A 71,013-nucleotide genomic window follows, 5' to 3' on the forward strand; every position below is an offset into this window, starting at 1 on the left:
CCACCCCCCAACACACACACCATCGCCTTGCAGCCTGGGAGCATGGGCCCTGCCTGGCCATGGACCAGAACCTCTGAAACCATGAGCCAGATAAACCTTTGCTCTTTGTAAGCAGCCCTGTGTTCCACAGTGGCTGCTGCAGGACCTGCCCCAGAGCAATTGGACCTGACATCCCCGCTCATCCTGGGTCTTGGGGGCTGTGGAGCTCAGGGACAGCCTGGCTGTGGCAACCAGAGTGATTCTGTTTCTCTTCTAATTCCTTTTCTCCCTCATGGGAGAAAAAAAGAAGCATGGGTGTCTAAATCCTCATTTTTTAAATCAAAAGTTTTCCATTGCATTTCAGATCAGCTCTTGTCATTTGTATCTTGAATGCATATTTTTCTATTTAAAAAGGAAAAGAAACCATTCTGATTATTGAAGGGCTATCCAAAACTGTTCTGTTTTATCATTGCTTATTGAATTAGCAAGCAAGAGAGCCCATAGGTTTAAATCTACTAAAATAGAAAAGTAAATACAATTTCTTATGATGAACCAAAAAATGGAGTGAACGGACTCAGCACAAATAAGTAGAACAAACATAGTAGCTGGCCCCCTTGGCCACCTGACCACCTAAACTACATCACCTTGAATTTCTTGTAGACAGGTGACTTGAGTTACAGCAGCAAGATGGCATCTCAGAGTAGAGTGAATTTTGAGAATGGACCCCAATAAGAGCCCCTTTTGTTCTCTGCAGTTGATCTGTGCATGGTTTCTACTGTTTATTGTGACCACACAGAGGTGACCACACAGCACTCCTGGACTCTTCTGCTGGGGTCTGTGAGGCTAAGGCCCGAAACCTGCTCCCCACCCCCATTGCTCCACGGAACTCCAAAGCCCCTCACCCTGGACCCAGTTTTCCTTTTTCATGGCTGCTGCTCCATTCTGGAGCTGGGAGCCCAGCCAAACTTCCCTGGCCGGCGCACCTGCCCTGTTGTCCCAGTCCCCATCTCTGACCCAGCTGCACCTTACTACACACTGTAGCTGGGACCCTGAGCAGAAAACCAGCGTTCCCAGGGCTCTCGGCTTCCCACGGCCTAGGAAGGAGGCCTTTTCTGCTCATGCTTAGTGTGAAGGGCACCACACCCCAAGATGGCTTTCTTCTGCCCCCAGGGACAAACAAAGGCAAACACACAAACAGCAGGCACTGCTGGCCAGGGGCCACAGCACAGTGGGATGCAGGCTTTGGCTGGCCACATCTGTTGGGGACAATGTGCAGCACTGGGCAGGAAACAGGTAGGTGGAGCAATCAGTGGTGGGTGGGTATTGTCCATCACTTCGTGTCTGTGTCCGTCCATGTGTATCTGTATGTCTGTGTGCAGGTCCGGGTGTCTCTGCTGGCTGTGAACGTGTAACCAGCTGAGGTGACATAGACTGTCTGGTCCCCTTTCCGGCAAGTTGCAGCCACCTCTACCCCCTCATCCCTCCCACCCCCAAGTTCTCCCGGATGCACTTTCTGTTCAGTGGAAAAGTCTGTTAGAGGCTGCGGCTGCCCAGGAAGCTCTTGCTCTGAGCTCGGTTCTGAGTTTCTCCCAATGATAAGAGAATTAGGGTCCTCTCAGTCACATGTAAAGAAGTGGAGGTGGCAAAATTAGCAGCCACCAGAAGGTAGGCTGAGCCACCCAGTGCTTGTCCTCCCTACCTTCCCCAGGGCCACCAAATTTTGTGGCTTCAACTCACATAGTGCCCGCAGCACCTGGGGTCCTTCAGAGCACACCGGAGCTGTGTCCACTGCCTCCCAGCCTGGCACCCTTGTGACCTCTCCAGAGGCTGAGATGCCACCTCCTGTTCCCTGCTTTGAACCTCCACCTCGAAAGGGAGGAGAGAGAGCAGGTGCTATCCCCTGGGGACAGACAGGAAGCAGAGGGGACCCTGCTTCATGCCAGCAGGCCCCGGAGGGGCAAGCAGGGAGCCCAGAGGGTGGCAAATGTGCCCTGTGCTCTGTGGGAACTACAGTCACAGCCTGTGGAGGAGCAAATGTGCCAGGTGCCACAGAGACAAACACTCCTCAGTCATAAAAGGGCCCAGGAGATGCCGGGGAGATGCAGTCAGAGGAGGGTGAGGGTTTGAATTTTTAGATTTGATTACAGTCAAAGACACCTTGCCATGAATCCCCTTCAGAATCCTTCTCCTCACTTCCAACAGCTCATCCCATGTCCCTGCCACTTTCTGCAGCAGCTCCGGAGTCCTCTTTCCTGACCATCTTTACAAAGCGTGAGCAGAAATGCAGGGACTGCTGCCGTCCATGCCATCCAACAGAAAAGCAGGCTTGTTAAAACTTGACGCTGTGTCTTTGTCCTTCGCATCTAGCACCATGTGGCTTCTGGCTCTTCCTAAGTTCAAAATGACCATGAAAAGGAAATGTTTTGAATCCACTCAGGATGTCAAGGCAGCCAGGACAGAGCAGCTAAACACACTCAGGAAAGAGGACTCCAGAGCTGCTGCAGGAAGTGGCCAGGGCGGTGGGAAGAGTGCTCAGAGTGAGGGGGATTGATGACAGTGGGCCTTTTACTGTAAGAAAGCACATTCAGTGTGGTTTTCCATGGCTCCTCATGTATGAGTACATGCATGTCCTTTGTCCAATATGGTTTATTAGTTGTATATCTCCCTGGTTAGAACCGCTGTGTTGCAGGTGCTCCCAGGCCCGTGTGGCTCAGTGTGGTGACTAGGGCAGGAGGCCACTGAAGCCAAAACTCTCTCCAGCCCAGGCTCTAGCTACATGAGAGTTGTCTCTCAAGGTGGGAACAGCAGACGGGACAGAAATTATTAATCAGCTGACCTCAAAATAGGGAGATCATTTCAGGTTATCCTCACAGCCCAAAGCAATCACCAGGATCCTTCAGTGTAGGCCAGAGGATAATCTGAGCCAAGAGGGTGGCCTGGGAAAGCTAGGGAGGCCTGGCGACAGCACCCCAAGACCTCTGGGCCACAGCCCCATGACACCTTCTCTTTGGCCCCAGAAGACCACATTGGATAGCTGATCTCAGAAGCTCAGGCAACAAGGGTTTTGCTTTAAATCCTCTGGGCTGTGGCCACAGCTTTTGCAGCTGGAACATTTATTTTGAGGCCCCCAAGATTTGGCATTTTGAGTTCCTGCTCTGCAGTGACACCAGGGCCTGGGCAATGGGACCCCTTGGGAACAATGACAGCAGTGCTGCCCCCTTAGACCCTCACAGCAGGCAGGGCAGGCAGGCAGAGTCCTCGCAAAGCCAGTTCCTACCCGGACAAAGGCCTCTTCCTGAAGCCACAGCAGCTGGACCCACACATCTGCAGGACTCAGAGCACTGCACACTGTCCCTGACAGATGTGGCCAGCCAAGGCCTGGGTTGCGCTATGCCATGGCCCCAGGCCAGCAATGCCTGCTGTTGTGTGTTTGCCTTTGTTTGTCTCTGGGGACAGGAAAAACCATCTTGGGGTGTGGCGCCCTTCACACGGAGCAGAAAAGGCCTCCTTCCCAGGCCGTGGGAAGCTGAGAGTTCTGGGAGGACCTCAAGGCGAGCTGCCCCCGACACTCAGGGCACAAATGCAGAAGGAGCCTCCAGGTGCCTGGCCGGTCAACAGGAAAGAGGGGAAGAGGGCAGGTACAGCTGCTATAGGGGCCCAGAGCCAGGCCAGGGGCATGGGCATCCGTCCCTGCCAACAGCTCCCGAGAGAGTTGAAGACAAGGATCAAAGGCCAAGACTGGTCTTTCATAGCCGCCAGAACCTGCTGCACCTGGAGGGCTTCCTCTTCCTCCCTCTGGTCCCTGCTGCAGTGGTGCATACTGCAGGTAGAGTTGGCCAAAGGAGGTGCCCATGGAGGCCGGGGCTCTCACTCTTCCTGGGACCGCCTCTCCTCACTCAGAGCCAACCTCTTTGGCTGCCTCCTGCCCAGTGTAAGGGACAACCAGGCAGATCTAGGGAAACAGGACCAGGAGCCTGCATGTCCCTAGTGAGGAGCTGGGGAGAGAAGTCTTCATCACCCATCCTCAAAATGGACCAAAAGCTTAGGGAACCAATTGGTGGGATCAGAATTCAGCAGGGGAGACCTGGCCAAGCAGAGCAGCTGCTAGTAGGGACCCCTGTGGTGGCCAACACTAGACATACTTTGGGCCTGGAGCATCTGTGTCCTCTCAAACTGCGCTGGCCCCTATTCCTGACTCCTCGAGACCCCTGAGCTGACTTCCACCTCTCCCCTGAGCCCAGGCTGAGTCCTGCTCTTCTTCCCATTGCAAGGGGAGTGCAGCAAACAAGGAGCATGCTCAAGAGGGTCAAGGCACAGGTCATTTTTAAAGGCCACATGTAGAAGACTGCACCAGATCTTCTGAAACAATCATCCTTGGCCACAAGGATCAATATAAGAGTGGCGTGAGGCCAAGGCTGGGCAGGCAGCTGTAGGGTAGACAACCTTGTATAGATTGCTTTGGCCTCTGAAGGCTCCTGACTCCAGCAGTCTTCTGTGGCAGTTACCCTCAGGCAATCATGCATAAGGACCCCTAACGACCTTCTGGCTTTAATTGGATACAAGGTCTCACTGTGCAGCCCAGATTCATAGCGATCTTCCTGTTTTCAGCCTCCCCAAATGCTGAGATTATAAGCATGTGCCATCATGCCCAGACTTGGTCACAGGCTCAGGGTCCCCAGGGGGCAGGGCCAGGGTGGCATGCAGGACTTCGGAATCAAGCCCTTTCCCTGAGCTTGCCAAAGCAGGCTCTTAGTCCACTGAGCTATCTTGCCAGCTCTTTATTTACTTTGAATGATAAAAGTCCACCATGATGATTCTGAGCACAGTGCCTGGGCTTGTGTATGGCGCCCTCTAGAGGTGGCTCCCACTGCATCTGCTGAAGAGACCTGCCTGTATGCTGCAGTCAGTGAGACCCATGCACACCTGTCACCCAAACTCTTTAGAGTCCACCTGGATTTCGCGATCTGCTCTGCACAGAAGATTCCAGTCTTGCTCAGCTTGATGGGGTGGGGAGCTTTATAAGAACTGGACACACAAAAGCTGGTCCTAGAATCTGCAGGACACCCTTCCCTCACCTCCAAGGGCTGCACTTCGGAAGGTTTGGGGTCAGTGGTGATGTGCCAGAGTCCTATAAAGAGTGCCCCTGCACCTTGCCCTGGTTTGTCCCACTGTGCAGATGAACAAGACCAGAAAGCCATACTTGGTGTCCCAAGTCCAGTTCAGAGTCCCACCCCTAGCCCTCCAGAACCCAGAGTCCTTCACTCCCCACCCCCATGATGCAGGGCTCCCTGTGCATGGCCTCCATGGGCACAAGAAGGCTGCCTTCTAGTGGGGCATGGTGGTACACACCTGTAATCCAGCAGCCTGGGAGGCTGCGACAGGAGGGTTGCAAGTTCAAGCCCTGGTTCCCAGTTCTCACAACCACCATGGGGCTCCCAGGGGAGGCCCAGGTTATCCACCCCTGGGAGCACCAGCAGGGGTGCTGGTCTCCCCACATCCCCCTACCTCTTCCTCCACTCAAGTACTGGGGACATGGGACTTCTGGTCTCCATTTGAGGATTAAGGGTAGCAGGAAGGAAACCATGAGAGCTTGGGTCTGCCAAGAATTCTAGAATAATTTCTGTAAAACATTGCTCCCATGGAGTAGCCCTCATCTCAAATGCTTGGGGCCGGAAGAGCTTTTGGATCTTGGGTTTTCTCAGATTGGAATATGTGCATCTGCGTAATGAGATAAGCGGGAATAGGACCAGGTCTGCACACAAGTCTCGCATGTATCAGCAATCACCTTCTGCGTGGAGCCGGAGATCATTGATACAGCACCTGCTGTGAGCTATCATAGGAAGTCAGATCTGTGATTTTCCACATGAAGTGTCATGTTGGCACTCCAAAAATTTTTTGGATCTTGAGCCAGGTATGGTAGGGCATAGTTATCGTCCCAGCACTCTGGGAGGCTGAGAGGAGATTCCAAGTTCAAGACTAGCCTGGGTAATTTATGTCATGAGATTCAGTTGAAAGTAAAATGACTGGAATATAGCACAGAGCTTAATTCCCAGTACAAAGAAAAGATTACAGGAAGTGTTGGACCTGGGTGCATCACAGAGTTTTGGGTAGGGGCTTCTCCGGGCACAAACCCACAGGGACCCTAGGGCCAGTGCGGGCTGTGCCTGGCTTCTCTTCCCAGGTGCAGTGGTTTCCTGCCTTTCCTGATGCCTCCCTGGGGTCCGTCAGACTCAGCCTGTCAGCTGGGTGGGGGTGCGGCCCTCTCACACCTGCCTCTGTTGAAACAGGCAGGATGCATGGGTCCCCAACCGTGGGGCTGTGGACTCAGGTCCTGAGCATGGGGACCTGTATGTTGTCGGTGACTGGGGTGGTTTCCTATTGGAAATCTGCATATTAATTATGTTTTAGTTATTCTTTCTCTTCCTTGTCTACTGTGGGTTTGCAACTGTTTCCCAGGCAGGCACGGCAGGTGGAGACCCTGCCCTGCCTGGTCCCCGTGAAGGCTCTTAGGTCTGGTCAGGCTCTGGGGGCCGCACCCTGCTGGGTAGGTCCTGTGCTCTCTGCTCAGGCACAGCGTGACTGGGGCTGCAGTGGCCCCTGTGTGTGTCCTGCCGAGACAGAGAGCTGGAAAATACCAGTCACCTCGTCCTCCTAGAAATGGTAGGAGGAGAAGGTGCATCTCCCTTGGAGATGCTCACAGAAGCAGATCCATGCTACAGCTGCTGGGCGCGCATCACCAGCTCATCTCCCAGGATGCAGCCCAGGGGCCCTCAAGAGATAGTTCCCCTTCCTGAGCTGGGACAAGACCTCCTAGGAGCCTTTCCCTCCAGCAGTGTAGCCCCACGAGGACATAATTACAGATCTAACCCCCCTCAAGCTGTGGGCGGGAGGCTGAAGTCCCAGAAAAAGAGCAAAGGAGGTGGAGGCCAGGCCTGTGGTTGCTGTGGACTCACAGGGCCTGCGTAGTCTAGCACAGGCTTGGCTTTGTCCGCCATCTAGTGGTTATATGGAGAGATGCAATCTGTGACAGAGGGTTTGGAGAAAGCTGCAGCAGCAACGGATCTTCAAGTCCAACAAAGCCTCTTCTGTCAGATTCTCTATCAGACCCTCCTCCACCAGACCCTCCATAAGATCCTCCATCAGAGGCCCCATAAGGCCTCCCATCATAGTGTGGAGGACCACCTGGGCGACTCTCCTTGAAAGAAGAGCAATTGTCTCCATTTTGGCTGTGCCTGACCCTATTTCCATGTATTGATAGGTACAGAGCTGGCTAGGACTTTGCTTATCCCTTCAGTTGCATTGAAGCAGCGCATATTGGTCTAGCCGAGGTGCTGGTGGTAGTCTTTGAAGATGGCATGCGTGTTTCCTTGGTAACCCCCACCTGCTGCTCTTTAATGTGAGCCGGATTGAGACAGGATGAAGAGCCAGTGTGTGCAGTCGGCTGGGATTGAGCCTCGAGATAGAGGCTATGACTTCCTGGGGCTTGGAAGATTACACATCAGAGCTGAAGCACCAGACCCCAAAACATGAGATACCATCTCAGTTGTGTAATGCAGATTACTCCCTGCATATCCTGTCTACATATCGCAGAGGTAAATGCAGGCCCCCCTACCTAGCCCAGCTCACAGCACTCACCTACTTCCTGCACTTCTCAGTCATTCATCCTCAAGCCACGCCTCCTTCATGACTGAATAAAACCCAGGTTCAGCCCCGGGTTGAGGCCTTTGTTCCAGATAGCCATCACCATGGCTGGACTTAGGACCCCTTGGCTCACCATAACTATAAATATGCTTTAGTGTCTTTATTCTCACCATGGGTTGCACTGTGAGTGGTAGATTAAAATTATCTTGATGGGATTCCATGAACTTATCCATGGGATAACAAATCTAAACTTCCTGGACTAAGACAAGGACCAAGGACCCTCTGTACCATAGTGAGCCATTGAGCCACTCCTTGTGGTCCAGATTCACACAGCTCAGGGCCACAGGATGCGTCTGAGTGTGCAGACCTCTGGGGACTGGACGAGCAGACAAAGAAAGGCATGCAGCTGCTCGGGAAGTTCCACCAGAAGGAGCCAAGGGTGGAGGTGGGAAAAAGAGAGGACACCAAGCATCCAGTGTTACATGAAACACAAATGGGTGCAGCCCATTTATTTATTGATTGATTGATTGATTGATTGATTGATTTACAGAACTGGGGCTTGAACTCAGACCCTTGCACTTGCCAGGGAAGCGCTTATTCTACTGAGCCATCTCCCCCGGCCCTAACAGCCCATTTATTGAGATGAAGTTTGAAAGATTTGGCTTAAAACCCAACCCATCTACTTTCTCTGAAACCCAGGGGTCACTGAGCTGTAGGACTCTCCCTGGGCTTACTGAACACTCACAGCACTGAGTCACCCTTGCTCAGCAGCAGGCACTGAATGATGTCGGGACAGGGCGTGGCTCAGCAAGGACTAGAGCATCTTCCCACTGCCCGCTGGTGCCTGGCATGGCACTGGCCCATGGCAGATGCCCTAGGTGCCTGTGGTGTGAATTGAACAATGAACAGCCGGTCACCTTTCAATGTCACCTTCAATTTATTCATTTGCTCCAAATCTGTTATCCACACATATCACATTTTGTCATTCATACTTTGAGAATATCTAGTAAATCCAAATGCCCTTTTCCCAAATAGTCTGTCTGAGTGACAGTTAACTACATGCAACAGAACAAATACTATGAATTAAAAACTAACATCCTGTTGAGATTCTAAGTTCATCAAGGGACAATGCTACACTTTAAGGTATTAGCTCTCTAATCAATTTTAATTAGCTTCAAATAAAGTAAAAAGCAGTATCTCTTAGTACGGTGCAATGGGGAAAAAATTCCAGACTCAAACAGTTATATCTAGATCCATTTCCTTGTTCAGTCATTCACGACCTTAAGTATGAGGTTCATTTTCCCCAGAGATATGAAAACCTGGCTGTGAACATGCTTGAAGATAAGAAGGTTGTACCTATATATCACAGCACTTTCACTTATTAGAAAAATTTTTATATAGGTCCTTTGTGCTTCTGTCCTTGATGTTGCTGTTGTTTAAATAAAAACAAGCTAGCAACACAGAGTAAAACAATGACTTGGTCACACTGACCTTTCTGCATCAATCCTTTCCTGTAGACCATGGTACCTTTGGACATTTTAGTTACATGGTCAATTGATTCTTTGTTTTTATACGGCTCCTAGAAATAACATTAGCAATGATGGCTTTACAAGGCAGGCTTATTTGTAAGAGAGCTTCACAGCCATTGTCAAATAGCCTTATAAAACATGAAATATTGCATAACTGATGAGTGTGTTGCGTGCTGGCTGTCAGTGAGCGCAGCACTGGAGGGTGAGGGTCTGATGACAGTGCAGGTGGCTTGGGTGAGAGGAGCTGCGTTTGTGCTGGCCCGAAGGATCCAGGATGCCCCAGCACTCTACCTCCGTCTCCAACAGCCCTGCCCTCTTCCTGGTGGGTGCTGCTGGTCTGGAACCTACTGGGCAGTGGCCTCCTGAGGACAGATGGAGACCACTGCCATCCTTCTTGGGTTCTTCTGAGTGTCAGAACAAAGCACTGCACGAATTGACTACTGTTAATGCTTCATGAGTTGAGATCTGAGCTTGATTCGCAGTTACCTGTGTGGAAAAGGTCCCCTGGGTCAGTTTGCTCAGGAGAGAGAAGCTGTCGTTAAGGTTCGTATCTAGAGGTACAGCACCCTCGAGGCCTCATGTGCTCAGAGATGGGCTGTGAGAGGTGACTGGATCAGTGGGTGCGATACTCATCAGTGATTGGTGCTGAAGGTGATGTTGGGAGGTGGAGCCTGCAAGGGTGCATCTGCCTCCTGCGCCTCCTTTCCCATCTATTGTGCCCTGGGCAGCTCTCCTCCACCAGGCCCTCTGCCACACTGCCCTGCCTTAGAGCCAGCTGACCATGGACTGAACCCTCCACAGACTGTGAGCCAAAAAAATTCCTGCTGTAACTTGTGGGAGTCAGCTATTTTTTCCAGCAACAAGCGAAACAACTGAGACAGGCACAGAATGGGCACTCCATGCCCACTGGACTCCAGTAAGTGTAGAGGGAAAATAGTCTTTAAAAAGTACATCTGTGCTGAACAGGTACATTTTTATGGTTGTTGTTGTTCACTGTCCTGAAACAATGCAGAGCAACAAAGATTCACCCAGAATTTCCACTGCACTCTTTGTCACGAGTCATTTGAGTAAAGTGCAAAGCAGAGGTGTGTGGGCTACGTGTAGCATGGGCTATGTATGGCGTGGGCTACATGTGAATGCTGCCCCCTGGAGTAGGCAGCATCAGGGACCTTGCCCTCAAGAGTACATGACAGACACAAAAGCACTTGAGTGTTTAAATCATTTGTGTCAGGGCAAGCAAGCAGTCACCCCAGGGACAGCACAGTGTCTGAGACAGGAGATTTCAGGATCTGACCAGGAACTCCAGGATCATTCACACTCAAGGCTGATCTGCGGGCCATTGGTGTCCCTTGGGGAATCAGGGTTCACACTTTCAGGGGGAGGATGCCTCTCCTGTTGGGGACATGCAACGATGGACAGACTTGTCCTTTGCCAAACTGCCCTGCCAACCCTGGGTGATAACGAGCCTGGCAGCAGACCTCCCGTTCACCCACCTTCATGGCTGGGACTTCTATCCAGAGAAGGCCTCGTAGCCAAAGCTATCCGGCTGCATCCTGAAGTTGTACTTCCCGGTGGTTTTCTGGTAGCGTAGGATGAGAAGAGTCACAGCCCCTGCCACCACAGCCAAGGTGGCGCCTGTGATGAGGACCACGTAGCTGGTGGACAGGTGTGGCTTTACACTCAGAAGCGTATCTTCAGACCCACCTGAGGGGTGACAGAGGCAGTGAGCTGCACAGCCCTGTGTCCTAACTCCAACCCAGGGCTTCCCACTCTGGGTAAGACATCCTCGAGACATCTATATGCGAGTACAGGGCTTGGTTCCTGCAGGTGAGGACCTGTACTCTTTCTTATCCAGCCTGACCGGGCCTCCCTGGAAATTTAAGAAAATTAGAAGAAGAAAGTGTTTTGTCCAGGAACAAAGCCAGCTATGGCCTGAGGCCCCCACAACTCTAGAGATTCTGCACGTGGGTATGGGCGAGCACCTGTGCCTGTTTTATTCACTTCCCAAATGATTTGGTTGAGAACCAGCCACTGGGAAACACTGGCCATGCTGTGCCCTCACGTCCTTGTGGGCAGCCAGACACAGGGTGTAGCCACCTAAGCAGCTCAGAGAACGGGCCGAGTGTCAGTGAGGCAGAGCAAGAAAACACTGATAAAAGAAAACTAGCCAAGACCAGCTCCACAGCAAGAGGAGACCAAAACAGCAGTGGCTTAAAGCAAAGAGACATTTGTTTCCAACATAGAAATTGGGGTAGAGCCCAGCTCTGGACCATGGTATCCTTGGACCCAGCCCCTGGCGGTCACCCATGCCCTGGGGTGCTCAGGGTGCCCAATGGTTGTGGAACACCTGCTCTGACACTGGGCTGAAGAACAGGGAGCATGGGAGGAATGAGGGGTCAGGGAGAGCTCCAGGTGGCCAGAAGGGGGTGCCCTCAAGTGGCCACACCACCCCAATGTTCTCACTGGCCAGAACTGATAGCCTGGGCTGCACTGGGTTGCCCTGTGGGTTGGGAATCCGTTATTACCTCTGGAAGCTGAAGCCCAAGGATTTTAAAAGGAGAGGAGACAGAAACAAGGGAATGTCTAGAAATCTCTTAGCACCCAAAGCACACAAATCCCCCAAACCATTTTTTTTAAAACATCAGAGAGATTACATTAAAAAGAACATGGGAGGTAATTGGTTGATGGAAATTTTGCACCCAGATAAAACAGAAATTCCTTCTTCTGCATCTTCTAAGTGAAACAGCTTTTCAGCATGCATGCACCCTTGGGCATTCACCCACTTGCACACACACAGAATGCAACCCCTGTGCACAGCCCTGGCTGCCCCTCTGCATGCCCATGTGTGTTGTTACTTGGGAACTGAAGCATCTCTGGTCATGTGGCTCCGCTGTAGACTTCCAGGTGCTCAACCTTGCCTGGCTTTCAGCCCGAGCTTGCCCTCAGCAGCACAGGGACCATATCAGACCCACTTTCTGGGCTGGCCAGGATAAATTCTATGCCATATCAGGAGCTCAGCACTCTACTAGATGATCCTGGCTGTCACACTATGTTTCTGTTCTTTCTACTATCATGAGTCTTTTAGGGAAACCTCAGACTCCACGTTTCAAAGCAATTGCTTGGTTTGCACATGTGAACGGACTCTCTTTTCTGCCTGAACCACAGATGTGGACTCACCTGCCGCACGAAGGAGAGGCCCCCAGGAGATCTCCAGCACCTTGGAGCCTTCGGTGCTTCTCAAAAACCGAAAATCATTGCAGTTCTGTGGGTTGGTTTGGAAGGAGGGACATTTGAAGCTGGTTGCCCAACTTGTAGGGGGATGAGCTCACTGTTGGGGTGGTATCCAGTTGGGTCAGGCTGTTCTGTGCTCAGGTGTCATGATGGGGGAGGAGCATGGGGCACCTGGGCGGCATAGCGAGGGAGTGGCACACCGAATGTGTGATGGCTGCTGGCCCTTTATTCCCTGCCTGGAGACCATGTCTCAGCCACGGCTTTTCCGAAGACCACTGTGGCCACATGCAACTCCTGTTGCTTCTGCCTTACAAAAAGGCCCCCCACCTCTGTGGCACTGCCCACTATGTCCTTGTGATGGGCTGCCATGGTTCCTTCAGAGAGATGTTCCATCCTAACCCCATAGCTGTAGTTGTGCTTATACTTGGGAAGGTAACCAAGTTAGGCAAGCCCACTTGGGTAGGCTCTAATCCTGTGTGGCTAAGGTCCTTGTAAAAAGGGGAATCTGGACCCAAAGAGACTGGTGTATACAGAGAGAAGGTGATGTGAAGGCACAGAGGAAACATCTCCAAGCCAGGATGGAGCTGGGAGAGGCTGAGGCCCAGTCTTGGAAGGAAACGGCACACCAGCAGGTTGACCTTGGAGTCTCCAATCTGTGAGCCAGTCTCTGCAGCTGCTGCCCAGTCTGTATCACAGCAGCCCTAGATCTAATACAGCACTTGACCTGTGCCATGGTCAGATTGACGGAGCCCAGTGGAGCTCTCCAACTGGTCCCTGCCTTGGTGACCAGGCACACGGTCACCTTGTACACTTGCCTCGGCACACAGAGCAGTTTTTAAACCTTTAAACACAGATGTCTGGGGAGAAAAGACTGCAAAATGGCAAACTTTCCCATGGCCATTGCACATGCATGGAGCACAGGGAGGGGAAAGCTATCATCCAGGCTATTTACTGATGGTCCCTTAATGTTGGTAGAATGACAGGAAGCTAAAATATCCAGGCATCCTGTCAGTGACTGTCGGGAGCCGCTTCATAGTAGGTGACCAGGCAGTGACTGCAGCCTCACAAACACTAGGCCCAGGCCCTGGCAAGTTGGAAATGCCCACCAGCTCTCCAGGCTTCACCCAGCCGCCTCCTGCCCAGCAACACTTCTGGTGCCAAGTTTGTCTGGCCCTGGTTTTTAGGGACAGCAACTTCCTCTCGCCCAGGGAGCGCTGACACTCACAATTTTGCACGTAGTGCCGGGGGATTCCATGCAGACCCGCAGCTTGCAGTGCAGGTAGACGATGGAGTTGTTGATGAAGGAGAAGATTCTCAGCTTAAACTGAGCCTTGCTGGAGTCACCATTCTGGATCACGCTGGTGTAGGTGTTGGGGACCGGGCAGCTGCGGGAGGAAACATGGCAATCAGGGCCCCAGGTCCAAGACCCTGTCATGGTGCCAGGGGACTGCCAGCCCAGCCCCCACCAAGCCCACCTGTTGTTGATGAACCCAAAGGTGACAGGGTCCCAGGCATCACTGGAGGGTGTTGCCCAGCATTCTGTTAGCACCACCTTGAGGCTGCTCTTCTGCCCGTCCAGCCCCACTTGGATCTTGATGTCGTCATTGGCAGACACACTGTAATTCTGAGGTATGGGAGAATCTCCGATAAACAACTGCATTTCTGTGACAAACTTTCCAGCACCATGTAGGTCTTCTGTGACGGTGTAAACCCTGCGGAGGAGTGGCGGTCAGAGGGTTCATTTCTGCAGACCTCAGGTCCCAGTCAGTCCTCCCTCTGAAAGCAACTCCCAAGGAGCATGGAAATCAGCGAGGACCCCTCTGATGAGAGCACTGGGCACTGCTTGCAAAGCAGAGCTGGCTACTGTACTGTACCTAGGGGAGCTGAGTGGAGAGGGCGCTGGGCCTCATCCTAAACAAGTCTGGGACAAAACTTAGAGAAGCTAGGGGCTACTCTTTAAGTTTTCATCGTGTCCATTTGTATGGACTCCAAGGATGGTCTGCCTGAGCCCTGAAGGCCCACCCCCACACAAAGGCGCCCAGCTGTGGAGGGCAGGAGCATCATCTCCCTACTCACCCCCACTTTGGGGTGTAGCCCAGGGATGTCAGCAGGTCGTTCCGGAAGACACAGCGAATGGGGCTCTGGATCGTCCGGTGGTGGATGACGCCATCTGGGAACCTGTCATTCCTCAGGACCGTCTTCACCACAGTACTGGTCTTGTTCTGGGCACAGGTGGAGCACTGAGTGAGCTGTGGGCAAAGGCTCCAGCTTGGGGGCCTTTGCACAAGCTCAGCCTCCAGTGTTAATGGCAACCCTGATACCACTGCCTCGTGCACAGCCAGTGACAGCATGCATTGTGGCTTTTGCAGAAGTCACCTGCTGTGGGTGGGAAGGAGGCAGAGTGTGCCAAGCACAGGGCCCCTCTCCACCCTGCAAATGACTCTCAGGCTATCCACTTTGAGCTGATGGCTCCTGCAGGCCCTGGGCCCGGACCACACACAGTGTCACATTTCCTTTCCTCTCTGCTGCCCTAAACTCTTCTGGGCTCGTTGTTGGAGCAGGTGTCTGCTGGCTCAGGGAACGGGGAGCACAGAGCTGGCCCACAGGCCTCTGTGTGCAGCCTTCCACACTGTCCTGTGGGGGCACAGGCTCCTGGGGAGCAGCCCAGTGTACATGGGCAGTACCTTAACATAGCAAGGGGGCACCTGCCTTTTAGCTCTTAAAATAATTCAGTACTGTGCATTTTGAACCCAGTCTCTTCACACTGAGCTACATAACCAGCCATTTTTTATTTTTTATTTTGAGACAGGGCTCAAACTTGGGATGTTACTGCCTCAGCCTCCCACGGTGCTGGGATGACAGGTGTGCTCCCCAGGCCCCCCTGCTTTTAGCACCCTAGCATATGTTCTACAAACCCCAGGCTGCAGCAGCTCTGGCCCAAGAACCCAGCAGCAGCTGGTCACAGCTAGATATGGCTCACATGCTGGCCTGGGGGTTGGGAACCGGAGCTCATAGGCCTATGGAACAGTGACCTGCCTGGGGCCTTGGGGCTCCAAAGTACCTGGGGACAAAGCCCAGGCCTCCACATCCCTGTGCATGGCCAGGACTGTTACCTCTTGTCTTGAACCCTTCAGCCCGGCTCCTGGTACAGCCTCTGCCCTCAGTGTCCCTGAAAGTGGATCCTGTGCCCACCAGTGGGTACAGCCCCTGCCAGGACCCCACAGACTACCTGATGCTCATAGTCACCCACACGTGCACTCATTAACAAGACATTCACACACCTAGACTCACACATACATTTATACCCACATATGGAAAATCATATATACACACTCACACTAAAGGCAATTTCACACTCATTCATGTTAACTCATACACATATTTGCACACGTTCATATATACACATACTTTCATATTCTCACTCACACACTCAGCTGTACACTCACTACCTGCAGCTACGTAATACATGCATTTACTCATTCATGCTTACACTCCTGCATGCATTTGCACATATACAGTGCATCTTATGCTCACATGTGTACATCTGTAGACACAGATTTGCACATTCACACAATGCCCCCTTGAAGTCACACTCACAAATGCACTCAGACCCCTGCAGGAACATACACAGGCACTGCACACTTGTGCACACTCACACACACTCTCACAAGCACTCCTGTGTCCCACACCCACAGATCTCACTGGTCTGCCTCTGAAGGCTCCTCTGAGGCTCATATGCCACAGGCTGGGCAACCTGGGAGACCCCTGAGACCAGGAGGGAAAATGTACCTCTCTTTCCAGCTGGGTGTGGTGGCACACACTTCATTCCAGCACTTGGGAGGCAGGGCCAAGTGGATCGCTGAGAGTTCCAACCAGCTTGGACTGCATAGTGAGACACTGTCTCAAAAAAACTTCTTAGGACTGGCCAGATAGATCAGCAGACTAAAGCACCTGCTTAGGCAGGCATAGGGACCACAGTTAGATCCCTGGCATGCCATGCCAGCTCCGCCCCCAGGGCACGCTGAGACTGGGTGTAGTGGCACGACCTGTAATCCCAGTGCTTGGGAGGCTCCAATCTGTGTAGTGAGACCCTGTAGACCCTGTACTAAATCCATAAAAACACCCTTCTTACCTTAAGCTGATTTAGCTCAGATATTTTGTTACAGTGAAGGAAAGCTAGCACACACACACTTTCATGTACATGATACACATACCTATACCTGCACCACACATTCGCATACACACACATAAGCACACATGTGTTCTGATATGGGGACTCACACTCACTTCCACGCATGCTTGTGCACCATGGCAGTCCCATGGGAGTCCTGGAATTCCTGCTCTTCCCACACATTTTTCATTCTTCCCTTGCAAGCTGACTCTGGCCACCTCAGGGCATTTTCCCAGAACTCTGGAGGACTGGGGGCTGGCAACTCCCTCCTGACCCAGGCTGCAGGCTGAGAACTTGGGGCTACTTGATACCCTTGGCTGGGTACCTGCTTGGTATCTGAGGTTTGGCTGGTTCCCCTGGTTCCCTGGTTCCCCTGGTTCCCCTGTGGCTCATGACCACTGCACCTGGGAGTGTGCCCCGTGTCCCGCCTTACACTCTGCACAAGGGTCCCGCACTCGCCCCAGCCAGCTGCCAGGAGCACGTGGGAGCCATTGCTGAGGCTGGCATTGCAGGAGGGCTGCCCTAGATACAGGGAAGACTCGGGGATGGCCTCTTGCTGCAGGAAGCGCTTCTGGATGGCGATGCCCACTCGCTCGATCTCGCAAAGCACCCTGACTGCACCAGTCAGATTCAGCCGCGGTGGCGGGCCCTGGGGCTCAGGACGGGTGCCCAGCAGGAGGGTGGTCGAGGTTCCTGTGAGGGCTGAGTGCTGCTCTGGGCTGGAGGCTGGAGTGGAGCTCTCAGGAGAGCCATCTGAGGGTAGAGGCAACAGAGGCACGAATGAGCGTCTGTGCTGGACCCATGTTGTTCCCACGGCAGCTACATCGCAGCTGAGCCACACACATGTGCCTGCTGCACCTGCCCGGCTGCCCTGCCTGGGGCAGACCCATGCTCAGAGGCTCATCTTTAACATGGGCCCCCAGCTGGAGCCTTATGCTGCAGCCTTGCCCAGAAAATCCTGGGCTCCATCCTGTGTGGTGCCACGCATCACCCCACCCCCTTCCTGCCTCTGCTGCTCCTGCTCCAGGCAGTCCACTTCAGCTCTCTCCATCTTCTCCCAAAGACTCCCCAAGTCAGCCTGCTCAGGCTGCCCATCCTCACCAGCTGTGTTCTCACCCAAACTCCTGGCATGCCCTGCACACCATGCCACCCTCGAGACCAGCTCCAAGTCGGGCGTGGTGGTACACTCCTATCATCCCAGCACTCGGGAGGCTGAGGCAGGAAGACTCACCATGTGTTTGAGGCCAGCCTGGGCCACAGAGGGAGTTTAAAGGCAGGCCTGGATTACAGAGTGAGAGCCTATCTCAACAGCAATAACAAAAATATGACTAGCTCCAAGACACCCCCTCCAGGATTAGGAGACTTACCTGCACAGGCTCTTCCAGAATATTCCACTTGGGAGTCAGGGGCTCTGCCCTCACAGCTGCAGGTGAAAGAGCCCAGAGTGTTGCGGCAGGAGGTCCCTGGCACACAGTCATCCTCTTTCTTTTCACACTCATCATAATCTATGAGGCATTAGGGAACAGAATAAGAGGTGTCCCGGGGCTGTGGCGACAGGAGCTGCCCTGGCCTGGCCCACACCCATGAGCACACCACCTCCAGGGAGGCCCTGCCGAACCCTCTGCTGGAGTGCGGCTCTTGCAGGGTCTGCAGGGAGGAGCTGGCCTGGGGCAGGACTCAGCACCGCAGGCCCTTCTGCCCACTTCTAGTCCTGATGTCCTTCCAGGCTACTTAGGAGGCCCTGGGTCTCATCCCTCATACCAATCAGTTATCAATCATTGATCAACCAGACTCCTCTGGAACTAAGCACACTGCTTCTTTCCTTACTGTCTTAGGAGTCCCTTCTATCTCAATCAACATCTTTTTCCAGAATCTACACTCGCCCATGCTATGGCCATCACCCAAGGTGTTTCCTACCCCAGCACTCTTGGTTATTTCCAGTTCTTTTGCTTTAAAAGTGGTAATGCAGAAGATAAATATCTTTGCACATGCTGGCATCCAGAGCAAGGCCTGCTTCTCAGGATGAAGTCCCAGAAGCTGTCTCCCAATGCCGCTGGGGGTGGACACTCGCCATGTCTGAACATCGATGGCTGAGCTGGTTCCAGGGAAGCTGAGCAGACTCTACTCCAGCGGCAGACCCTGAGCGCCTGCCCTCCACGCTCACGGGACGGAGCCATTTCCCCCAAAAGACTTTTACTTCAAAAGATCCCGTTATTGTATGGGGAATGTCTTTGCTGGTCCCATCTTTGTGGCAATCTGTTTTTCTCTTCTGTGTATCAACTTCTTGAATGTTTTGTGCACTTATGAGGTTCTCAGTATTTATCATCTATTTGTGTGATCATTGTATGAATTTAGGATAGTCATCAGTTTTTTGAAAGTAGTTTTTTGCTTTATAAAAGGTGGCTTTATTTTGCTTGACATTAAAAACTTGGGATTTTTTTGTTTTGTTTTTTTTTTGTTTTTTTTTTTTTTTTTTTTGGTACCAGGGATCAAACTCAGGACCTTGCACTTGCCAGGCAAGCACTTATTCCACTGAGCTATCTCCCCAGCCCCAAAACTTGTTTTGTATTTGTTTGTTTTGTTTTTGAGACATGGCCTTGAGCTCCTTCAACTCACAGCCATCCTGCCTCAGCTTCCCCAGTGCCAGGAGTACAGGCATGCACCACCACAACCAGCAAACATTTATATTTTTGTGTAGTCAAGTATTTTGGCCTTTTCCTTTGAAAATCTGATTATCCTCAGGAAATTGTTCTCATTCCCAAACTTAGAAAATTTTACCTTGCAATTTTAAAAGTTTTAATTTTATGTATATCATTGTAAGTCTTATCATTTATTTTCAAGTACAAGGGTGATCAAAACTAAACATTTATTACAGTACATTCTTACATTAATTGCCTTCAAAAATCTTCCCCTTTGTCTTGAGCACTCATCCCACTGCCCTGACCACTTTCTGCAGCAGCTCTGGAGTCCTCTTTCCTGAGTGTTTTTCTGAGATGTGATTGAAAATACAGTGACTGCTGCTGCCGGTGCCACCAACAGAAAGGCTGTTCATAAAAACAGCACTACGTCCTCATCCATTTATTCACTGAATCTGGCCCTATCTGGCTTCCAGCTCTTCTCCAAAGTGAAAATGACCATTAAAGGAGATGTTTTGAATCCATTCAGGACATTGAGACAACCAGGTAAAAAGTTATACTTTTGGGGGGGGGTATTAGCAATTGAACTCAGGGCCTTATACATGCCTGGAAGGTGCTTATGCCAGTGAGCTATCTTCCCAGCAAAATGTAAGTAAAGATGCTCAGAAAAGAGGCTTCAGAGTTGCTGCAGAAAGTGGCAAAGGATGATGGGATGTGTGCATCTGAAGCAAAGAGGAGGATTTGTGGGGGGATTCATGGCAATGTGTCTTTTACTGTAATAATTTTTTAAATATAAAAATGAACCACATTGCTCAACCACACTTTGTACAATAGAGGAAAAGAATCTGAGTCACCCTTTTCTCCCTTTCTTTTCTTAGAGGGAGAAAAGAGAGGGACTTGCTGCTTAGAGGGACAAATCTGCCTCAGCCACTGCATCAGGACAGGGAAGGGACAGATCAGCCCCAAATGGTGGCAGTGACCCTGAGAATCTTTGCCGATTCGGCTGAAGATGCTTCAATTCTTAAACCTTAGATACAATCATGGTACAATAAGAGAGACATGGGGCATCCCATAAAATCTGCATCTTCCAGGGAATTCCAAGAAAATCCTGGAAGGGACCCAAGAGCCCAAAGGTCACAGCAGGGCTCTTGCCCAGAAATCAGGGGAGGTCACTGACACCCCACCTCTGCCTACCCCATATGAAAGTGTCGCTCCTGACCACCTCCAGCTGAGACATGTTCCCCAGGGCATCAAGGAATGTGGCTGACACCTCCTTGACATCCACGGCCACCGTTATCAGCAGATCAAACTCCACCACAATGCTGCCATTGCTGATGCAAGTGACGTTCATTCTGATCCCACCAGTGTCCATGTGCTGACGCAGGCTGGCCGGCAGGGACTTTCGCACCTTGGAGAGACACAGGACATGGGCCACTGGTGCTGAGGGTTCTACCCTGGAGCAGGGCTGCCTCATGGCACGGTCAAAGCTGCAGGTTGGCTCCAGGCCCCTTTCCCATCTGCTCAGGCCCCAGCCCAGCACCCATGTCTGTGACGCAGAGAAGGTCCGTGTCCTGCAGCACAGGAAGGTGTGGGGAGACAGCTGTGGGCTGAGCATGGGTCCATCATGTGGGGGTTCACAGTGGCAGCTGACTCTGAGCCTCCCAGGGCAGGGCCTGGGCAGCAAGACCACCCCTTCTTCATGTTTCCTGATACTGCAGAGCACTTCTCATTGCATTCCTCCTTCCTGTCCCCGAGCTGCCTCCACAGGCATACCTGCAGCTCCCTGTTAGGGCAGGCAGTGCCTCCTCTGCCCACTCTTAGATTCTGTCACCTTGAATAGCATCACACGCCATACACTGTATTCCCCTATCCCAGTTCCCCATGACCTCAATGCCCCAAGATGCATGGCCTCGCAGTGGGCTGTCATGGCCCACGCAGTGTGAATGTGCTAGAGAGTACAGTTCCTCTAGGGACGGATCTCAGTGAGATTAGGGCCTCAAGTGGCTCAGGACCCAGGCTCATGGGGCCATGCCCCACTCCCTGCCGCCCAAGTGAGCAAACTCATTGTCACCCAACAGAGGCTCACCCGAGCCTTCGGTTGGCTCTGTCAGAGAGTTATTGTTATTGCCCTCGGCCTTTCTCCTCCTCCCCTCCGCCACACAGATGCACGGGGGTCTTGGATTAATGCCACCATTTCAAAGCTCCAGTCTCACCACCACGAACAGATGCTAAGACAGGTACCACATTAACCCACATCTCTCAACTCGCCTCTCCACATCCCATCCAGGCAGGGACTTGCACGATTCTCTGCTATGCTGAGATTCTAGACACAAAACGTAATGCTTTCCCAAATGGGCAATGGAGGATAAGCTAAAAGAAGAAAGATTAGTCCAAAAGCTTGAGATGGAGACAGGAGCCCTTCACCTCACTGCTGGGAGCAGTGCCTGAAGTCAGGGGCAGCTGCCATTTGCCTCGAGGAGGCAGCAGTGTGCACCATCAACCACATCACCATTGCCTCTGGCAGACTGGCACCAGCAGCAGTTGGGGATCCCAGAATAAACATGGCAGACCCTGGATCCCAGGAGCCACTGCCACTGGCTGGGCCATTTTACCAGGAGCCAGTCCGGTGGGTTCCCCTGGAAACCATCGCGCGCCCAGCTCTGTGGATGCCCCCTCACATTATCACTCCTGCCACGAGATGGCGCTGTGGAAACCCTCTCCGTTCTAGGTTTCAAAACTCAAACTCCCAGAGTGAGGAAAAACGGAAACGTGAGAGTCCAACTACAAAAATAAGATCAGGGGCTTGTGGGTTAGCTCAGTTGTCTAAAATGCATGCTTGAGAAAACTCGGGCAGGCTCAGGGGACAGCGGTTCGATCCCCAGCATCACATGCTGCACGAGACCTGCCCTTAAGGCAGCTGAGTCAGCCCCCCCCCCCAAAAAAAACCCTTCTCAAGCTAAAAAAAAAAAAAAAAAGATCATTCAGTTGTAGCCACTGCATTCTTTATGCCTTAAAAAAAATGCCTACCCTCCCACAAAGATAGCAATGCTGCTGCCCCTACTAGACTGTAGAATGCCAGAGAGACAACCATTAGGAAGGAGGACAAGGACAGAGGGAAAGGGGCTTTTTAGAAGGTGAGGGATCCTAGCAGCATGCTTCATAATAGACAAAAAGGGATGCAACCCAGATCAATGAATGCATGGACAGAAAAATGTGACCTACCCGCACCGTGGGCTGTCGCTCAGCCCTAGGAAGGGTCAAGGCCGGCATGTGCCACACTGAGAAGCCTGGAAAACTCATGCCAGGTGAAAGAAGCCAGACCTCACCATCGCACAGTGCACAGCTCCGTCACTGCACAAATCCGGCAGATCCACGGAGAGGAAGCAGAGGGGCGCTGCCCCGACATGGGTGGGGTGGGGGTGGGGGGACAGGGCTTATGACTTGTGATGGGCTTGGGATTCCGCTCTGAGGTGATGAAAACAATCTGGGGTTAGGTGATGGTGACTGCCGCATGATTCTGTCGACAGACGATGAGCCCTGAATTACACTAGGAAATATGACATTCTCCCCACTCGGGCATCTTCTCAAAGGAATGAAAAACATCCTACCACAGTGACAGATGCACACCCTGTGTAGCAGCACAATAGCAGCGCAGTCACCACCACCTACCCCCAGATTCCTGTAGGATTCTTGTTTCTTTGGATATGTTATGGTCTCTGTTGCTGCTAGAATCACAGTCTATTTTGAATAAAAAAATAAAAAAATAAAAAAAAGAATTCCCAGAATAGGAAAATTTATGAAGATAGAGTAGCTCAGGGCCTGGATTCAGGGCAGAGGGGCTGGGAGACAAGAGCTAAGGAGCACAGTGTCTTGTTTGGGGATAACAGAAATGATCTCAGTTCCATCATGGTTGTGGCTGTGTGGTTCTGCTGGTGCAATACATTGACTGACTCTTAAAGTTTGTACATTGTTTCAATAAAGCTATTATTTTTCAAAATATGAATTTTGTGGTACTTGCCACAAACCTCAGTTTTTAAAGTTTTTTTAAGCAGGAGAGGGGATTTCTGCAGCACATAGTAGGATCCCACAGTGGACAGAGGACAGTGTGACTGGGGGCTTGTGTGGCAGCTCCACTCTTAGGCTCAAGGCTTAGACCCAGCCTCCTTCAGAACCCAGGAGCCCAAGAGCCCCAGGGTCCTACTCTAGGTTGGATGAGTCTACAACTTGCTGCCCTCCATCCTTCATCTCCCCAAAGGAGGAGGGATGCCTGCCACCTCACCGTCCTGGAGAACAGGTCCAGGAATCCTCGGTACTCCTCACTGCTGGTGTTGCGGAAGGACTTGGAGTATCTCACGTTCACGATCCTGACTTTGCCACGGAGCTTCTGGGCCACTGCAGGGTGGAGAAAAGACGCATTGGGAACACCACCACCTTGTCACTTTGGTTTCACAGCCACAGGTCCACTCTGGCAAGAAGAACATGCAGGGCTGACCTGCACTCTTGAAAAGGTTGGCACTGGTGCCTGGTGCAGCTAAGGGGCAGAGCATTTTGTTTGAAGAGAGCAAAAACGATCTCAGGACAGGCCTAACACAGGGCAGATACTTCTGGAGGCTGCAGAGCCAGCCTTCAACTGTCCCCCACATGCCCTGTGTCCTGAGGGGCTATGACCTGTGCCTGGGTGATGGGCCAGGACACTGTTGGGGTGAAAGGAGCCCATGAAATAACTATACAGGGCCACAATGTGAAGCAGCTGTCCTGGCCTGGCTGGGACACAGGGCCCACACCAGGATGGCTGTCGGGCTGGGCTGCACGGCTTCCCTTCCATCACCAGGTCTCCAGGACCCCTGTCTGCTCTGACACCTTGTGTAACCACTGGGTCTGCACCCCAGCAGGGCTTCTGAGGGACACAGGGTCTGTGCATGGCCTCAGAACAGGAGCACCTGACTTCTGTCTTCCCTCCCTCTGTCTTTCTTAGGGCATTTTGCGGAGCAGCTGCTCCACGCCAGGGGTGTTGGGCAGTAGGGTGGAAAGTTAAGGGTCTCTTCTAGGTGACTCAGAATTGGTTCCCCAAGAACTTCTTACTCAGTCTTAACCTGAACCACAAAACAACCCCACAGTACAACCCACTCCCTACCCCGAGACCACTGCTACCAATATCTCCTAATATATATGGATCACCCGCTGCACCAGACACAAGGTGGGTCACTCGTTTAAGAACAAAGCCTGTGACAATCACTAATGAAGAGGAAAGAGGGATGATCTCAACCTGGTTGTTTTTGCTTTGGCTTTTGTGGTATGAAGATTAAACCCAGAGCCATTACGTTTGGCTACATCCTAGCCTATATCTCATTTTCATTTTGAGGCAGAGTCTTTCTAAATTGCCCAGATCAGGCTGGCATTTACAATTCTCCTGCCTCAGTTTCCCCAAGCTCTGGGATCACACCACACCTGGCTTTCCTATATGTGGTCATTGCTGAGGACGAGCTCCAGCTCTGAACCTTGCTTGAGCCCCTCCCTCTGTGCTGTGGCTCTGGTAGATGCCCTGCCCATGTCTGGTGGAAGACCAAGCGTCCCAGAGTGGAGAGGGCCTGAGGAATGCACATAGTGCCAGTGTTGGACCACAAACCCACAAGGGCCCAGACGGGTAGCCTCTGTCCTGAGACAAAGCAACCCTCTACCCTGGGCCGGCCCAACACCAGCTCCTGCGAGGAGTCCTGAGTCCTGCTGTCCTACACTACAGGGGCGAAGGAGCCAGAGAAACAGAAGCCCAGCAGTGTCTCACCCCACCACCCCCAGATCTCCACCACCACCTCCTCCTGATAGCAGTGGGATCCACCTTCCTAGAGGCCCCACCTGTTCTCACTTTCAGCCGTGTCCTTGCACCCTCTTTTCCGCATGCTTTGGCTGTGATCTCCACCAGGTACAAAACTCCAGGTTCCAGCTCTGACAGCTCTGCGCTGAGCTCCTGGGTCTCAAGGCCCACAGCAGGGCTCTGTGGAGCAGTGGCCGTGAGATAAAAAGTGGGGTGCAGGGTGATGTCTGCCACCCACGCCAGATGGAAGCTGGTGCTGGTCATGTTGGAGACTGTGACCTTTCTGATGGGGACAGGGACTGGGAAGTGAAATGAAAATGCTGAAGTTAGAATGAACCCAGCCATTCTGAGGGAAGAAACAGTTCAAAGACACCACAGCAGAGACAGGAGGCAGGACAGGCCTAATGACTACAGCCAGGGAAGGGTCTGGGAGCACCCTGTCAGGAGCTGACCAGTCACTACCCTAGGCAAGTGTACAGCAAGGGATAAAAGGCAGTAGACAAAGTGACATGGTATATGAGGGTCCAGGAAGTCTATGGCCAAGACCCTAACCTCTCTGAACTGGCCACTGTTTATTGGGTACATAGAATATCAGGGGGCACACAGGGAAGTGCAGGGACTAACTGAAGCAAAAGGCAGAAAAGTAAGCAAGGCCTTGTGAAGATGGAACAAAGAGTAAGTCTTTGCTCAGTGAGAGATCTGTTTTATCCCGAAGGTGGCAGCTATTGCCCTGGAGTTCTGAGGGAGAATCAGTATTCTCAGCAGAGGTGTTATCTTGCCCTCAGAGTTGGCACAGTGTCACAGGCCACTGCAGGCCTCTGCCGTGACCATCGGCATGGAGAGCTCTGTTTCTGCACATCAGCCGCTTGTTCCTCAGGCAAGATACTTAGGTGTGGACATTAATCTCATAGGCTAATGTGAAAGTCAGTTGATTAATTCTGCAGACTGCTCAGCACCTCCTCAGAGTAGTCTCCATCAGCGGCCCTCACCATCACACACAACTGTGCCAAGTGCCTGTCCTAGCTTCATGGGACAGCACCCTGTCCTGTGGTGACCACTCACTACCCCTAGCTTGGCTCAGTTTTTGAGGAGGGCCACCTGGCCCTGAAGACCTAGAACACTAAAGCTCTTCTTCAGGATCTGGGTGGTTTCCCAACCAAGCTCTCTGCTCCTCGTGCAGTGGAAATCACAGAGGACAACATGAGGGCAGGACTGGCCTGCAAGCCGCTCGGCCATGAGGCAACCCACGTGTGGCTGGACAGTGAGAGGGAGCTGCTCTGTGAGCACAGTGGGGACACTATGGGCAATGAGGCTGGCACCATAGAGCTCCTGCTGCTCACCTCCTGGGGCATCCTCAGGGCTTGGAGCAGTCTAAAAGCCTCTGTGTACAAGATGGACCTGATGGGGCTGCAGTACAACTATGCAGGGACAAATGGGCTGGGTACAAGACAGGGTACAGGACAGGATAGGAAAACCAGGGTGCAGACTTGTGGGTGGTAGGGCAGTAGCAGGGATATAGGATGACTGAGGTACTAGACACATGGGTGCTTCAGTACCCTCAGAACACATACACCCCAATGTCTCCTCCCCCTGACTTCTTCTCCACTGGCTAAAAAGCAGGACCCTTAAGGAGTAGCAGGACAGATTGGAGACAGAGTCTCTACTGAAGGAGACCAGATGCCTGCTCGGCACAGAGTCTCCTCAGCTACACAAAGGGATAGGGCCCTCTTCATGTTTCAGGCTGGCCTGGGACACACCAGCTCTGTGGATTTGGTCATGTGGGCCCTGCAAGCCCCAAGTTCTCTTCAGGATCTCGACCCCTGGGGTCACTCACCACAGGTAGAAGTCTCTGGCATTACAGAGGTGGGGACTGAAAGGGAGTCCCGGAAGGGGGAAGGTGCAGGGTCCTCGAGCCGTAGTGCTGTGGACTGCAGAGCCATCCCCTCTGTGGGGTGGCTGGGGTGCCACTCAACATGGCCTGCGGGACCATTGGTGGGGGTCGGCAAGGTGGGTGGCTCCATGGTGATGTTTCCCAGGAGCTGCCCTGGGGAGTGTAATGGGCTGCCTGTGGTCCCATGGGAGAATCCAGGCCTTGGCCTGGGAGTGGAAGATGAGAAGGCTGGGCTGGCCACTCCTGGGCCAGGGTCCACAGTGGGCCTCTCTTCCTCCCGGCCAGGCCCTGTGCTGTTTCTGTCCTGTCCAAATGTGCCACCAGACTCTCTCTTGGGCAAGGGCCCTGGGGTTGGGACCTGGGCTCCTGTTGTGGTGACTCCTGGATTCCTGGAGCTGAGTGACAAGGTGGGGAACTCTGGGACAAGGGCTGTGGTTCCTGTGCTGAGGGCCAGGGCCGTGACCCCCGTCGCTGCAGACCGATGATGTCCAGTAGGGCTCACCACGTCACCTGCAAGACACATCCACGCTGGGCCCCAGCAGCGACTGGGAAGATGGCCCAGCCTCTCCCCAGCAAGACAATTTGGAGGGGAGGGAAACCCTGTCTTCCACAGGAGCACCCTGTCCTGCCTCAGACCCCAGGAGGACACAGGCTGATGCACTGGTGTTGAATAAGGCCACATCTGCTCCTCCGAATTCCCATAGCAGGCAGAGGCAGAGGGACTTTCTCATTTGATTAAGGGGAAGCTGAGACCCCAGAGCTGGGAGCTGGCTGGGGGCTGCACACCCTGGCCGGAAGGCAGGAAGGGCTTGGTCCTCCCACCATCAGAACCAAGGCTCTGGGAAAATGGCATGAAGCTCCCCACATCTGCACTCTAGTATGTGGGAGTCAGTGCTAATTTCCCTCACTAGCATGCTGGACATTCAGTGAATTTTAAAAAGAAAAGAAGAAGAACCAAGTGCAGGAACATTGGAAGCTGGAAGGTGCTTCTAGGTGTTGAAGAGCAGGATCTCCCCATCCCCCAGCAATCTTCCTGGTCCTTCCCGCCAGTCCTGGGATGGGAGCAGGGGCCAAGCGACTATCCCATCCATGCCTGCTCCTGGGCCAGACATGGCCAATCAATCACAGTACCTGAAGTCTACAGGGGACTTCTTTTGGCTTCGGCACTTAGGAAGTTGCTGATCAGAAGTAGACCCCCAAAAGACCTGGAGCAGGGATGTGTCAGGACTGGGGCACTAGGGCCCTCTCTCAAGACCTAATTTGAGTTTACCTAGGCTTTCATCCCTTGTTGAGCTCCAGGCCACCTAGCCTCTGGGGGTGCCTGTGCCCTTCATAAACATCATTGAAATTAAATTTACAACTGCACTGGAGTAGAGATGAAGAGATGCTGGCTGGACTCATTCTGCTTTTAGCTTGATCATCAGTGTTTCAAAAGACAACTAAGACATTCCCGTGGGCCCTTGCACTGTTGTGAGCCCACAGCACTGTCCCTGCTGGAGAAAGCACCTGCCCTAGCCCAGACCCAGAGTGGGACAGGGGACACGAACCCTCACAGGCACGGCCAGGCCGGGCGGGGTTGGCATCCCTGACTGTGCGGCACTGGCAGGTGTACGAGCCCTCGAGGTTGACGCAGCGAGCGGTGGGAGAGCAGTCATGCTCCGAGCTATGGGCACATTCGTCCCGGTCTGTGGGGAAACAGCAGACAGTGGTGAGAAGGTGGCTGGCTGCTTGGGAAATAGGAGGGTGCAGGCGAGGCATGGACAAAGAACATAGACTGCTGTCCTGGGAGGGGGGGGACCCTGCATGACTGCATGACACTCATGTGCCAACCAGCATGAGTACGAGGCCCACACCAAGAGGTCCTGAAGCTTGCCCTTGACTAGGCTTCCCGCTGACCACAGTTCTGCTGACACCCACAGCACTGGCTTGTTTAGGGGTGAGCATTGTTTAGGGAGGATGCTGGCTCCTTGGGCTGGGGCATGTTCCTTTTTATCTTCTTTCTCTCCCTCTCTCTTTTTCTTTCTTTTTCCTCCTCCTCTTCCTTCTCTTTCTTTCTTTCTTTCTTTCTTTCTTTCTTTCTTTCTTTCTTTCTTTCTTTCTTTCTTTCTTTTTTTTTCTTTCTGGTACCAGGAGTTAAACTCAGGGCCTTGTGCTTGCCAGGTAGGCACTTATGCCACTGAGCTATCTTCCTGAGCTGGCCTTTTTCTTTTTCTTTCTTTCTTTCCATCCTGAGGATTGAATCCAGGGCCCTTGCACTAAGATTCATCCCCAATTCCTTTTTACTATTTCTTTTGAGACAAGGTCTCACTAAATCACTAAGCTCCCCCATCTGGGCTTGAACTTGGGATCCTCCTGCCTCAGCACCCCCAGAGTTCTGGGTGTTAAAGGTGTGGCCATTTGACGTGACTTGTTCCTCTTACTTATTCTCTCTCCCTCTGATGTGGTGACATTCCCTACTATTGTGTTTCAGCTAACAGACAGTAAAACATCTGAACCAGGGGTTCCAGAGAAGCCTCCCATGGCCATCTGTGTCATTTCAGAGCATCCAGGCCTCTGAACAGAGTCACCTTGGCTGGGGTCTAGCCAGGCAGGTTGCATGTGGTTCCTTCAGGGTGCCAGGAGGGAGCTGAGCCTGCAGCAGGTAGAGGTACCCGGGAAAGCACACCCAGCCTGGTGGGCCAGGCAACACCCAGCTGGCTGGATTTGAGCCAAGATAGGGCCTGTTCTGTTCTGTTTCAGGGGACGCTCAGCAGCATGTGAGCTGTGGCTGCGTCGCTCTGACTCGTGCTGTGTACACACACTGCTGCCTCGGGACACTTGGCACACTTCTTCCTAAGGCACTGCCTGACTTCCTCCTGCAGGCATCTTTGTGTAGGGCCAGGCAGGCACCCCCAGCGTGGACCTAAGCACAGCTCACAAGCAGGCACAGAACAAGGCGAGACAGGCTTCTTTCATTCTGCACTAAAGCCAAGGCCCGGCTCCCTCCCTGGCTGCAAGGCAGTGTGGGTGGGAGGTGCATGCAGGGGGTTGCCAGGCACCTTCGCACCTTGACAGGCACCCAGACAGCTCTAGGGTGAACAGAACAGTCCACGTCCAGTACAGCTGGGCATGCTGAATGAGGGACTACAGGCAAGAGCAACATCCAGGGTTCTGGCCCTCCAGCCAAAGCCCACAATGCAGGTGCTGTACGAGTGGTGGGCTACCTTCTTCCCTGAGGCCCCCAGTGAGCAGGGTGTTCCAGCTGAGCATGTCCAGGAGTGACTCCAAAGTGCAGACACAGGAACAGCCAGCACACACTGAGCACAGAGTGATCCTGCTCATGCCTGGGCCCCTGCTGGGAATGTGGGATTGGGGAGCAGGGGAGTGTCCCATGCTCAGGGGTGGAGATGGAGGTGAACCCTCTGTTGCATGGAGGGAGGCTTCACTCTGCTGTCTCTGTCTCCTTACATCTCTCCAGGCCTGTCTGTCTCTGATGCTCTCTGCCTCTCTCTATGCCTCTTTGTCTGCCCCTTTCTTAGGCAGATAGACTTCTGTGTCTATCTCTGTCTAAGTCTCTCCCTTGGAGGTGCTCTTTGTTTCTCTGTCTCTCTGTACCTCCTGCATCTACAGCAAGGTGACAGGAAATGAACTGAGATGCCATGAAGGCCAATCAAGTACCCCGCCACACGCACTCCACAGGCACCGAAGATGCTGGGGCCCCAGCCACAGGAACGGGAGCCCTGCATTGATCCCACCTGAACCCCAGTCCCTTTTTACTCAGGAATAAGTCCCCTGCCAGGACCCCCAAGTCTTTCCTAGAACAAAGGGTGGGATGCAGTTCCAGGGGCTTGCATTTCCTTTAAGGCATTTGCCTTTAGAGGAAGGAGAACCCGACTCCAAGCTGCCTCGATGATCTAAGCTGGAGGGGCTCAGGGGTGGTACAGCAGGAGGAGGGGACATGCACCTTGCACTCGTGTCCCCTGGGGGTCGATCTCGAACATGGTACTGGCACGCAGAAGCTGGAGCACCGGGGCCAGCGTGGAGACACCCACTGGGAACTCAGGGTCTCGGACAGTGACTCGGAGTGTCGCCACAAGGCTTCCTGCCTGAAGAGCCACAAGCTCCAGCCTCAGCTTCCCCTTTCTATGCAGGTCCGAAGCGGCTCTTGAGAAGGAGTTCTCAGCCTGGCCAGAAAGAGACCACAGTCACTCAGATGGGACAGCAGCAGCGTCTTCCAGGGTGTGAGACCCCATCTTCCTGGAGAACTCACAGCGACTGCTACAATCCATCTCATAGCCATGGGCAGCAGACAGAGCACTCTATCAAAACTAGCAAGAGGGGGAACTTGTGCATGGGGGTGAGGCAGAGATTAGGAACTGAGTGGTGGAGAGGGACCACCAAGGAATGGTCCTGGAGCTACTTGGAGCTGCCCCTCCACACTAGGCTAGATTCCCCCAGAAAGCATGCAGACAGACCCTGGCACTTGGGTCCCTGCAAAAACCAGGGAATGCACATTGGAAAAGCCAATTTCCATGTTGCTGGCTGTGGGAGGCAGCCCCATGCAGGTTCCTTACATGACACTTAGCCTGCATCTGGAAGGCTTTCTAAGGCTATGCATAATGAACAGCCTGGGGGGGGGGGACCAGGATGGCAGCTTCCACCAGAATGAAGGGCAGCCCCACTTCTTGTCCAAGATAACAAATGCAGAGGCCCCTTCTGGGCCCAGGTTCTGGTGGGCTTGCCTGTAGCCTGATTCAGGCCTCTTAACTAACTGCACCAGAAGAGGGGGTCTGAGTATCCCCATGCAATGAGGGGTTGACTCTCCTGATCCACAAGTAGCCATGATATTGCCTCTCCTTGGGGAGCAGCTGGCCTGTGTGCATTGTTCTGGCTCAGAGCACCGGGGAATGGCACCAGCACCAGATCTGCACAGATCTGTACCAGATCACTGCATCTGCCAATACCTCGCTCAGCAGCTGTCCAGAGAAGTTCCGGTACTCCTCGCTGCTGTGGTTGAGCAGCTGCTCTGTCAGATTGCGGTTGGTGATCCTTATGATGACTTCAAACACCCGGGCATCTGAAGCAGACAGGAGCACATGTTAGGGGTGACCCTGAGGTCACAAGTCACTTGATGTCCTAGGGAATGACTCCATGAGCCTTTGTTTAGCATGCTCGAGGCCCTGGTCTCCATCTCCCACACCACAAATTAAGTAAGTAAGTAGTCACAAGTTCTCCCACCAATGATTTCCATAAAATCTATTATTTGATATAGAAATTTTAAAAAATACACTGTGAGGCTTAACTTGATGTAGACACATTGGGGAAATCCTCCTGAGGACTTCCATCAACTCACACAGTCACAGCCAGGCCCAGGCAGGAGGACACACCAGAACTCAAACACACATGGGGGTGCAAAGACCCCCAAGTCTTCTTTTCTGAGGGAATGCTGCACCCCTTTCCCCTGAGCCCAGCTACTAGGCCCATCCAGGTCCTTGTCTTTGGCTCCCCAAAGGCTACAACATGGGGAGGGGACTGGACCCAATTTGGCAAAACTGGCTGAGGAGACTGGTCACCTGCTAGGGATGTGGCTTTTTCTAAGACTCCAGATGGGTCAGGGAAACAGGGTCACTTTCATCCTGGCGTAAAGCCAGCCCACACAGAGGATGCTCGCTAGGCCTAGGGGTGCAGCCCACTTTGTCTCCTTGTTTCTCTGACCATGAGCAGCCTGACCCTACTTGGTCTAGTGGCCAAGGGTCCAGTATAGAGTCCATTACCTGTGCCCACTGTGTGTACAGTCAGTACTGTTGGACCCAAGAGAGAACTTCTAGAATACCCAGCAAATATACCTGAACCCATAGACAGTCCCAATCCTGTCCTTTCCCATGTACACATCTGTGGCAACACTTATGAACTAGACAGAGGAGGCGATGAACATAACTGATAATAAAATAGAAGAATCATAACAATATACTGTAATAAAAGTTACTTAAATCTTGAGACCTAGCAAAGGATTAATATCTAGACTAATATAAAAAAATCTCAAAAAAAATCAGACCACTCCAAAGTAAGAGACTCAATATAAAATGAGCAGATAAAGAAAGTACAAATGACCAATAAATACAGGAAGCAATGCTCAACATCGCTGGCTGTTACAGTATTACAAATTAAAACAACAATAAGGTTCTATCTTACCCAAAAAAGCATGGCCATTATCAAGAAATCAGGCCAAGGATGTAGCTTAGCAGCACAAACACCTGCCTGGCAAGTGCAAGGTCCTGAGTTCAATTCCCAGTACAAAAAAAAAAAAAAAAAAAAAAGGAGAAAAATAGATACTAACAAATGCTGGCAAGACTGTAGGGAGAAATGGACCTTTCATACTGTTGGCAGGAATGTGAACTGGTATAACTACTACAGAGATGAGTATGGAGAGCCTCGAAAAACTAAAACCAGAAATTCCACTTGAGCTAGTTACTTGCCTCCTAGGTATCTTCCTGCAAAGAGCTAAAGACATCACATTACAGTGATCCATGCGCACCCAAGTTTCTAGCAGCACAGCTCATAATAGCCAAATCTTGGACATGGCCTAGATATCCATCAGCAGATAATGGAGAAAAATAGAACATGGCATTTGCACACCGTGGAGCACTGGTCTGCCATATAGAACGATAAACTTGAGTCATTTGAAGGAAAACAGAGGCACCTTCAGTCACAGTGCTAAGTGAAATACATCAGCATGCATGCTTAAATCTTGTGTGATTTCTCCTACAGGAAAAACTCAAATTACAAATAAAGAATGAAATAAAAGATAGATCATAGATGATAGAGAGATGGATCTCTCTCAGATGGGTAGGGGACCAAGAGATGGAGGGAGACTTAGGGACGGAAGGGGAGGGATGAAGACAGGAACCGGGATGTGTGGTATCATTTACCAACTCCACATGAGGAATACAGATAAACACTGGCAAAATTTGTTTTAGAAACAAAACTTGAACTTTGATGCCCTTTGTATCTCAAAGCACGGCTGAGCACAGGTCTGTGAAACCCACGCAGGGCTGTGCGGACACAGGCTGCTGCTGCTCTCTGCTGACACTCCAGGCCAGGTCCCCTGAGATCAGGACCGCCTGGCCCGGCTGAAGCCTGTAGGACCTGGGTCAGTGGGGTTTCGGGCTCAGTCACTAATGCCTAGCACCATCATGCCCTGGGCTCCCATGAGGCACCAGTCGTGGGCTACAGTGGTTACATGCACTGCCGATAGCCCAAGGGGCAAGTGGTCAGATTGGAAAAGCCCTTTAAGGGGCATAGAATGAAAGAAAACCAAAGTTAGCCACAGAACAGGCTGACTCCATCCCTCCCTGGTTTCCCGAGGGTACGGGGGTTATAGGTCCCCACTCTACATTCCCATCGAGATCAGCACTTGGTGATCTGGGAAGGAGGGTGGTGCCTGCACAGGACAGGAGTCGGTGGCACATGGGGAGTAGGGGACACACGTGACAGTTGACTCCAGGATGGTTTCCAGGGCCTCTGTCTCCAGCCTCACTTCCTCCCAGGGAAAGGAATGTTTCCCCCTTGTTCTCGTCCTGGACAGCAAGATGGGGCCATGGGAAGCTGGGAACTAAGTCAAGGTCTTTATGTGTCCATGAGGGTCTTTACAAGGTGTGATCAAAAGTGCGGTGCGCGCTGCTGCCCAGCACCATTCCACTCAGAGGCAGGCTGGCAGAAACAGGGTGTGGCATCCTCCCCACCTTGCTCACTGGACTCTCTCCAAAGTCAAATGATCAGGAAAGGGAAACCCTTTGAATTTATTCAGGACATAGAGGCAGTCGGGACAGCACAGCTGAAGACCCTCAAGAAAGAGGACTTTAGACGATGGCATGAGCATGTTCACGGTGAGGGGAGGGTTTTGAGGGGGACTCATGGGAATTATGCTTTTACTATGATCATTTCTAAGAACTTAGACATTCGTCATTTTTTAGCACATCCCATATGTGCTTTGGATGATGGAGAGAGAGAGAGAGAGGTCCTATACAGCCTGTGAATTGTAACTGTCAATGTCACAGATAGCCCCAGACAAAAATAAAGGGACATTAGGGCCATGATGGCCCTAGTGTGGAAGCTCCCAGGGCACAAGTGTATTGCAGGCAGTCACCTCTGTTTCCCAGTCACAGGAAGGGCAAAGTGGAGTGTCAGGGGCCAGGGACCTGGGGCAGGAGGACCATCTCTGCAGGGACAGTTTCTGGTGAGCCTTACCAGTCTTGACGATGAGCACACTGGAGATGTTGGCACCACAACCCTGGTAGCTGGTCCGCACTGTGTATAGCTCCCCGGCATCCAGCCCTGACACCCACAGGGCCAGGCCACTGGTCCAGGTGCTCCGGAGTAGCTGCTCTCCCTGGTACACCTGCACGTAGAAATCATGGCTTCGGGAGGCACTCATGTTCCAGGACACCTGAAAGTCGCTGCTGGTGACGTTGAGGGCCACATGGTCCTGGATGGGAGGACAGTCTAGGAAAGCAGAGAGGAGGGAGCTGTGGGGCTCATCCTCCCCAGAACCCCTACAACACTTGGTTTTTCACAATTAAGAATCAAATGACTGGTTTGACCAGACTCACTTCTTTCTTCTGGAAAGCCATGTTGGCAGGCAGCTCCAGGCTGCTGCAAGATGAGGGTGTGTTTTTGATGAAAGGAGGAGAAAGTACAGCCAAGTCCAAGATGGAATCTCAGCCCCACCCACCCCCAGCCAAGCCGGCACAGTGCCGACCCACACATGCTGAAGTCTATCCCATGTGCGTGCAGAGCCTCTCTGTGAGGGCACTGTTTGGTTACCAGAGTGTCGGCACCCGCTGGGGAGACTGACGTGGCATCTCACACAGCACTCATCCCAATGGTAACCCCTAGGGCTGTACCCATGCTTGGTCATTGTCACCTATATTGGCTGCTCACTAACTGACTGCACTGCACCAATGGCCCCATGGGAATGAGGCGTGGAGGTCTGGCTGGGTCTCCTGCAAGGCCCTCAGTGCTCTGCTATTAGCACCCAAGCTGAGACCAGGTGTGGTGGTACCCACCTGCCATCCCAGCGCTCAAGAGCTGGGGGCAGAGGACCGTGTGAGCTTGTGCTGCAGAGTGACAGCCTGCCTCAAAAAAAAAAAAAAAAAAAAAAACAAGCTGTGGGCCTCATGCTTGGCCACCCTCTATTCTGGGACTCTGCTAGAATGAGAGCTCTATTTTAGATGAAAAATCTGGCTCCCAACAGGGATACAGGAGTAGAAATTACCAAAAAAGTAGGTGGCTCTCAGTCAAGACACCAAAACGTGTGTGTATTGGAGTGGCAGTTCTACAAAAAGAAAAAATTAATGAGGAACTTTAAAAAAAAAACTATAAAACCGTAGTAAAGAAGAAGTACTTTCAAATTACGTGGTTTCCCCAAGCCCTTCCTGTCAGGGCTCACAGGATACATTCTTTCTAGTATTGTGAAAACACGTGTCTTTCCAAACACATGTATACTTTCTCAGGAAAAACTAAAACAAATAAACAACCACAACAAATCAGTGCAGGGTCGGTGAGGTAGCTCAGCGGGCTAAGCACCTGCTTAGGCAAGCACAGGGACTGGGGTTCAATCCCCAGCATATAAGCCCACCCCCTGCACACTGAGCTGGTAACAGAGATTGGCCATGGTGGCGCACACCTGTAATCCCAGCACTGAGGAGGCTGAAAAAAGGAGGATCACCGCGAGTCTGAGCTGCGCAGTGAGACCCTGTACCAAATACATTGAAAAAGAAAAAACCAATGCAACCCATTCTCCTTTTTGCCCTCACTACCAGAGGTTCAGAAGCAGGCTCAGTTCCCAGTCACAGTCCTGCAACCAACACAGCCCGTAACTCCTCCTTCTGACCAGGTGCCAAGCTACCTTTCATAAAGCACCTGAGTATCTGGTTCCCCACAGTGAACCCTTGCAGACCTGCCTCAGAGAACATGGGAATGAATTACTGGAAGCCCACACTCCCTCTGCCTCAGAGAAACAAGAAGTACAAAGCCTTGATTCTGCTGGTTCCTATATTCTCCTGCATGTCACAGAAATAGGCACAGACACAGCTGTTGACACACCATGACACATTCCTCTGCAGCAAGGAATGTGGAATGGGGTCCAATCAAGAGATTTCCCTGACACAGCGCCTCACCCCAACTACACAGGATGCCTGGGATCAGAAACCTGGCCTTCTATCAGCCAGGCAGCTCTCTCCAGGCTTGGGCAGCACATGTAGCTCAGAAAGGAAGGCAGTGCTGCAGTCTTTCTTCCAAAACTCTGCTAAATTTGGATGTGGTGTCTCCAGCACTCAGGGGGCTGAGGCAGGAGGATCACCATGAGTTTGAAGCCAGCCTGGGTTACATAGTGAACTCAAAACTAGCCTGTACTACATAGTAACACTGTCTCAAAAACCAAAATAAATATGTGCTGAAAATGCCAACAGTTCTATCTCTATGCCACAAAGACACATGACAAGTGAGTTTGAATCCATATTGGTGGAAGAAGGACAGTGGGACACCCCCAAAACAGAAAAATGGGGTGAGTGGCACCTCTCACATTAAGGACTGGTATGACCCTGTCTCCTTGTTGGAACTCTGACACACACTCGGCATGAGACAGCAGGCGGCCTCTCCCTATTATGGGCCACCAGAAAGAGTGTTTTAAGGGTGTCTCTGAGCAAGGCAGAATTAACATGGAAAGGTGCCCTCAGCACTGGGAAGGGATGTGGAGAACACAAGCCAGGGGACTCAGGGCTAGAGTCGCAGTACATGAGCTGGCTCTTTAACCACACATGTTTGCTGTTCAAATTAAGATTCCAAGCCAGGTGTGGTGGCACACACCTGTAATCCCAGCATTGCAGAGGCTGAAGCAAGAGGATCGCCACAAGTTCCAGGCTACACAGTGAGTTCAAGGCCAGTCTGGACTACATAGTAAAACCCTGTCTCAAAACTCCAAAACGGATTACGCCAGTGGGTTCTCTGGCTGCTGGGCTGAGGCTGTAGAACCAGTGCATCGTGGCCTGTGAGGCTTACAGCAGAGTGGTCATTTGTCTGCAGGTTCAGTAGTTGGGACCAAGCTCAGTCCCCTCCCTCCAAGGAAATCCACCCCCTAGGGCAGCACTGCTGCCTCTGGATAACAATGTGGCTTTGTCTGCAAAGGAGACCTTGAGGAATCTGCAGCGGCCTCAGTCACTTTCTAGTCTCTGAGACACTTTCCCAGCACCATCAGGTGAAAGGAGGAGAGGTTCACCCTGGCTCACAGTGTGTGGAGGGTCCAGTCCATGCTCAGCTGGCACCAAGGTAGACAGGGGGGCACAGAGGCCTCGCAGAGGAGAACCGTTCAGGGCATGGAGAACAGGAAGTGGAGTGAAGGGAGGAGCCAGGGAGGGAGATGGGCCCTCTAGGCCAAGTCCCCAGTACCAGCCTCCTAACACCAGGTCACCTATGCCCCCATCATCCAATCACCTTCCAAGTCCCCTCCTATGATCCAGTGATGCTCTAGGGGGCATTCAGATCTAAACCACACCAGCCATATCCACCTCCAGCCACTTCTGATCTACAACAGTGGCAACTTCATGTGGCGCTAGGTTTACTGAACAACTGCTATATCCTGAATCAGTCACTAACTCTAGAAACAAGTTCACACCCACATTAGTGCCCCATAGGCACAAGGAAACATCCCCACCAGTGTCACCTATAGCAGAAACACAGCCAGGGAGCCATGAGGCACTGCTTGTGACATGCATGTCACACTCCACCCAGGACCTGGGCAACAAGGTCACAGCCACTGCTCTCCCAGGCCTGCATGTCCCAGGAGCACTACTCCGCCTAGTCCTGCCATAATCTTTGCTAAGAGGCTTTCTTGCAATCCCATTTTACAGAAACCAAAACTGAATCTCCAAAAAGCCAGGCTGTTACAACTCAGGACAAATTCACTTGCTTTACTCCTCCTTCTACCTAAGATTGAATAATGACTTCCAGAAATAGTAGGACCTTGTCTCTGAGACTCTTTGGGAAAACGGTCTTTGCAGGTGTGCTCAAGTTAGGGATCGAGATGTGAGGACTGCCCTGGACAATCGATGGTGCAAGATCCAATCCCAAGCATCCTTATAAAGGAGCAGCAGAGGAAGCCTGGGACAAGCATGGAAGAGGACATCCTGTGACAAAGCTCATACAGAGTGCAGAAGCTGGCTTTGAAGATGGAGAAGAGGCCACAAGTCAAGGGGCACTGGCAGCCACCAGAAGGTATAGAAGCAGGAACAGAGGCAGTGCAGCCCTGCCCAAACCTTGATGTGAGTGGCCCGAGATCCCTGCTGACACAAGTTCCTGCTCTTTAAACCTCAAGGTTGGCAGTGCTTGGTCACAGCAGCCACAGGACACTCATGTGCCTGCCAAGTCTTACATTCCAGACAGCTGCCCCAAGGCTCGGTAACACAACTTTGGGTAGATTTTTCTTGTATTGTAAAACTGAGTACCTTCTGATACATTCAGGCTAATTTTGTTTTTGTAGGATAGATGTGAGGGGTGTGTGTGTGTGTGTGTGTGTGTGACTATTGGAGACTGAACTCAGGGTCTTCACACTATCTTCCTGGCTCTTTTCTTATTTTTCTACTTTAAGACAGGGTCTGGCTAAGATGCTAAGTTTCCTGGGCTGACACTGAACCTGCAGTTCCCCTGTCTCAGCCTTGCAGAATGCTGGGATTACAGATGTGTACCTCCATGCCCAGCTGAGACATTTTGAAATCAGAACAATTCCTTCCACCTCTGACTCCATGGTCCAGGATAAGCCCCTTGGAACCTGGTTTGGGGTCTTCATCATCAAGGACCCCAGTACTTGTCACTCTAGCTTTCAGTGTCCTTCTTAAAGTGTGGCTCTCCAAACCAAAACTTAGTGTGGCATCCAAGGGCCACAGCAGCGAGCATCACTCTCAGGCCCAGGTGCTGAGCCATTTCTTCCTGGCATTCCGGATCCTATGCTTAGGGACGTAGACCCGAGGTCTGATGGTTCTCAGGGTGAAGCACATCAGAGTCCTCACCTCAGTGGCTCTGGGCTCATTTCTCATCCTGGCAGCCCTGACCTATCTCCTGCTCAGCAGGAGCCAGCTGGTGAAAACGCCTCTCCTGTGACTGTGGACTCTTTTTTTTTCCCTCGGGCTGGCCTGACACCATCCCTAGAAAGGTGGAGACTCTGGGTGGGATGGGAGCCAAGAATTAACAATCACATGAAACTGATCCCATCTGGACACTCACATGAAACCAGCAGAGTGGAGGGCACAGACTTGGGGATGCCCAGCCTGGCCCCTCACACTGACACCCATGCCCTGCCTGCCCCAAGAGACTTCTTACAGAGCTAAAAACTTCACTCCAGGGGACTGTACAGTCCCCAAAGCTGTCTACTCCTGCAGCATGAAATACACACTGAGAAGTATTTCTTCCCGTTTCTGACCTGTGCGAGGACTGAACTGCCTGTGTGTCTTTAATTGGGTGACTAATTTCCCAGGAAAAATATCTGAAGTTTGTGCTGTATTTTCCAAGAACTTGTCTCTCTAAGGCATTCCAGCGGATTGCTCATTTCTATTAGCGTCTCAATTTAAAACACATGCTGCTCCCTTTGCAGCGTGCCATTGGAATTCACCCTGAATCTCCCATCTGGAAACTGGACCTGGCCGTCTGCACTGCGGGAAGCATGGCCAGGTCCCATGTGGCTGCCCTGCCTGTGTCAGCAGCCAGCTAGCAGGTCTTGGTCTGGGCAATGGCTGTGTCTCATGCCCTAGGGTGCAGGGCTGAGATTGGTTGGCAACTTCAGCCACTGGAGAAAAGTCTACCATTTCTTAAGAGTTCCAGTGATGCTAAAAATGACTGAGTCTAATCTGTATTCCCAAGAAAGGGCCAAGATCTTCACTCTGAAGTCTACAGATTTCAGAGGCTGTGGGAGGGAGGAGGCTCCATGATACAGACTCCGGGTTGGTGGAGTGGGGAAGGAGGTGCATGACCCAGGTAGACCTTCCAGTCTTGGGCCACCATGCCACAGACTCACTCTGTGGCCAGGGCTGAGCTGCTGGTTACCTTTTCTTTTCCCTCCTACTCTTGGAGATCGGAAGAATGGTGACCACTCACTGGTTACCATTCCTTGTCATGTGTTGTTCCAGCAAATAGCTATGCTTTGCATAATGATGCCTTGGTCGTTGCCAACCGCATGTGCTTGGGTGCTTGTGCCACTGGGCCTGGGGGCTTAGCTGGCTATGCCTGCTATGTCTGGACAAACATACTTGGTGACATTCGTGCAGCATCCAACTCCCCCAACTGTGTGTAGCTCACAGTGTGGTGGGCAGGTGGCTGTGGGAGCCTGTTGCTGTGCCCTGGGCACCCACTTGGTAGTGAGCTGAGGTGAAACCCCTTCCCTATGAGAATTTTATAGGGAAAAGAGCATGCAGATCAACTATGAATAAGTTCAACCTGGGCATTCTCTAAACCACATCCTGATGTTATAGTCAGCATCTTCATAGCAGAATGCTGACTGCAGTAGGCACATGCTCACAGGGAAATAGCTGAGGGTACTATGTCACTGCTGTAGGATGGACACCATTGCTGCCCCCCTACCAAAAGCCACCATTGTGGGCACCAGGTTTCTTCCCAAAGACTTTCTCTGACACAGTAGAGAGGAAAGAAAGCAAGATGCTCAATTATACCTCCAGTATGATTTGAAAAATTAAAATCTCGCGTGGAAGACGGCACTATGGCTAAATATGATAAATGGTACCCACAATGTAGGTGGGCATATTTGAGAGAAGGGACAAGTGCATCCAAGCCTAGCTGATAACCAGGGTGGCTGCTCAATGCCTACTGGGCAGACTGTTTAACCCAATGTTTAACCAATGTTTAACACAGGGCACAGGTGCAAATCATGAGCCAAGCAAGAGGGAACAGGGTGTGGATGGAAGGAATTTCATTATGATGCTCTAGACTTGTAATTGAAAACTTGGGAACTTTTTCCAGAATTTTCCGTGTACTGTTTTGATCATCATTAGACAGTGAAAACAAGGTAAGGGGGTGACCACTATATACAGTGACATTTCTCTGTAAGTCCCTCATGGCAGGTGCCAATCACACAAGCCCAACATACCAGGGCCAGACTCTCCTGTCTAGGTGTCCCCGCAGGCAGCTAATGTCACCTCATAGAGCAGCATGGTCTCAGCTCTTTCTGTGCTTGCAGCATAAACAGAAATATGTCCCTCACACCTCCAGAGATGACAAGGCCATCCTGAAACAGGCCCCGTGTGGCTAGTGTCTGGCCTGAGAGCAGTCCAGGTCTACACTCTCGTGTCCCTTGGTCTCCAGCACCTGGCCCTGGATGTGGCACCAAAGACACATTTGCGGTATGGAAGTGCCATGCGAGAGGTTGGCCAGGAACCCACAGCCTCCCAGAGAAGCCAGGGACACAGCGAGCAGGAGCTGGCGGCCCTTGTGCACAGAGGCAGAGGTCTCTGTGATCCCCAGCACCAGACACAGAAAGAACCCCAGGTTGTACCCCCAACCCACAGCTCAGCATTACCTTTGTCCATGTGGCTCAGTGGCTGGGGAGGTGAGGTCAGCTCCTGGGGGCTGACACACTGGTAGGAGCCCTCCAGGTTCAGACACTGCTGCCCCCCAGAGCAGGCATGCAGCCCGTCATAGGCACATTCATCCACATCTGCAGAAGAAGAGGCAGGTGAGACTCCACCTCAACACCTCCCTTGTCCTCAACCAGGGTACCAGTGGCATCTGTTGCAGCCATGAGATGATGGCCTGAGGACACACTCCAAAGTACTGACCTCAAATGAAGCCGCTCTGTGCCCAGGATGAAGAAAGCACAGCAAGGCCACTCACCAGCTGTATCTGCGCACAGGTGCAAACAAGCTCCTGTGTCCCCAGCATAGTCCCAGCCCCTTCTTTTGGCTCAAATTTGTGACTCTCAGCTCTCTACCAATGATTGCTTGTCCTTATGCAGTGTTCCCACCTCCCCCAGGTGAGATGGACAGGACCTCCACTACTAGGGGACGGGCTCAGTCAGGACTGGCAGGAGAAGCTCTTTCTTTAGCTTCTGCAAAACATCAGCCTGGTCTCTAGCTCTTGGAGGAAGGCAAATGCCATCTCCAGGCTCTACATGACATCACTATGTGTGATCTGCAATGTCACAAACCAAGAACAGCACCTGTCGGGAGCAGCACGCTGCACCTGTAGAGGACTGGCACAGCGCATGGCCCCAGCTGCTGGCTCCTGTGCTCCAGGGGCCACATTGTGGTGCAGTGGCAGAACTCAGCTGCTGGCACGGAGGCCGTGTGGCCCATGAGGTCCTCACCAAAGATGAGTGCCAACCCTGACATGGACAAAAGCAAATCCAAACAGACCAGCTGGGTAATTTCTTCCAGGAACAAGGCCCTGTCTGTGTGCTTGGGCAGGGACTGAGCTACCTGTAACCTTTGCCCTGTACTTGAGCTCCTCCAGCAAACACAGGCCTGGCTGGCCTTGGAGTCCACTTGCACCTGGGCTGCCTAGCACTCATCGCAGGCCCCCAAGCAGGACGGACCTTGCACCTGGATGCCGATCACTTCACACACGCGCCTCATGATGTTGTCCAGCATGGCAGAGACATTGGCCACTGACAGCACTTGAGGCAGGCCCAGCAGCAGCCTTGACACTGTGGAGGAGGGCTCCGCACCAGCCGAGTCCAGGTAGTGGACATTGGAGTCCAGTGGCTGCAAGGCACTGACCACCTGTCAAGCCAAAAGGAGGGCATCAAACAGGGGCAGGGCCCCCACTTCAGACAGACCCAGAGGCTGAGGTCAGGAGCTGCAGCCTGCGGTGCACACATGCACACGCACACAGTCCAACTCTACAGAAAGAGCTGTGCTAGTTTTTGCAGCACAAGCACCCTGCAAAAGTCATGCAGGCCAGAGCCACCTAAGTCTTTGAAACCTCAGTTGTTATCAATACACTGTGCCCCCGAGCAAGGCTTGCACACTAAGGCCCTAACCCCTGGCAGCTTAGCATGTGACTTTATTTGGAAATAGTTTGCTGTAGATGTGGCAAGATGAGCTCATTAGGATTGGCCTGGATCCAGGACTGGTGTCAGCACACCAGGGGAAACTCCAAGGGAGGGAAGATGCAGAGGAGGATGGCTGTCCCAGGTCACTGGGAGAGGTCTGGCTTCCCCCGAAGGAGTGAGCTTAGCTAGGACCTCGATTTTGGGTGTTCTAGTCCCAGCACCATGGGTCAATCTGTTCCTCTCATCTCGGCTGGTGGCTCTATGCAGCAGTGGCTGCAGGACATTCACACAGCAGTCACAGCCAGGACCCTTAAGGCCCCCTACCCCTCCCAGGCCAAGATCCCAGTTCCTTGGAGCTGCGGACAAAGGAAGGGGAACCACAGCTGGAGGAGTGGCATCCCAGTGTGTCCACCTTAATGACCCCTTCTCCATGTCACCTGCCTCCTCCTTGCCACCCCTAACCTCACAGCCCAGAAAAGTGCACAGTGGAAACTGCACAGCCAGTTGGGTTTCCCAAAATCAAAGCAGACTTTACAAAGCAACCCCAGAGAAACCGATGGTGGGGGCGTGGGAACAGAGAAGGTAGCGCTGAGGGCATCCTGGCCATGTGGGAGCCCTGGCCCCGGAAAGAGGAAGGAGATGGCACCTGCCACTGCTGGAACCCTAGTGGGACAGGTTTGCTCCCGGGACAAGAAAGCACAGAAGGAGGCAGTGGTGAACAACAGCTGTATCTCAGACCTGTCAGGAGCCATGGTGAGCTATTCACAGGGACCATAAATGAGATAGCCGTGTCTTGGGCAGGATTATGATGATTTTACTTACTGGAAGAAGTGTCTAAGGAATAGAGAGCTTAGGTCACTAGCCCAAGGTCACACAGCAGATGAGGGGTAACACTGGGATTTGAACCCAGAATACTGTTCTTACTGACCAGTGGGGCAGTTCTTCAACAAGCTGAGAGCAGAAATTGCTCTGGGTGGCAGAAGTTAGTGAAGCTCCTGGGCAAAGGTGAGCAGCAGGGAGCCTCTCAGGCAGGGGCCTTCACAGTGGTCAGGCCCCCACACCCAGGTCCTAGAACTCGCTAAGCTCATGTAGGTGGAGCAGTGGAGCCGCAGATCCATGAGGGCAGACGACTGACTGGCCACACTGAGAGTACCAGGACTGACACTGATGCTGGCGTTGAGGACATCCTGGCTAGAAATGGCTGGGCACATCAAGAAGTGTGGGCAACCTCCCTGATCAGTGACTCTCAGCCAGGTAGCCTTGCCCCAGAGACAGAGGAGATGCTTGGAGGCTGTCACAGCTGGGGGCTGCTGCTGACCTCTGTGAATGCCCCTCAAGGGGGCTGCTGCATGTGGACAATGTGGCCTGGGGGCTCCCTCTCACCCCTGTCCAGGGTGGAACAGAATTCCATGGGGATGCAAGGGCTCCAGGAGCTCAGAGTGGCAGGCACTGGTGTCCTGAGGCCTGCACACACCAAGTGTGGCCACAGAAGCCACCGACAGCTGCTGTGCTGTAACTCTGACTGCACATGGCCTGCGTCTCCCTGAGGCTGAGGTTTTTCAAGCATTTGGGTTGGTCCAGAGTGGGGCACTAAAGGTCTGATTGCGGGACACCCCTTCCCACAGTGCTCTGGGTCCCTGGAGCAGCCTCTGGGAGGACCACGCCCCATGTCGCACCCACCAGGGAGCAGAGCAGGCGTGTGTGGTTCTGCAGCTCAGGGTCCACTCGCCGCAGGTCCTCGAAGTCCATCTTAACCCGCACAGTTACATTGTACCAGCTTATCGGCCGGCCCTCTGCCGTGGCAGCCACATCTGGAAGGTAAATGCATACAGGGGCCACCGGAATAGGGCAGGGTCACCAGGGGCCACCAGGCAAGGGAGACTACTGGCCCAGGAGGCAGGAGGCCATAACACCTGCAATGGGCAATGGAAGGTACCCAGGTTGGGCTTTCACTCCCCTCTTCTTGAGGCTACTAAAACATGTGGATCCTAGTCTCTGATGAAACAGGGGACTGTCCTTGACCACAGTGAGGTCATTCATCCAGTAATCCTGTCACAGTGGAATGTGACATGGATGTCCACAGTCACTATACACTTGTCCATTATTTCTATCATTGTAATCAAATAGCACAATATATAAAATACTAAAAACTACATAATGGAATATTGTGTGTGACAATTACAAAATACCATATAAAATGTATTAGATATTATATTTCATAATGTACAGTTTTAGAGAAGGGTGAATGCATAATAGTATAATAATACTTGATATTATTTATACTATTGCTTTATGATTATATATTATTCTAATGCATACTAATAATACAGAGTCCACAAAAAAAAGTATACACACTTCAGGAAAAGAAAAATAGCAGGGTGTTTTTTCAACAGATGGTGACACCCTTCTCACCTCCTAGAGGACATCATATATCACCAAAAAAACCATTATGCTATCAACCCTTAGAAAAAAACTGAAAAAGCACCTGCAGCAATCTCAGTGACCAGGGCTACCCAAGCAGCAGCTCACTGTACTAAGAAGTATCTGGAAGCTCCTGGCCACCACTGTGAGCTCCTCTTGTAACTGCAGAGGCCAAAGGTAGCTTGTAGGAATCTCAGGCTGTCTCCATAAGTTTAGTATGAAAATATTTACATGTTTTCTTTTCCTGAAGTGTGTCTACATACATTTTTTGGCAGACTCTGTATATAGTACATATAATGTGTATAGTTTTACGATACGTCTAGTGGACAGACTATAGGACTCTCTAGGGACAGCAACATCTACAGAGGCTGACGTGCCTTATATAAAATGGCAACGCGTTCACCTAGAACCTGTGGGTGTGGAGAGCCAGCTGCACGTTAGAACAGTGAGACACAGTATCATGGTTTTATTTATATCATTCTTTATGATGATATAGTGTACTAGCATGACTTCATATGTTATCGGTGACACATCTACATATATGGGGTATGATCAAATATATGATGAATGCTTAACTTTAAAAACATACTTCAGTTAGAGGCATACTGTTAGTGATCCTGTCCAAATACTTCTCACTTCGGGCTGGGGAGATAGCTCAGTAGAATAAGCGCTTGCCTGGTAAGTGCAAGGGCCTAAGTTCAATCCCCAGTTACACACACACACACACACACACACACACACACACACACACACACAAAGCCAAGTACCTCTCACTTCAGACATCCTCATCCATCATTCTTGCCACTTTCTGCAGCCGCACGGGGTCCTCTCTCCTCAGTGTCTTTAGCTTCAAGGTCCTAGCTGCCTTTGTGTCTTGAATACATTCAGACATTTCCCTTTCATGGGCATTCTGACTCGGGGAAAGAGCCAGGAGCCACACAGTGCCAGATCCGATGAATCAGGTGGATGAAGGCAGCATCACGGTTTAACAAGCCGGCTTTCCTCTTGGGTGGCACCGCAGCAGCATGCGCTGCAGTTTTGATCACACTTAGAAAGACACTCAGGAAAGACGACTCCAGAGCTGCTGCAGAAAGTGGCCAGGACAATAAGATGAGTGTGTGGGAAGCAAGGACAAGATTTTGAGGGGAATTTGTGACAGTGCCTTTTACTGTAATACATTTTTGTTGTAAACACTCACTGTATACTCAGAGCAGCCCTCACACTAGTGGTCCACATCCTTCCCTCTGAGCATTGGCCAGTGCATGGTCCAAGCCCAGCCCCATTCACAACACTCTTCTGACCAGCAGATACGCATGCCAGGCTAGCCAGATCTTGCCTGTGGGTCATATGGGGAGGATACCAGGGTCTGAAACGTCTGCAGAGCAGCCACCTGCCCCCCAGGATATGGCTACTGGTGAGCCCACTGCTGCTCCCAGGGTGTCCTGGGACATCAGGTCACATGAAGACCTGGCTTCTCCATCCATCAGGATGGTCTCCTACCCCAGAGCACCAAGAGCCTTCCATTTCCATGAAGGCCGAAGATGACATTTGGGGACACACAGACCTATCTGCACCCACTGAGGGCTTCCCATGACATCAGACCTTCCCCACACCCCACAGTAGCCCTACCTTGGGGCGTAGGGGCCACGCAGTGGTGGCCCCCTGACTGGGGACAGCATTTCTGAAGTCCAGGGCAATCAGCATCTGAGCTGCATGGAGAGACAGGTGTCTCTGGTGCTGCCGTCGGGCAGACGCCAGGTCTTGATGTGAACAGTGTGGTCTGATTCAGCGCTGAGGAGAGATGAGACATGTGCGATGCTGGCATTGAAAATGTGTGCCCTTGATGAGCCTCACGGGCACAACCGGCTTGCTTCTGCCTGGCATCCTGGAGGCCCGTGACAGGCTGGTACTGTCTCTAGGCCTGGGGAGCACCAGGGACAAGGCAGGGTGGGTGGGGGCCAGGGAAAGCTGCCCAGGAGAGGCCCCTATGGCCAGGTGGGTGGTGGGGAAGCCCAGGGCATCACCTTGGGTACATAAGGACAGGCCAGCAGGCCTAGGGTGTAGGATACAGAGAAGGGCAGGTCCTTAAGGCCACAGTCCAGCTCTTCTTGAGAGAAAGCAGCCTGGGAGAACCAGGAGCCCAGCTGTGCACAGCAGTAGTGGCAGCAGCCTGGCGTGCTGCTGGACACTGCTGGCAGCCTGACATCCACTGCGGGGTCAGCTGAGGCATAGCAGCCCAATCGTGGCTGTTCTCAGGAAGCTCTGTGAATGCAGCTGGATTCAGTGCCAGGAAAGCAGGGCCCATGGCACACAAGGCCTGAGACCCTGGAGTCACACCTGAAGGTGGTGGCCCTGAAGACCACCAGGACCTGGGCTGGGAACTGGGGAGGCCATGGTAGGCTTCTGAGCAAAAGGGTTTAGAGAGGGCTTAGAAAGGTCTTGCCAGGCATGGTTGCACACACCTGAAATCCCAGCACTCCAGAGGCTGAGGCAGGAGGATTGCCATAAATTTGAGGCTAGATTGGACTACATAGTGAGTTCAAGACCAGCTTAAACTATGTAGACAGACCCTATTTGACAACACCAAAAAATAAAGGGCAGGAAATATCTGAGAGTCACAAAACGCACAAGGGGACTGGCCAGGTGCTGGGGCTCTGGGCACAAAAAGCCCCTGAAGGAGGAAAGGAAAAGGCAGAGCCCAGGCCTCACTCCACTGAGAGATGCACCCTGCCCAGACCATGCTGCCAAAGGTGGCATCTAGGACATCCTCAGGGCATCTGGGCAGAAGGCTCTGGCACAGTCTGGATGGGCATGCCAGCTTAGGATAGGTAAGAACTCAGCTCCAGAGGGTGGAAGCTGGGTGCGAGCTCTCTGGGCATAGATTGGCAGGAGGAAGGGGACCCAGCACCTTAGCAGCAAGTACCAGCCCAGTGGGTGCTGCTCAAACCCATCTGGATCCTTCCCCAGTGCATTTGAAATCTATGTCCAGGGGCCGATGAGATGGCCCTGGGGCCAGGGAGGTGGCTCAGTGGAATAAACACTTCCCTGGCTGGTGCAAGGGCCTGAGTTCAATCCCTGGTTCTGAAAAAAAAAAAAGAAAAGAAAGAAAAGAAAAGAAATCTATGTCCACCAGTGTCACCGAGGACATTCTAGGGAATGGCTCAAGACCCCTGAATATCAGGGAGCTCAGACAGGGCCAGCTGAGAGCCCCATACCAGCAGCAGTCTTAGAGGGCCCAGGAAAGGGAGGCCTTGGGGGCAGTGATCCCAGGATGGTCCTCTCAGGGGCCCGGGGGCCTCCACAGAATGTTTTGCAGCCAGAAGAGGGGATAGTGACACTGGTTTCCATGGGGACACATGCCTCAGGGTGGCTGTGTCAGCCCAGGGAGAGAAGGGGATGAAGCGGACTGGCACCACTATCTGCTGCTCACTGCTGGTCCTGCAGGTGGAGATCCATGCTGGTAACACCCTCCTTCCCCATGGTCCTCAGCTCAGCTTCACCTCCTTGGTGTCCACATGACTATGGGGACCAATGCCTCCAGGTCCTTAGAAAAGGCCAGGCCAGAGTGGCCTTGGGGCAAGAAAATCAGTCCTGTGCACAGAACAAAGCAGGATGCTAGGCCCCAAAAGCCAGAAGTGGAGCCAGAAGCTCCATCTTCCACTTGAACATCAGGGACCTCATGGCCAAGCAGGTGTGAGGACCACATGGAGAAACGGCTCCTGACACAGCAAGAGGCCACGGGGGCACAGCAAACTGCGAGCAGAGCGCAGGGCTTATCATCATCACAGCCCAGAGTAGGGTTGGGTGGAGGATGCTCCCCGGCAGCATAGATGTTGACATCCAGAGAAACCCAGTGAAGCACCCAGCTATAGTATCTTTGCATTTTTCTCTAAGTCTAGAATGATTCCAAACCAACAGCTTTATTTCATTATAAAGAAAATACAGGCCATGCTCCCTAAACTGCCTTCCATGCACTGGTACATCCACCTGAGGGGGTACCCTGGGCCTGGCCAATCCCCGGGAGGATGAACCTTTGTTGGCATGAAAGGTGAGCTGGGCAGGTTGCCAAGTGGATCCTGACTGGGGTGTCACCCCTTCATTGGAGGAATGGGGGGAAAAGGTTGACCAGGATTGTTCTCAGGTGGAGGCTATGGGGCAATTTCCCTCGCTTATGTCTGTGTTTCCTCACTGTCTGGTTTATGCATTCACTTCTGTAATTCTATTTTACAGTTTCACTAACTCATGTGGCTTGTTGGTATGTTCTGAGGCTGGACTCATACCCATGGAAGTGGTGTTGCATATGGGTTCATGGATTCCTGCCCTGCTGGTCAGGTGGAGGAGAGGTGGAGGAAGCTTGAATTCATGACTGCCTGGGGACAAGGGTCTGAGCAGCAGGCACCAGGTGGCTGAGTTACGTGTCACCCACCCTCAGCTAAGTGGAGGCCCTGGCATGAGCAGAGCGTGTCTCTGGCCCTCTCTCTATCCTCCCCTACTTGTGCTGGACCCAGTTCTGGCTTTGCCTCATTCTTAACCAGAGCCACCGTGCTTAGCTGTTCTGTGCAGAGTGGTGGAATCCCTAGCTCTGAGTGGCCCAGCTGTCACCAGTGACTCTTGTGCATGGAAGTCCACGCACACTCTGACCAAAAAGTGATGCTGATGGGGGGCAGCGTGCTGGCCATACCCAGGGTGTAAATACTCCCCTGCAGAGGAGTCTGAAATGCCTGCAGAGCAGCCACCTGCCCCCCAAGATATGGCTACTGGTGAGCCCACTGCTGCTCCCAGGGTGTCCTGGGACATCAGGTCACATGAAGACCTGGCTTCTCCATCCATCAGGATGGTCTCCTACCCCAGAGCCCAGGGGCTCACACTGGGCTGTAGAAGAGGCTGGGAGCCACATGGCTCTACACACATAGGGGCTTTCCTGAAGGACAAACTGAGGACCCTCAATGCCCTCACACACCCCCAGCCACCATTGTCCACACCTTCCTCAGGTTCTCACCTCTCAACCTGCAGTTTGGAGACCCGGCTTTAGATCCCCAGGCCGAGTGCCCTACTGGCCCACCTGGACTGCCCTCTGGGCCATGTCATGGCCCCCTCAGGCTGCATCCCCAAAGGCTGAGCTGCAGGTGTTTGCACAGGAGCAGACTCTCACAGGAGGTCCAGCCTCCACTCCTCTCCCTCCCACACTCCTGCTAGGTTTCTGTCTGTCTCCCCACTATGAGACTGCCCCGGCCCCAGATTCCCAAGGGATCCTGTACTGTACTGGCATAGTTCCACCTGGTCTTTGACAGACAGTCACCTGTAGCTCAGGCCTTAGTCCCCCACCACCTAGGACTCTAATGAAGGTCCTCACTCAGCTGCCCTACCCAAATATGCTAACAGTACGATGGGTGGAAGTCCTAGGAGTACAAAGGAGGAGGGCAGGTGGGGAGTGGCACCCTGCTCTGCCAGGCTCTGGGTGCAAAGCCCACACCAGTGTGCCACAGGAGAGGTCCCTGGAGGTGGGACAGCTAATCCCTCCCACGATAGTCCATGATTGTTTGCTGCCGGCCAGCCCCTAGGTACCCACAGCCTAGGGACAGAGGTGGTGAGAAGAGGACAGAAGTCTCGACAGAGATGGACTCTTGGGATCCAGCACCTGGGAGGACACAGCCTATCCTTACACCCCATTTAGGAGATAACAGGGACATATAACGGCCAATGTTTGAGGTCAGCCATCCTACCCACTCCTGTGGAGGTGGTGCCAGGGATGGGAATTTGGTGACCTTTATCACCATGTTAACTGCTTGCCCACACTACTGGGGCTCCCCCATGCTGTGGGAAAGCAGGGTTTTCCAATCTCAGTGGCATCGCATGGGGCACAGCAGAGAGCACACTTGGGAGGGTGCAGCCATCCTGGCCCACTGGCCTCCTGCAGGTCTGCACTCATCTAAGGCTCTGTGACCTGTGGGCCGTGGCACAGGCTGTTCCCCTGCAGCCCTAGCACGGGGCACCTTGACTCCCAGCCATGAGGATGGATCACCAAGGAGGATCCCACAGCCTGGGTGGTGGCCTCCCATTGCAGGATGGCCCCAGCTGACACTAACCTCACCCCCTCCTGTCCTTCCCCGTACGGTGGGAAGCAGGACTTTCTGACTATGCGAGGTTGATTTGATCTGGAACTGACTCAGAGTGACAAAGCACCACCCACACACACTCTTTCACAGAGCCGGCCTGGAAGAGGTTATCCCTGGGCCTTCTTCATTACAAAGGCCGGTTGCCCTGGTAACCAGGCCCTGCCCTTATATGGCTGCTTCAGACTGCTGAGTTTGCAGGAGGTCAGGGTCTGGGGCCCCTTCTGTCTTTGCTGGATTCATGTTGTTGGGATCCCAGCTGAGACCTGCACATCACTAGAGCCTTTAAGAAGAGGCAGCCAGACTGCGGCAGGGGTTAGGAGTGGGGCACACCTGTCATCTCAGCACTCCTGGGAGATTGAGGCAGGAGGATTGCAAGTTCAAACCCAGCTAGACCCTGTTTCTAACTTTAAAAAAATTTAAAAAGTGCTGAAGGTGTTGCACAGCAGAAAAGCTTGGGGCTTTGTCCTAGCCCCACAAAAACAAGAGAATAGGAGGAGGAGGAGGAGAAAGAGGAAAAAAGTGTTGCTACCAAAGAGCTGGCAGTGCTGGTCTCCACCCCTGCATGTTCAGATCCCTGTGGAAGATTTCCAGGGTCACCAGGGCCCCAGCTCTGCCCAGACCAACTCCAGCATAGGCTGGGCCAGGCACCTACAAGTTCAGAGCTGCCCTGGGGCTCTGGACCTACAGTTAAATCCCAGAATGACAGGGATCTCAGCGTGGGGTGTAACCAACTGCATGGGGTCACACTGGAGTGTTATGGAAAGCCTAACTCATGTTCCCCACTCCTGACCCACCCCTGACACTTCCCTCCCCAACCCCACCCTGGACTCACGCAGGACGCAGTACAGGCCCAGCTGCTCGTAGCCCTCGCAGCAGTTGGTGACGTTCTTGGACTCGGGCACCTCCACAGTCAAGTACTGGGTCGTGTAGACAGTCTTCGGGCACTGCCGCCACAGAACCCAGCCACCACAAGCCACGTCAGTCACGTGGGACTTCTGCACTACTTCCACTCGCTTTACTGTCCGGGTCTCCTGGTAGCTGCACAGCTGGTAGCTCAGCAAGGAGAGACCAGTTTCTGGGGACCAGAGGAGAGTGGAGGTCAGACTCAGGGCAGTCACAAAGGGTGAGCCTCCTTTCCCAAGGGCTGAGAAACAAACCCTCTGGGCTTGGAGAGGCCTCTGGGAACTGCCACCAAGCCGGCCACACCTCTGCCAGGTGTCGCCATGCTCTCATGCATGTGGACCAGCCTACCTCAGAAAGGCCCTTCTGAAGTCAGGAGCTGCCTGTAGGCCCAATCCCTCTTCCCATGGCCCAGGCTCTGACAATGAAGACCCCAAAGAGAGGATCCAGAATTGAAATAAAGACAGGGTCCCTGTTTTCTACTCTGAGGCTTGGATGCTCTGAGCTGTAGGTTCATTTGTCTTGCCCCTCTCTGTTCCCCAGAGCCTGGGCAGCCACACAGGAATGAATATGCACCCACTTCCTCAACCAACTCCTCCTGAAGGCCCACTGCAGGCTCCGAAGGGCACCAGTAACAGCATTTAGGGAAGGAGGGGAAGGTAGACAAATATTCAAAGCACAGGAAAGGAACCTGTCACCTACAAACAGTAATCTGAACATAGTGTGAATGCATAAATTAAAAATTTATTATAGTAATAGACATGGATGCCCTCCAGCCCCCCACCCAACCATGCATACTCATTCTATCATCTTGACTACTTTTTGCAGCAGCTCTGGGGGTCTCTTTCCTGAGGGTCTTTATGAGGTCTGTTAAAAAAAAATACCATCCATTAAAAAAAAATACCATCCATCAAAAGACAGGCTCATAAGCACTTGATACTGTGTCCTCAGCCAACTTTTTTCACTGGATCTGACACTGTGTGGCTTCTGGCTCTTCCCCAAAGTCAAAATGACCATGACAGTGAGACATTAGGAACTGATTCAGGACATTGAGGCAGGTAGGACAGTGCAACTGAAGATGCTCAGGAAAGATAACTCTAGAACTGCTGCAGGAAGTGGCAAGGATGATGGGACGAATGTGTTCCAAGTGAGGGGGAAGATTCTCAGGGGGGCTCATGTCAATGTGTGATTACTGTAATAATTCTTTGTTTACTTAAACACACATCATATTTGTGGGCACATCCTATATACTGCAGATAATAAAAGTTGCTTTGTCTTGACCACTGTCCTTGGTTGAAGGAATGCATGGTCATTCCTGCTGTGCTGTAAGATAAGCATCAGACTTCTCCCAGGCCCTAGATATCTCCTGCCTAGAGCCTGGGTTCTGGGATGGACCTCCCCAGTCCCTCATCTATGTGGTCACTCTGTTGGGGAACCTCAGCCCCATCTCTACACCTCTTAGTCCTGTGCTGTCCCCCACTGCCAGTGTGTCTCTGTCACCTTATGTCACAGAAACTTCTAGAATTGCATTCCTTCAGAAGATGCTGGGTTCAGCTCAGAATGTGACCCTAGGTCCTCAGGTCCACAGAGGTCACCATGTTAAAACAAGGTCAGAGGTGTGAGCCTGATGCAACGTCATTGGTTTCCTTTTTAAAATGGGAATCTGGAGATGGGCAGCCACACAAAGGGAAAATGGAGATGAAAGCAGCAATCACATTGGTTCCCCCACAAGCCAAGACATGTTAAAGACTGAAAAACAAAACTGCTGAGGCCAATGGTGGTGCACGCCCATAACCTAGTACTTCAGGAGACTGAAGCAGGGGATTGCAAGTTTGAGCCCTTCATGGGCAACTTACCAACTCAGTGAAACCCTTTCTCAAAATTTTAAAGAAACTGGGCATGGTGGTGTGCACCTGTCATCCCAGTACTTGGGAGCCTGAAGCAGGAGGATCATCTTGAGCTCAAGGCCAGCCTGGGCTACATAGTGGGCTACTATGGGTCAACACTAGTGCTGAGTCCTAGACTACCCAGGGTGAACCTCTCACCAGCCACCATCACCAGGGCAACCTCTGTCCTAGCCACACAAGGGAACAGCTGGGTCACTGAGGTGTGGCTGCCTATTGCTCACCTCCAGAAAAGATACTTGTGGCACAATCTAGAGAAAAGTTGGGTCCGGTCCCAAGGGGCATGACAGAAGCCCAGTCATGACCCAGTGAAGGTGGCAGAAAGAACAGAAGGAATGAGGCAGTGATTTAGGACCGCACTGACCTTGGCAGATCCACAGGCATTCTGCAGCAGGAGCCTAGGGAGGAAGATCTAGATGCTTCCACCTGGCCCAGGCAGAGGTCTCAACCATGTTGATGAAGGTCACAAACTCAGGCCTCCCGGGATCCTCCTGGCTCCCTCTGATCATTACAGTGCCCCAGCGAGCACCAGAGAGCCTCCTGCTTGCATGTGAACAGCACGCCCTCCACCTCTCCAGGGAAGCTGGGATGTGTCTGCTTGTTTTGTTTTTACCTTCTACCAAGGCCAGATGGCAGCCCCAAACCCAGGCAGAAACCTTCTAGCAGATCCTGCTGAGCCACAGAGGCATACAGAGCTGTTGCCACAGGCGCCGCTGGTCCTGGGTTCTGGTCCCAGAGGCCAAGCCAGCATGGGCTCTGGCGTTCAGCAATGCCCCACCAGCCTCTTGAAGGCCTTCAGTCCTTCCCCAGAGCATGTTGGGACAACCCTTTGGTGAGAACAGGCCACAAGTTGCTCCCACAATGGAGGCCCAGCTGACCCCACAGGAAAAGCAGGGGTGCAGCAGTCCCCAGGGATGAGTCATGCCCTCTGAGCCAGGCCCCAGCCATGTCCCTGGTGAAATAGTTCCTATGCCAACTTGTAGAAGAATCAGGGAGCCTTGCCTGTGGGTCAGTCCATGTGCTCGATGAAAATTCTATCAGGATTTCAGCCCAGAACCAGAAGGAGTGGGGTACAGCCCTGGGGAACACAGTGCATACCCTTAGTGCCCACGAGTAGCTTGGGAGACCCTTCCGGGAGCTGCACTGATCCCCACCATTCCCACTCCCTTGGCATGGAGCTGCCCAGCTCATACCTCCCTCCTCCAGTGACAGTGCCACTCAAAAAACTCATGACACAAATAAAATCCTACTCTAGTGGGAAAATTATTGAACTAGTCTGAAAAGAAAGTTAGTTGCCTTTAGGATCTCTTTAAATTCCCATCTGAATGATGGAGATTGCAACGGGAAAGTGGTTTCTAAGCTTTGCTACCTCAATTCCTCAGTGTGGGGTTTCAGGAATCCACCAGTATGGGGAGTAGAGGGAAGAGTGGTTTGACTTGCAGTGGGGGTGTGCGCTGGGCCTCATGCATTTGCAGCAAGTACTGTTCCTCCGAGCTGACCCTCACTTGCCCTCTGTGGTTTTAATGGCCATTCCGCTGACCATACGCCACCTGGCATTTTGAGTGCTCCCAGGTGCTGGGGTAGGGGTTCTTTGCTCAGGAACTGTGTGGCATTAGCCAGTCTCAGCCACCTTGGTCCCCCTGAGATCCTTGAGGACACCAGTGCCCTACAGTTCAGGCAATCAGCCCTCAGGATCTCCAAGAGTTCACTGTTTGCTGCACAGCCAATCACTGGCTATAGCACATGGCTGCAGAAATGCAGTCCCAGGCCCCTCCCCGACCTGCTACATGGAAATCTGCATTTTATCCCCCCATTCCAGCCCCCAGAGGTACAAGGGTGCTCACAGGAAGTGAGGAGCTTCCTTTGGAGAGTGCACACAGCCAGTCTCCTGCCCACCTCACAGCCTGCCGCTGCATGTGGCTGTGCTGCCCAGGAGCAGGAACATCCTTGCCTGTCCACATCCCTGAAGATGCTGTCCTTGTGAGACCCCTTCCCAGTAAGCCCTCCCAAGAATGGCCTGGGGTGAGCCCTGCTCCCTCACCTGTGAAGCCGCTGGCCCAGCTCAAGCCAATGGTGCTGGTGCTGGCCAAAGCCAGCAGGGCCAGCCCCAGCATGCCAGGCATAGTCCCACGGCGGAGGCAGTGGTAGCACAGGGCTTGAGCCTCCACCTCAGCAGCCTGAGTCCTCAGCAGAGACCTGAGCTGACCAGGCTTGGAAAAAGGCCCTTCTGTCCTCCGTGATGCAGGCAGCGGCAATGGCTTCAGGAGAGAGCGCTCGCTGGAGCAGTCCCTTATGCCTGCTCGTTAGCGACGGCCACTGCTGAGGACATTTCCCCCGGGGCATCCGCATGTCACACACAGCCTATTCTTGCTCCAAGCAGATGGCACACCTGAGGAAAGGTGAGCAGCCAATGGCCCGGCCACATCACTGGGGACCATCTCGTTGTTACGCAGAAAATGCACTTCAGACCCAAATCTCACCACCCCCAGCAGGTGCAGAGTATTTGCTTACCCTATCATCCCAGCCTGGCAGGAGAAAACAGGGTCAAATCAAAGTGGTACATCAGACTCAGAAAGGCATCCTTCACACAGCTCAACAGTGCAGCTCAGAAGTCATAACTGGAGTGAGGTCCAGCTGGCCCCAGGACCTCCCCTGGGGCTGGTGGAGGCTGGATTCCCAGATACCCTCTCCACTTTTCCAAGACTTGAAGAAGAAAATTATAGATGAAGTAAGCTCAGGGAGAGAGGAATCAACTCCTGCAGAACATCAGCACGTGGTACAACTCAGGTGGGGAAACACTCACTGCAGAGATCTTCCAACAGCTTTAGAAAAGCAAGCTAGAGATTGGACGTGGTGGCGTGCGCCTGTAATCCCAGCGCTAGGGAGGCTGAAACAGGAGGATCACTACAAGTCCAAGCTGCATAGTGAGCGAGACCCTGTACCAAATACATTTTTTAAAAAAAGGCAAGCTCATAATTTAAGATGCAGACAGGCTTGCGTCATTCCAACTCCACGGAGATGTCAGCTGTGCAGGACTGCATGGAAGCTGGAGACCCAGGAAGGGTCTGGAGAAGGGAAGGGAAGGGAAGGGAAAGATTTTACGAGGTGGTAGGATTGTAGGTGATCTTTATCTCAACAGCCACCTTGTTATAGTTTCAAATTTCATATTAAATCACTTCCAGCCCATGAGGCTTTGGCTGGGGATGGCTTGGTGTCAAAAGGTGAAGCTCGGATAATACAAGATGAAGAAAGCCTCATTAGTGTTCTTGAGAAAACATCTGGCTGGATAACATGGCCTAGCTTAGCTCCAAGGCTCAGAGGAGGGTGGCTCATCCAAGGGACACGCTACCTAGTGCCTGAGGGGTGTTGCTATGTCCCTGGCTCCATGGAGATGAGTCTCCCAACAGATTAACTGCTGCGTTGGCACAGCTAAAGCCATGACAAGACCATAAAAAGAGGCTCAAAATCAGCACAGACTTGAGAATCTGACACAGTGGGTTTCCCCAGAAGGCAGAAGCCTTTATAGAAAATCTGGGCTCCCTACAGATGAGCATAGGCCGCTGCAACATGGGGCTATGAAACAGAGGTGTTTTTTTTTTACATGACTGAAACAGAGTTTTAATTAAAAAATATATATAACCACAAGATGGACAGAGGGGGGAGAGGCTATAGAAAGAATTCAGAGGCATTTTGTACATTCACCATCTCCCTCACAGAGATGCACTAATCAAAATAAAAACTTTTAGAAGAATAGATTTAAAATGATGCTAGCCAAGAAAATCCATTTGCTTGGCACTACAAGAATAAGCAGAAAGAGGTTACTTGTAGTTTAATTAAACCCACAATATAAAAGTACGAGATGAGTCTGTGCTGTGATGTTACATTCACCATTTCTTGGAGCTTTTACTACTATAACACACGAATGCTTCTGTAAAGCACAGTTTGCAGGAAGTGAAGCCAGGAGAGACAGCATGCTTTAAACCTCAAATTGCCCCATGAAATCACATAGTTTGCCCTATTTGTCCCCTACAGAAAGTGCACCACAGTGTGGGTGAACCTGGACCCTCTCCTTCTGCTCCACTGCCTGTCTCATGCTGTCCATGAGGAGCCCAGCATCCATGGGCCCAGCGGAAGGACCCATGTATAGCCCCCTGGCAAGCAGAGCTTCGTATAATTTGGAATTGTTCACAACTGTCACTTTAACGTGCTTTCTCTTGTACTGAACTCCTGTGTTTAAAAAAAAAAAAAAACCCAAAGGTTAGCAATTTTTTCCTACCTGGATGTCTCCACTGATCTCTCTTCCACACACGCACAATAAAAGGTATGTGTGTGTGCATGTGTTAACTGTGAGTGTATTTACACACAATCTGTGTGTATCTTAGTGCACAGAGAGGCCTTTTCCTCTCGTTGTTAATTTCACAATTTTTTCTGCATGGCTTCCCTGGGGATTTTCCACTTTTGCCTTTTCACACAAACAGAAGTGAAAGCTGTCACGTCCCGTCCTCCAGTAGGGATAGCAGCCTCCAATGAGTTGTGTCTAGCATCGCCAGACTTTACCCAGCCATAAAAGAGACCAAAGTCACTCTCCAGTGCAGTGCTGCCAGGAGAAAGCCCAGCATTAGCCCAACATGGTGCTCAAGGGCCCAGGACAAGGTGATACACACTGTGCAGGGCCAGGATGAGGGACACACACACACACACACACACACACACACACAGATGCAGTCCCAAGACCGGGTTCGAGGAAGATCCGAAGCCCACACTACCCTAGGCTTCAGCTCAATGGCTCCCATTGCAAAGAAGGGTTTTCAGTATGCGCCATTAAGCAGCATTAAGGGATTTATTAGGAAGAAACTTAAAGTACACACTCAAAGAGTTTGGGCCCTTGAGCGAGGGGAGCGTCTTAGGATTTGGAGCCAGGTGCATTTATGGGGCTTGGGGTGTCTTCAAGGTGAGCGATCTGGGGTGTGTGTCCTGCTGCCTGTCACCTACCCCACCTGGCAGCCGTGTCACAGCACAGACCCTTTCCCTGTGTGTGAAGCTGTGATCCGCTGCCGCTCCTGTTGCTGCTTCCAGAGCGCGGAGTCTGTGGGAAGGAGGAAACATGGAAGCATGGCCCAGAGCCCAAGTTACAGGCTCACTGTATCCTTAAGACCCTCAGGAAGTTTTCTCTTTAAGTGAGATTCCTGGGAAGGGAAAGGGATTTGAGTCCCTTTTGTGTCCTGAAGCTGTAGTTTTGCCCAGAAGTGTAATTTCAAAATTCTGATATTCCTTTTACCTCTCATTATTTCTGCTACCCTACCTCAACAGAAATCCATTCATTCTAAGCCAAGCTCACACTTGGATTGACACACTTTCGCATTGTGAATTGCTGCTCCCTGGCAGCCACCACCCTGAGAAGGGGCAGGAGGGTGGCATGGCCTAGTCTTAGGTGGAAGCCAAGGACTAGGGATGGGGACGATGGACAGGGAGAGGCAGGTGGCAGAAACAAAGCTCCCAAAGAGCTGTCCTGGCAGAAGTGGGAGCCCCCAGAGACACTTCCACCCATGTCTGGACTGCAGGGGCACTGAGTAACCTGGGCTTAGCTCTTCAGGACCGGCTCCTCTGCTCCACTGGGAGCTTGTTGTCTGTGTTCTGTGCATAGCCAGTCAGTGTGTGTCTTAGTCACTTTCCAATTGCTGAGACAAAATCCTTGGCAGCACATCTTGGAGAAGGAGGTGTTCATTTTGGCTCACAGTTGCAGAAGGTTCAGTTCATGGCGAGCTGGCACCATGGGGAGACTTGGTGTGGTGGAAGGGCATGCAGGAGGACAGCTGCTCATTCCAGGGCTGTTATAAGCAGAGAAAAAGGAAGAAGCAAAGATACCAACACAGTCCTCCAGATCATCTCCCAGAGCCAACCTCCTCTGACCAGGACCCACCTCCCAGAAGCACACTCAGTTAGAAGCTCACCCATGGACATGTCCAGTAGTGGACACAGCACCCCAAGGTCCATCACCTTCCATGAGCCCCACCTCTGAACACAAGTGATTTGGGGGACATTCTAGATCTAAACCACAACAGCATGGATGGTGCAGGTGATGGTAGGGAGAAGCCCTCCTTTCTGGGGCTCAGTGAGGCTGGGTTCCTTCTCAGCTGGGAGAACTACCCGGCTTACATCATGGTGTTAAAGAGCTAGCTGGAGGGGAGGGTCATAAAATTGAAAACATTTTGGATCGGAAGAGGCCTTACTAATTTGAACCAGCTTCCAACCCAATCCAGGCAATTCTCTGACACTTGTAGTAAATTCAAAGGGTTCTCTTTCTTACTGAAAATGTAGTATAGGAAGCCATCCAGACCTCACTGCAGTATGGAGCTTATATTTGTAATCCCAGGGAAAGGTCATTGGAATTCTAGTGAGTAAATTCCAATCTCCCACTGCCAGTGTGACCCATGGAGAGAACAATGAGACAAATGTCTGCAGTTGTGGGGAGCCCAGGGGATTCTAAGTCCAACCAGAACAATGGTTAATCAGGACGAAGGCATGACCAAGGGTCAAACCCATGTTTTACTGATTCATCAAGAGTAGAATGACTGAGAATGATGGGAAGTTCATGAGTACTGAGTTGGGCTAGGTAGGAAACACTCTGCAATATGCAGAGTAAGAGTACTGGGTTCCAGTAAGAGGTTGCCTCTGAGCTTGGAGGAATCTACATGACACAGCTTGAAGGAGGGTCTTAAGTTTAGGCTCAGCTGCTTCAGCTCTTATGTCCCACTTTTTTTGCCCCAGAACATCACCACCTCTTTGTTCTTGAGGCTCAATCCCGGCTGACCATGTGGCACTTGGCCTAGCTCAGGCTTAGTAGTAAGGGGCTATAGGCAGGACGTCACTGATCTGTCAAATTGCTTCAGAGACAAAATGGAAACAAATTGTCTTTGTTCAGGGAGCTGTCCCAGGGGTCCTCCACTATGTAGGCTCCTAACCCCACCCCAAACTAACTCAAGCTGCCGGAAGGATGGTCCCAGGCTTCGGGCCACCAGGTGGAAGACAGAAGCTCAAAGACTTATCACTTTGTCCTACAAAGACCAGAGGACTCAATTCCACACAGGCAGCACCCCCTTTTCAGATGGCACATAGTAACTGGTGAGCCAGGGGACACAGCCTGATTATTTGGTACACATATGCCATGTGTAATGACCAGGGCAGGACAGGCAGCATTTCCACCTCCTTCCAAACTCTGCTCTCAGCACGGAAAACCTCTATACAAAGCCAGACAAGAGAGAACAAGAAAGAAAAGACAGATGTGTTCTCCAGCAATGCTTGTGCTGGGTCTTTAAGAGGAAGAGGAAGGTTAAAGGAAGGCCACTGGGGGTCAAACAATGACTCATGAAAGGATTAGTGCCTGACTCTGGGCTGGTTCCTATGGAAGTAAGCCCTTGGCTGGGACATGGCTCTGTTGTAGAGCACTCACCTGGCAAGTGAGGGGTCCTTGGTTCTATCCCCAGCCCTGCCAAACAAAATAAATCACATTAAAAAAAAACAAAACAAACAAACAAAAAAAAACCTGGAGACTGGGCATGGTGGTGCATGCCTGTAATCCCAGCTCTTGGGAGGCTGTAAACAGGCAGGTCACTGCAAGTCCAATTGAGTAGCAAGACTCTGAACACCCTGTAGATCCTTCCCTAAAATGCCAAAACAAAAACAAAAACAAAAACAACCTGGTCTGTGACCCGTTGTCATAACTGCTCATCTTGACTGAATTAATAACAACCTAGCAGATTAGTAAAAATCCCTAGGTATGTCTGTGGGTGACTGTCACAGACCAGCAAACTGAAGGGGAAGACCTCCACTGGATGTGAGTGGCTTGCAGCCTGGATGGAATAATAAGAGAAAGGAGAAGGAAGGGTGCACATTTTGAAGAGCTCGTCTTCCTGAGCAGATGTGCACTGTACTGTCATTTTTGGACACTGGTCTTTGGGTCTCCAGTTTCTTTGGCCTCCAGTCCTGATTTACACTCTCCAGGGAGTTTCCAGGCCTTTGGCCTTGGACTGGCACTGTGTTCTGAATCCCTCTAGGTCTTCAGCTTCTGTCTGGGGCTGAGTGGCTGCTGGATGCTCTGTCTCCCCAGCCACAGGAGGCCGTGTGGGCGCTCCTGCCTCCTAGCCTGTGAGCCACCCAACATTCTGTTTCTCCAGAGGGTCTGGTGGTCACTCCCCGATTCTTGCTCCCCTCTCTCCGCGTGACCCCTCTCTCACTCCTCCCATGTGACACTGCCAGGGACTCTCACAGAGCCCAAGCAGACTCAGGTGCCTGATTCTGAATCTTGAGCCTCCAAATTGGGAGTTAAATATACTTTTTTTCTCAGGCATTTTGTTAAAGCAAGAGAGAACGGACCACACATGTCCCAAGTTGGAGTCTATGGGGTACAGATCCCTTGGGAAAATTGAGGCTGAAGCCCCACTCCACAAGTTGTAGGGATCCGGTGGGCAGCTGTGCCCGTTTGCCTGGTATGAGAGAATTTCTTAGGCTAGAGGACCTCCCAAAACCAGAAGCCTCAGGAAGACCCAGTAGGCTGCTCAGGAGTGAAGCAGGGTCATCTAGGATCTCAGGAAAACCCCTGAGGGGATCCAAGGTCACAAAGGTTGATAGCCCTCACCAGTCCAAACTCAGTGCTGTCTGTAGGGAGAAAGTGAAAGGCAAATGCCCTTGGTCAAGGTCATCTGTGCCTCCAAATATGGCCCAAGTCCTTGGGATGGTGAATGCGAACTCATTTCAAAATGGGGTCTCTGAAGTTGTTTTTAAAGTAAGGATCTTGGGGTGAAATCATCCCAGACTTAGGTGGACACTCAATCCAATGACTGATGCTCTCCTACGAGAAAGGAAAGACAGTGAGGCGACAGACTGAAAGAAGACAGAGGCAGATGGCAGAGGGACGCAGCTAAGACCATAGGATGCCACCAGGGATGGTCACAACATCAGGTCACTGTCACTGACACCTCCATCCAGCCTTGGAGAGAAGAAAGCTCTTCCCACCACACCCTTAGCCCTCACCCCCTCTTCTCCACCCTCACACCTCACTTCCAGTAAGGCGTATTAGAGTGAACAAGTGACCTTTGCACCTATGAAGTTTCAGGAGCTGTGGCATGAACTAACATGGCCCACATCAAGTCCAAGGCCAGGGCACACCATCTGAAAGGCCCCAAGGGCTCCTGGGAAGTTGCCTGCCCAGCATTTCTGTTTCAGCCCAGCCCATTTTTTTTTTGTGCTGGGAAAGTCCCCCTCCCCACCTTTGATGCTTTGGGTCTCTGATGCTCCTGTTCCCCTCTGGTGCACAAGTGTGGTGTTTGTGGTGTGGTGCTTCATCTCAGTCACATCTGGCTCAGTTTCCCCAGTGTGCTGGTACTGAGCTGGCTGTGACAGCCCTGCACCCTTCTTTGCAAACCTCCCCCACTTTACTTCGGAAACTCTGTGTTCTGTTTCTGGTAACAGCAACAGCAGCACTTGACTTTAGGAGTGGCATCTCTGTCCAAGGCAGGCATCTCACCATACAGCCCAAGGTGTGCATGTGGCCCCTCTGCAGAGGGAAGATGCCAGCTTCCCATCTTGGCCCTCCCTACATACTGCCTGCCTCAGTCTCCCCTGGACCAGGAGGCTAGTCCTGAAAAAGCACAGTCAGGAGCTGGTGATGATGGGGTCCACAGTGACTCCGAACACTTCAGTTTTCTGAGATAGCAGAGCTGCCTGGTGCTGCCTGGGCCCAGGGGGTCAAAGCCCAGCAGTCTCCTCGGTGTCACTGGGGGAGGAGGGCGGGGAAAGCCTGTCCTCACCCACAGAGTATAGGCTCGCTAGGGTGGGCACCTCACCCCTGTGCTTCCCCCAGGCTCCTCACTGTGAGAAGAAAGCAGCCTCTCCTGTCTACCAGCCCAGAGGTTTCAACTCCTGAGACAGCTCAGCTGAAGGGCAGCAAACAGGAAGTGGGAGGGGAGGCGTGGGCCCAGGTGGGGAGATGAAGGTGGCAAATGCAAATTCATGCTTGAGAAGAATCCAATGAATGTACATCAAAAAGATGGGGAGACGGGGGTTCCACAGGCTGTTCATCTGTCTGCCTAACAGCACAGTGCCTGTTGGCCAAATCCTTCCACAAGCACTCATTTCCCCTTCCATGGGCCTGACCCCGAGTCCCAGCCCAACTGTCCTTGGTTGTTACTGTGTGGCTCACAGACAACAGTGTCCTGTGAATACAACTCTTTGAAGACAGGGCCTCTGCAGATAAAATCAAGCCAAGATGAGGTGGAGGAGCAGGGTGTGCTCACGTCGGACTGGACGTTGTCCTCATGCTGAGGAGGGAATGTGAACAGGGAGCCCTGAGGGCAGCGGCCCTGGGGCAGCACAGTGGAGATGAGGGGTGGGGCAGGGCCCACAGTCATAGAAGCTGGGACCAGGAGCTCAGTTAACCCAGGAAATGATGGGCACAGGACTGACCACCGCATTCCCGCGTTCTTCCAGGGGCATCCCCAGGACTGCAGGGCACCTGAGAGCCTTGCCCCTGTTGAAGTGGGCCATAAGGAGGAGCACAGCTAAGGTGGCCCAGTCTCCAGCAGTGCCTGTGAGCCAGGTGTTGAGCCTCCCGGGGGAAGGGCAGGGCCTCTGCGTCCCTCAGAAGAGCGTGACTTAAGTTTCAGCAGGAGGAATTCAGGTCAGATAACCAGGACTGAGCAGCCTGGGGTGCCTTGGCCAGCACACTCCTGTGGCAGGGTGACCTGCAGGACTGTCCACCCCAGCGGCATCCCTCTAACCTCTGCATCTAGGCACCAGCTTAGGGTGCTCCACAGGTGATGGTTTCAGATACAGCTGGACACACTGTCAGCCCCAAGGAGGGAGACACAGATATCAGAGGCCAACATGGTCAGGACACACTGGCTTCTGTGGCCCTGGGATGCCATGGGTCAAGGCCCAGATCAGGTTGGCCTTGAACTGACTGTATAGCTCAGGTGGGTCTTCAACTTGTAGCGATCCTCCTGCCTCAGCCTTCGAATGCTTGGATTACAGATGCATCCTGTCACTCCCGGCTAGAATTCTGAAAGAGGTTGTAGGTCCCCTACAGCTGACCACTTTACAAACTATTGACTGAGAAAGGACTCTTGCTATAAGGACGAGAACCCACTCAAAACTCAGCTTTGTCCCCTGCCCTGTCCAGACCACCCTGACTTTCTGGGCTTCGAGAGAACCAGGGCACAAATTTCTGGCACAACCCAAAGACTTTCTGAAGGGCCAGGAGACTCTCTGGGAAAATCCTGGCCCAGAATGTAAACATCTGTCACCAAGGTAACAGGATGCAAAGCCCTCTGCCAAGGATAGCCCAGAAAGGAGGTCAGGCCCCTGAAGCAGGCCAGCAGGACACCTCAGCTGCACTGGAGGACTCAGTTACACATTCTCAAGCTTCCAGAAAAGGATGTCCTTTTCCACTTTCCAAAGGTTAGGAAGTTTTGGTTAAAGAAATACATTTGCAGTGATGTTAGGAAAACAGTCATTCCAAAGCTTCAAAGCGTGCAAAGGAAGAGTCCATTGTGCTGTGTGGAGACGCCAGGGCCTGGGCTGATGCTGGCGTTTGTGCAGCAAATGGGCAATGTTTACCCAGAGCACTCTGCGGTTGGGCTTATGTAAATAACAGGCAGACAGATGAGGAAGCCCAAGCTCAGTGAGCAGCCTGGAATGTCTCGCTGGCTGCTGGAGCTGTAGAGAAAGAACACTCTCCACCCTTGAAGGAAAAAGAGGACTCAAAGTGGAGAGAGAGATGTGGGGAGGCAGGACCCTCCGAGCACAACAGGCCTGGCTGTGCCACACCTTAGAGCTTGGACCCAGCTGTAACCATGCAGCCACCACGTCCACTCTGGCTAAACGAAGAGAGAGAGAGAGAGAGAGAGAGAGAGAGAGAGAGAGAGAGAGAATAGGCTTTGTAGTTTTTGCTCTTGAAAGTGTAGTGCCCTTTCTGGGAAGAAGTAGAGAAGGGGAGAAAAAAGAGGAAGAGGAGTAAAGGAAGGGAGGAGGGGAAGAGAGGAGCACAGAATTGGATTTCAAGGCTCCCAGAGGCCAGGCTACCCCTGGCACCTCCCTCACATGCTTCTTCCTGGGGTCCTCCCCACTGAAGCTGTGAGTCTGATCCAGGTTGCCCTGACTGCAGGGAGAGCTCCAAGAGGCACCGCCTGTGGTTTTGCCCTCCTACCCAAGGTTCCACAGGAATGAAACTCTTGTCCCCTGCAACCAGAGCCCAGAGTCTCAGGGAGGACAGGGGCCTATGTGCCTTAACTTGACTTCCTGCTCCGTGACACAGAGGTCACCCTTCTCGCCAACCCAGTTCCCAGGCCTCTGCTCCTCCAACTCTCAACTCTCCTTTCTCCCAACTCATCCTCCCCCCAGGAAGCAAGCCCATGTGGGCTGTGATCTGAGGAAGTCAGGGTAAGTCCCTGCCCCTCTGCCCATCTGGGCACACCCACTCCAAAGCTTTCCTGCAATGGGCTAAGACCAGCCAGAGACAGGTCTTCCTGGGACCCTGACTAACAGCTACCAAGAGAAGCACATGGAGGGTACAAAGGCAAGGCAGAGTGGGCTTCCTGCCCACACCAGGAACAGCTGCCCAGATGGGACCAGAGTTACTTCCGGGGTTGGAGGGCCTGCAATACAGATGCAGCACATATTATGTGGTAGAAATCCAGAAACTGGAACAGGGGAGGATGGCTGCCATGTCCTCCAGGTGGGCTTCTCCACTACAGATGGGTGGCAGGAGCTCTCCTGTGGTAAAGACCTGCTGGGTCCAGGGATGTTTAAGTCAACGCTGAGGAGCTGGAATAGCAGCCAGGACTCGAAGTTCCATGAAGACTGGTCATGCACAGGCCAAGGCCTTGTGGGGACACAGGGTGGACCCTAAGGCATGGGAGAAGTGCCTATGTGGAAAAGAGAACTGCATGTGAGCTGCTTCAGACTACTCAAAAGCTCTCACCACCCAGCTGCAAGCCTATGGGATGGTGCCACCCACAAGCAGGGCAGGTTTCCCCCCTCGGTTTTCTGGCCTGCATGCCAATCATCTCTGGAGCCAATCATCTCTGAAAACATCCCACAGACACACCCAGAGTATGCTTTACTAATCTGCTGGACACTTCTCAACCCCATCAAGTAGACAGGTCCTCACTAATGATCCCCTTCACTATCTATGCACATGCAGGCAGGGAGGACCTCCCACACATCCCCAGTGAAAAAATGAAACGTGTGATCCAGGCTGCGTAGATTTCATTCTCTAGTCTCTCCAACCATCCACAGACACCCGGACAGCTTTGCTGTTAACTATAGGTGTAAACATTTAGAATTATTTTTTTTTCTTTTCTCTGAGAAGCAAGCTGAAGACACATCTCTGCTTGTGATTCTCAGCTCACCTTCTGGGCTTTAAGATGTGGGAGGCCATTATAGTCAGGGTTTGCAAGTGAATGGGTTTAACACAGAATGTGTAATTTATATGAATATTTTATTATATTCACCCAAAGAATCAAATGCAGATTACAAGAGATCTTCATGCACTAGGTACCCAAAGTATCCAGCTGAGGACCTGGATCCCAGTGCAAGGCCCCCACAAGTCCGGCTGGAGGCCTAGAGCCCATGGCAATGTCTCATGCAAGTCTGTACTAAGAGTCTGCACCCAGAAGGCCCAGAGGTCAGTGACAGAAGCTGGAAAGTCTGCACCGTCTGCACTGCTAGGATGAAGGATCTGTGCCAGCAAATGAGGGATCTGTACTGGAGCCAGAAAGTGGTGCTCAAGGTAAAGACCAGAGCTCCCACGAAGAAAACAGGAGCCACCCTCAGGAACAGTGAGGACCCAAGCTGCTCCAACTATGAGGACAGCTGAGTTCATATCAGAAAGGCCAGCATGACAAGTTTCTCCAGGAGAACCAACAGCGCACCATCTCCCTCTCCAGTTCTTTTCTGCTCTTGGCAACAGTCCTCAGGGGGGCCTTCCACACCCAGCACCACACTGATTCAGTTCAGCTGAGTGTTCCAGTTGACCATTAGTTGATCCACCACAGAGGTTAACACCTCTGAAAGCAATGAAAATGCTATGTCTCGATCCTGCTCCTGTCTCAGGGCCTCAACTGGGTGGCATGAGAGCCACTAGCCCCATTACCACCTCTCTGGCCCCTATCATCAGAGCACAGGCCCTTGGAGAAATAAAATCACACCATGAAATGACCTTGAGGGGTGACTGACATCACCCCAGGACAAAGATTTATCATTCTATGATGGAAAGACAGGCAGATCAAGTGGAAACGTGCAACTCACAGCTTTAATTCAGCAGCAAATCTTCATTCCTTCAGAGTTAGGACAAAAACTGCCACTGAATTTCCACCTAAAGAAGCATGGCCAGAAATCTGCCCTTTCACACAGATGCAGCCTCTAAACCTGGGTCCAGCTGGGGAGATAGCTCAGCGGCATAAGTGCCCACCCGGGAACGCTTAAGGTCCTGCTGCTTGCTGCCTTCTCAGTGGTGCAGATCCAGGTGCTAGGCAATGTCATGCAGTGCACACCTGGATACAGGTCCTCACCTCCTCCACCTGCTCCCCTGGGGCAGCTGTGTGAGGACATCAAGCCATGGCATGTCTTGTGGCTTTGCCTGCTGATTTCTGGGAAAGATCTAGAGATATCAAGTCTTTAAATAACAGAGATTGCTTGGCATCTTGCAAATATGATCTCAGGGAACATCTACATTCCTGTGTCACTGGGCCAGGGAGGCCACAGCTCCATGCTGACTGATAGGTACAGTTGGTAGGACATGTCCTCAGCATCTAGGAAGCACAGCACGAGCCACTGCAGACACTTGGTTCCTGTGGGTGCATCTGGCCCTGGGGACAGCAGGCCCACCTGACAGGTGGCGCACTGTGCTGCTGGGTCAGAACTCGAGGTCTTGTGAGACCACCAGGGCATCCCTAAGCCTGCTGATATCTGAGAGATTGGATTTGGGTATGCTTGTTGTGGTAGAAAGAAAGAAGAGGCAAAGGAAAGAACCCTAAATAAAAAGGGCGAAAGCATTACTTGAGGACGTTTTGCCCAGGGAGCATGAATAGTAGGGTAGGGACATAGGCTCCCGATGCAGAGCTTTGCCATTTTCTGCTCCGTCTGGCCTGGCCTATGGAAAGAGGCCTCAGAGCTTGTGTAGAGGTCACTTGCTGCCTTCAGACAGGAGATCAGCCCTATCTGCCCGTCATCCTGTAAGGAAGAGGGCAGTCAGCTGATTCCCCATTAGCCTGCACAGATCAGTCCCAGGGGTGGTCACTGGCTAGGGTGAATGCTACGTGGTCCCCTGTCTGGTGATGACCCTGCCCTTGGCATGGCTGACCAGTGACCTCACACCTGGCTCTCACAGCTGCTCTGCGATGTGACCTAAATAAAGCTGGAGCCAGGCATTTCCTCCAGAGCGCCATGGAGACAGGGCACATTACTCTAGCAATGACTTCAGAACCTTAAAATGAGTTCCACTCTGCCAAGGCGCATTCCCTTGGGTCTAACATCCCAGCTTGACACTGCCCTGCTTTCCTGGGAATCTACAAGCCCAAAAGAGGTCCCTGTGCCCCAGGTGGGAGATGATGAGAAACCCTCCTCAGGCATCCGCCACCCTCCCTGCTGGCCCTGCAACTTAATTCCCTGACTGTTTGGACTAGAGACGTTTAAACCCACTTTGGTTTCCCAGAATTCTTCTCTCCCTACCACAGCCTCTGGGAAACCAAATATTCT

The 71,013-nt window shown here is 52.2% G+C and overlaps 1 protein-coding gene across 1 annotated transcript; it reads right to left on the reverse strand.

Annotated features, from left to right (window-relative positions):
- Positions 1 to 8,484: 8,484 nt before the first annotated feature.
- On the reverse strand, positions 8,485 to 57,383 carry Umodl1 (uromodulin like 1). Its single transcript, XM_023716072.1, has 22 exons — positions 57,302 to 57,383; positions 53,289 to 53,531; positions 47,970 to 48,131; positions 45,600 to 45,730; positions 43,461 to 43,647; positions 42,447 to 42,584; positions 35,117 to 35,371; positions 31,834 to 31,946; positions 30,834 to 31,053; positions 28,438 to 28,575; positions 26,834 to 27,400; positions 25,041 to 25,298; positions 23,467 to 23,579; positions 20,382 to 20,595; positions 17,919 to 18,056; positions 16,985 to 17,304; positions 14,457 to 14,602; positions 13,856 to 14,092; positions 13,606 to 13,765; positions 12,327 to 12,411; positions 10,643 to 10,853; positions 8,485 to 9,635 (listed from the first exon to the last, which is right to left on the reverse strand). Exons 1-21 carry the CDS (start codon positions 57,381 to 57,383, stop codon positions 10,660 to 10,662), a joined length of 4,101 nt encoding a protein of 1,366 aa, XP_023571840.1. The 3' UTR covers positions 8,485 to 9,635; positions 10,643 to 10,659.
- Between the last annotated feature and the right edge of the window lie 13,630 nt (positions 57,384 to 71,013).

The sequence above is a fragment of the Octodon degus genome, unplaced genomic scaffold, assembly GCF_000260255.1.
Source record: "Octodon degus isolate 3935 unplaced genomic scaffold, OctDeg1.0 scaffold00045, whole genome shotgun sequence".
In the NCBI taxonomy this organism is placed as follows: Eukaryota; Metazoa; Chordata; class Mammalia; order Rodentia; family Octodontidae; genus Octodon; species Octodon degus.

Bases quoted from the DNA above. Each gene is read 5' to 3' on its own strand.
- Umodl1 (XM_023716072.1), bottom strand. From the start codon at position 57,383: ATGCCTGGCATGCTGGGGCTGGCCCTGCTGGCTTTGGCCAGCACCAGC. The intron at 53,532-57,301 runs GTGAGGGAGCAG...TCTGGTCCCCAG, and splicing joins CTGGGCCAGCGGCTTCACAG to AAACTGGTCTCTCCTTGCTG. The intron at 14,093-14,456 runs GTGAGTAGGGAG...ACTCCTCCGCAG, and splicing joins GGCTACACCCCAAAGTGGGG to GGTTTACACCGTCACAGAAG.